Below are 60,948 nucleotides of genomic sequence, written 5' to 3'. Positions count from 1 at the left end.
ACCCTGCGCTCCCCAGATCAAGAGCTTCTTTTCTCCTCCCTGTGCCAGTTGCCCTCAGTTCACATGATTAAAAGTTCCTCCCAGCCCCCCTCCCCGTTTTTTTTTTTCTTTTTGTTTGTTTTTTAGTAGATATTGCCGCATTCTTAAATTCATGCATTGCTGCATTGCTATTGCACATATATAAAGGATTGCTCGCTCCCTCCCGGCTGCTCCCCTCCCCTCACTGGTTGTGCACATCCTCTCTGCGGACAATCTTGTAGATGATCCAGTAGAAAATGTTGAAGATGAGGAAGGCCATGGGGAAGCCGATGCGGGAGATCTTGTCGATTTTCTTGGCTCTCTGGATGAAGAGCTTCCTCATCTCCTCGGGGGAGCGGGACGGCGGCGGCACCGGGTTGGCCGTGTTGTTGTTGTTGGCGCCCTTGACAGAGAGGCCGTCCTTGGCTTGTAGGCAAGCTGGCCCCATCCCGTAGGTGGTGAAGTTGAACCTGCCTTCACCAGCTTCATCCTCCTGGAACAGATTGAGCATGGGACTCTACTTAAAATGAGATATAGACAGTGCACCCTCGCTATAAGGCTCTCCGCTGACAGCGTCCTGCTCTGCACGGGAAAGATGTTCCCACCATGCCCTGGCCTCAGCACCCTTGGGCAAACCCCCTGCTCTTGGGAGATCAGCCTTATAGAGGGGTGCCAGCCGTGTGATGCACAGATGCAAATCAGGGGATCCAGGCACCCCGTGGAGAACAGGACTGACTTCCACCCCGTTGAGGTCTTTGACATATTGAAGGATTTATGGCACTGCTTTCATTTTTCCAATTGCATCCCCTGTTTTGCTTCTGCCTCTCCCTCCCCCCCACCTCCTATCAGCACCTTCTTTGCTTTGCCTGTGTAGTTTCAGCTTGCCCAGAAGGAGTGGGCTCCATGTAACTCACGTAGCCAAAGCTGCAGCCTGAGACTTCCTACAGAGTTACATGGATGCGCAGGAGCCAGGAGCTGTCCAGGAAAAGAGCTCTGCAGGCAGCGTGCAACCAGCCCTCACTCGCCTGCCCACGGGACCCCACAGCCATCCCCACAAGCCAACTTTTAGGTGAGGAACAGAACTGCCCTTCTGTGGGTCAATGGTAAGACATGGCTGCTTGTGGTAATGCCAATGATTGAGAAAAAATGTAATTTGTTTTTTGGTCTAAAGACAAATGGTGTTGTTAATTTTTTTTTTTTTAATGAAAACTTGCTGGAATTATTATTGAACATAGGGATGTAATGACAGGGAAAAATAAATTTGGCTGAAGTAATTCAAGCAGTGAGTTGCAAAGGCAGAGTGAGAATCCCAAGTCTCTTGACTACAGGTCACCAAGGCTAATTGTAGACCAGTGGCACTAATTAATCATTAATGGAAGCTGATCCATGCTGTGTCCCCCAACACTGACCTAGCAGCCCCCTTCCTTGTAGCTGCCTGACCACAGTGCCCTGCTGCCCCTTCCCCTGTCCTTTGCAGAGTGTGTTTTGTCCATCCCATGGGCAGCTGTGTGGGATGGAGGAGTGGGACACAGAGGACACTGCCATATCTGAACAAAACAAAGCTACCCAAATAAAATCAAGACCTGGTCTTCTCGGATGCTCAGAGCTTATGGACCTTCTCATCATATCTGTATTACAGGGGTTCAGGTAAAACTGCCTCTGCTCTTTTCCAGTTACACAAACATGCACTGGCACATGTCTGGCTTAACCTTAATCACTCAATCCCTAATTTACTGGATTTTTTCCTCTTCTCATTGCTGAGAGGCTACTGGCTGTTTCTTGTGAGGGATTTGTTTTGGTGAGTGGTATACCAAGGTTAGAGAAGACAACAATGCCTTTTTCAAGGTGCTATATCAAATGATAGGCAAAGACACCACCAGCCACACGGGAATGTGTGTTTCCAAATAACAGTCCATGTGGGTCTGATGATGGTGTCATATTAACCAGACTGGTCCATACCACTGCAACATCTCACTTGTTTTTAGCCTGGCATGTCATGTCTAAACCAATCAGAACCACCCAGACAAGTCAGGACATCAGGACAGAGCAATTAGTGCCTTGGCAGCTGCATTAGTCCATTTGCATATTAGCAGTCAGCTTAGTTTTCTGATGAGTCTGCAAACCTTGTTCATTTAGCTTTTGCAAGTGTTTTTGTTTACGCTTTGCTCCAATTAAATAGCTGTGAGATTGGGCAGGGACTGTGCTAACAGCCTTGTGTTCAGTGGAACAGCTCTGGCAAACATCTCTTAAACTCATCTGTGTATTAGTGGAATTTTTTTCTCCTTATTGTTTTATCAACAGACTGATCTGCATACAACAGCACAGATCCCGAGACAGGATGCCTGAATCCAGATGAAGAGATAAATGCACTATGGAGGCACCCATGTGGGTGGGTTTAGCTCTGCCTCTATTCAGCAGGCTGCATCTTCTCAACTGATGCTTTGTTGATTTTGGGATGGCAGAGCCCTACTCTGGTCAAACAAAATTGATGGGTGCTGAGGGGTCTCATCTGTTACTTTTCCCTTGAATTTGTCCAACATTTTTCACCCCTGGTCCTGATTGGATTGAGCACAAATGATCAATTATCTCCTGTTTTGCAGATAGGACAACTGAAGCAGAGAGGGACAAAACTACAAAAATACAGGGATTCCTGTTCCTCAACCCCCACTTCCTGGAATGGTGGCAGTTCTCCAGGCATACACTGTGAACTGCTGCAGGGCGGGTTAGACCCCGGGAAAGACTTCTGATCTCTGAGACAGTGAAACAATGGAATGGGGGTAGGTTTCTGGGTGGGATGGATCATGGAAAGTAGACAAATACCTATGAGGAATATTTAAGGCAGACCTTGGTGGTCACCTACGGGCTTGCTTGAGAATTTCATCAGCAAAATTTTCTTTGTTTTTTCTCTCCTATAAAATGTACTGGTTTTTAGTGCTCTCCTGAGGGCAGCCTCTCAGGCCTGGTGCTGAAAATTTGCTAACCCCTTTCCTGATTCTACCAGTTAAATAGGGACAAAGTAATCACAGCCACCTTTATGTTTCTTTCTAGTGTGTTCTGTGAGGTGAAATCTTTGCTGTGGCTCCTCAGCCTAAAAGCTGTCAGAGCTCAGGCTGGGGAGCTGTTGGAGCTGCGTGCATGCTTGGATCGGGATCGGCCATGGCAGGTAAGCATGGAGCAGGCTAAGGCTCAGAGTAAAGCTCTTTCCTTCCAGGAGGAATTTGCAGTCAGTCTGAGAAGCAGATGCTTTTGAACATGGAGATGGCAGAGACAAAAGAGGTGTCACTTACCTCGGGGCTACTGCAGGCTGTCATGTTCGGGGTGCTGCTCTCTGATAGACACCCCTCACATCTCCCTGCCTGCCTCCCCCCAGCCCTGGCTGCTGCTTTTGGGGAGGAGAACCCACACCAGAACACTGCTGTGTGAAAATTGTCCTGTTGAGAACAACCATTTTGGTTGAGACCACTTGGCTAGCTAGCAAACCCCAGCTTGCTGGACTCCTGGGGTCAGCAGGCTGTCAGAACAGACTCAATTCATTGAGGCAGCCCTTGTTTTTGGTGTGTGAGCCTCCTTAATATCTGACCAGATACCGAAGACTTCCCTGGGGACTAGTGGCTTGGTTCAGTTGACCATGGTGTTCTGCTGGGACAGATTTCAGCTGTGTCCTTCATGCTTTATGTATTACCTTATGATGCCTCCTCTTCCTTCTGAACCTAAGCAGCTCTTTGTGCTGCCGAGACACGAAGTTGACAGCAGCGTACTCCAGAAGGGCAGAGAACACAAACAGCAAGCACACAGCCATCCAGATGTCAATGGCCTTCACGTAGGACACCTAGGAGTCAGAGAAAGACAGAGATGGGGTGGCTTCCTCACCCAAATGCATTTTTCCTTGGTTTTTTACACGGCTGATACCTGTTCTTGGGTACAGAGTCTCGCTCATTTAACATGAATGTGTTATCAGGTCACTGAATCTCCTCACGGGCTCTTAAGTAGCAATAATTCCACAGCTTTTTAATTATTCGGGCCTTGACTGTGATTGTTTATATGCAGGGAAAACAGTAATCCACCATACCAGAAGCCCTTCATAAAGGGGAAACTCACTAGTGTTATAAAAGTAAGATGGTCAAGTGACTAAAAAGCTAAAATGTAGAGTGCACACCCATGTGTGGTTGTTGCAGGGGTTTGTAAAGTACAGAGCTGCTGGTTACTGGGAGCTGTGGTGAGTGCTGAATCTTAGGGGAATCTTTGCTGCTAGACATAGAGAATTTAAAGTTTTTGCAGGATGGGACTGGAATTTGCTCTCTTTGCCCTTAAACTGGAATAGTGCAAAGGCAGGATCTGTGCAGGGATTTACTTGGGTGCATGATTTCCCCTGGTGAAGACAAGGGTGTTCCCTACCTTGGGCAGCGATGCTCGGGAGCCAGAGCTCTGTGTGGTCATGGTGAGCACCGTGGTGATCCCCAGGCCCACACGAGCAGGTGCTGCATCCATATTGATCCAGAAGGAGATCCAGGACAGAATGACAATGAGAAGGCTGGGGATGTACATCTGGATCAAGTAATAGCCCATCTGCCTCTCCAGGTGGAAACGAGCTTCTATGCAGGTGAACTTGCCTGAGGAGGACAGGAGATACATGGAAGGTTACTGGTAAGGTACAGTGAGCCTCCTGTTTTCAGCCAGTGTCTGGGGATTTTGCTTGCATTGCCTAAACCAGTCTTGTTAGGGGAGGAAAGGAACAGCTGTTGCCCAGGGCATGTAGTGGTAGGACAAGGGGGAATGGCTTCAAACTGAAAGTGAGAAGGTTTAGATCAGATATTAGGAAGCAATTCTTCCCTGTGAGGGTGGGGAGGCCCTGGAACATGTTGCCAGGCTGTGGCTGCCCCATCCCTGGAAGTGTTCAAGGCCAGGTTGGACAGGGCTTGCAGCAACCTGGGACAGTGGAAGGTGTCCCTGCCCATGGCAGGGGGTTGGAGCAATATGGTCTTTAAGGTCCCTTCCAACCCAAACCATTCTAGGCTTCCATGAACATCAACATAGCAAAGAAAGCTCTTTGGCAATATACCCTTTGTCACTTAAATTTCAAAGACAAAAGGAGACTCTGGAGTGAAGATCCCAACCAAACACCCTTGAACTGATGCAGATTTTACCAGGGACAAGAGGGTTTCACACATTTATGTCCGTTTGGCTCTATATGTATCTGTATGTCTGTTGTCTCTGGAAGTGTAGGACAAGGCCAGAGTGCCATCAGACAGAGCAAGAGACTCTGGGAAATGCACAATCCTGAACTCCTCTCTACCGAACCCCTCAGTTAAGGGTTAACAGCACTGACCTGTGTTGTAATGCTTCGTGCAGTATCTCAAGTCTTTTTCTTCTTTGAGGATAAACTGAGGCAATGTCAGCCCATCAGCAACTTGCACTGCTCCTTTTTCTTGCCACTCAAATATGAGATCATTCATTGTGTAGCCAACTGTTGAGAGGAGGGGACAAACACCACATGAAACACATTAAATACTGATCTGGACAGGGACAGTGTTGCAGAAGAGAGCTTGGAGGCAGGGGCGCATCCTGGCCTTCTTTGACAGTGCTGTCATCAATGGGATTTGGGTTGAGGCAAAACTACTTTTTCATGTGATAAGAGCCAGGGCAATGACCTCCCCTGGAGCTGCAATGGTGTGTAATGGATTTTCTGCAATAAATCACATTTATTCTTGAATTTGGCTTGCTGAACTGTGTTCTACTTTTTCCATCTTGACCTCTTTCTCTGGAAGAAGCTCATCATCTTTCCCTCCTTTGGGATAAGCAACATGTGCAAGGGGCAGATGTTCATCCAGAGAGGAAAAATCCCACTTCCAGCTGAAAGCACTTTCACCTTTCTCCTGCGAAGTGAAAGGCCAATGTTAACACAAGCAAGCCAGGGTTCCTCACATGGGATCTTTTGAGGTTTGGCTTCTCCAGCAAATGTCACGTGTGCTGAATGAATGGAAAATCCTAAACAAGAGGTTCTCAAGCAAGCCTCCAGTGAAGGCTGGGCTGGGAATGGGTTCCAGCTGGGAAAGGAGATGGCAGGGGAGAGCAGGAGGGAAAAGAGATGGTCTCCTCTCCAAAACAGGAATGTGCATAGGACTCACAGCTTTCTAACTGCATGATGCAAGTCTGTACATCCATGGGAAAGTTCTTCAGGTCCATGGGGCAGGCCAGAGTCAGCGTGATCCTGAGGAGAGAAGAGAGCACAGGGAATGCCAAACAGTGGGCCCTGCTGAGGGCTGAGCCCCTCAGACATCCAGGGCTGCCAGCGGGCTGGAGCCGTGCCCGAGACACACTGAGCTGGGGCAACAACTGGTCATCATCACTTCCCTGCCTGTGCTCTCACACGTGGTGCTGGAAAGCATCAGAACTGCTGAACATTTGGGTCTGTGATACAATTCCTGCTGCAGATGGCATTTCATTGCAATGCTGTTTTAGACTGCGTGGAACAAAGAGTTCCCTCACCAAACAGTTCTGCTGCTTCGCTTTTCCTTTCTTGCCTCAGGTTCACAACAGGCTGGATTAGCAGAAAGCCCAAGCCCACTCTCTGGACCCCCCAAATGCAATTCTAGATATTGGGACTGCTTGTAAATCTCTGAACAGAACATTTCTGTGTCATAAAGAAACCACCAAAAAGAAGTTTGATCAAAATCATATGTTTGTGTGGGGGGAAAGAAAGACTTCAGTGGAATTTTCTGCAGAGAAAATGCCTTGTGCTAAGCCAATATGAATCCTGTATCTTCCTGAATTCCTGCAGAGCCCTTGAGACATCTATTTCTGTCCCCATTTTCCACTAGGTGCAGGCTCCATTTTCTGTGTTATATTGCTGTGCTGCCCTGCACCACGATCTATGCTTAAGGTGTTTGGTTGGTTCAACAAGCTGATACTAAATGATTTGCTCCAGATAGTTAGACTTGAGTTATTTAGTTTGATAGTGTTGAAAATGCTGTTCCCTGAAGTGTTTAGGGTTTTCTGCTTTTTACCTTGATGTAGAAATAGCAGAATTACCCAGGGGACAGAAATTGAATTTTTCTATCATCAGACCTACAAGAAGCTTATCAGGAGGGAAAGATACTTTAATTTAAAATCCTATGTTGTTAGAAATTCTCAGCTTGAGTTTAGAGGCATGTTGGGACAGAAGATGTGACAAAGTCCACCTTCTTGTAAATGACTTGCCTAGAGTTTGATTATTGCAAATAGTAGTAGTAAAGAACCAGTTATGAAATAGCAGAGCACCTTATAGAGTTTTTTTTTAAAGGGAAAGACTGGGAACTGGGAACTCTTTGCATTTACACTGTGCTTCGGGAATGTCCTCTATCTTTTTCATTTTCACAGGAAAATGTACTTCTAAAGAAACCCATATTTTCATTTAGAGATGAGTGAGACAGGAAAGCTGTTTTTTTTAAACTGAAATGTTTTTGAGTTTTTGCCTTGAAAATGGTGATTTTTCCATGTTCCCTGCTGAGTCATTGCTCTGTCTGGCAGAGCAACCCCAGGGCTGGGATAACCCAGTATTGCCCCCGTGCCCCTGCAGACCCTCCTGGAAGAGAGCTCTGTGCCATGCTCGCTACCAAAGCTGCTGCTGTTAGTTTTACTCCCTGCCTGGTTTTAAAAACTAAGAACTGTGAGGTTTCCCCATTCAGCCAACACACTGGCAATTCTCTTATTGTTTTGGCCATCAGGGAGCTCATCTTTGGGCTGGAACCACCTTGGTGTTTGATGGATGTCTACTTTTCAGCATTAAGCTGTTTATTTCCCATTTTACAGCTCCAGACTGCTTTTCCTTCCCATGGCTGCCACTGGAAGCTGCAGTGTGAGATGGGGTGTGCGTTCCATAGGCAAATTTACATTACACATGAGGTGAAAAAGTCTTCAATATAGAGTTAAACTTTCCCAGTCTAAGCTCATGAAGTTTGATCTTGATTTCATTGGTTTAAAATAAAGTGTGAATGGGGTTGGAAGTGAAGGAGGGGGCTCAGATTGATTTCCTGTGGGAAACTCAATGCAATTAGTTCAACTTCACTGGTGGATTCTTGGATCTAGCAGTAAAGGGATAACCGGGAAAAAATAGGCTGGGACAAAGCCATGGAGCTCTGCTTAGCATTTTCCCTGCTTTTTAATTTTTTTTTTGGTCAGGAAATGCTGTGGCTTTGAAAACAGGGTGTTCATGGGCTTCTACTGGTTTTCACATAGCACAGCTGGTTTCAGGCTTGTACTAACATAAGAGATCTGAAGTAATTTTACATCAGGGATGTTAAGGAATCTACTAGCAAGGAGTAGAAGTCCTTGAACTGAGAAAGGTAAAGATGAGTTAAATTCCCTCCCAGACCAACACTCTGTCTCAATATGCTTTAGCAGAGGTCTCTTCCCACCACATTGCTTCAACACTGCTAATTGTTTGATCTCCCACCTTAAAAACCCCCACATTTCTTTTCTCCAACAGCATGCTGGAAGTCTAGGCTTGAACAGGGGGAGTTTAGTTGTGCCCTTCCTCACCTTGGTGGAGTCACCTCACCTGATGCTGTAGAGGACATTGCCGTTCCGGGAGATCCTCAGCAGCTTGTTGTCGGTGGTAATCTCATGGAAATGGGCCCCTTTCTCGTTAGCAAAGAACAAGTCAGGTTTCCAGATGGAGTCCAGCATGGAGGGGTCCAGGTCCAGGGAGTCGTCGGGGTACTCGTTGTAGGCCAGCCGGGGGTCGTTCCACTGCTGCCGCAGGAAGATGTTCACCCTGTAGTCCTGCACAGACACACAGAGCTCAGAGCAGCCTCAAAGTGCTGACAGCTGGGGAGCACATACTAAAATCATCCTAAAATGAGACACACCATGTCTAGGCCTACGTTCCCAAGCTATGCCAAGCGTTTTTGGTATTATTCCTCAAGGAACTGCTATTAATTTTTAGGTTTGTAGCTCACAGCTATGTCATAGCATGAGCAGCTGCCTGTCCCTGCGTCCCTCTGTTACAGCAATTGTCAGCTGTGTGGGAAGTGTCAGGACCTCTCTGTCTGGACCCTGGGGCTGCAGAGGCGATGAGCAGTTGTGGAGGCCTCAGTCAGCAGGAGGATGTTCCAGAGGATTAAGCGGGGAAAGAAACTGAAACCAGCTTCCTTTCAGTGCTGAACTGTCCCATATTGTGACTATCTGGGGTTTCCCCAGCACTGGGAAAGGAAAAGGCATAGTGAGACACATTGTCCATGAAAGAGAAGTTCCCTGTGTGTCTGCTAATGTGAGGATAACTCAGATGAGCCAATGGGAGCAGCTGCCTTTGGTTAGTGTTTATGAGCAGGAGAGGGATACTGCATGAAGTCTGCTCTCCTAATCCTGAGCATTCTGCTCTAATGTCAAAATGCCATAAATGCAACAGATTTTATAGGATGACCATCTTCCTTATTTAAAGGTAGTCCCTCAGCACTATGCAAAATCATACTTGCTTCATAACCACAAATCTTACAGCTCCCCTAAGTTCTCCAGGTCAAGGCTGGCTGCTGAGGCTGAGTGCAGACACTCTCCTGGAAAATTAGAGGCAGTTCCTCTTCTCCCTGTCTGACTAACAACTTCCCAGGGTGATCGGCATGTTCCTTTTCTTCTGACTTTCACATAAGAAAGTGAGCCAACAAATTGAAATGGGGAGAGGATGTGCCAGCTATCAGGAGAGGGATGAAAGCTCCACAACCATAAATTAATTGACATTTTCTAAGTACAGAGGCAGACTGTGTCTGAAGAGCAGCATATAATAAACCAATTCCACTGCCCAGGCCCAAATGAATAGATGCTCCCATGATTAAGGGTTTCTTTGTTGCCTTTCTAACACAAATGTACTTGGAAGACTTTTATTAGGAGACAGTCAATGGACGGTGCCTGACATACCTGCCAGTATCCAATACCTGCTGCAGGCACTTGGTGAGAGGCTCTCCCTCAGTCTGACACCAGCTCTGTCCTTTCCACCTGGAGAGCACAAAGCTCTGGAGTTAAAGGGTGCCTGTGTAGGAGAGACCTGCTGCCTCAAGTGCTCACTTGACTGTGAACCTACAGCCTCTTGTCCAGGAGGACGTGACTCTTGTGGTGTCCAGTGGCTCTGGAGGGTTGGGAGATGATTGTGTTGGGTGCTCTGTGTTTTGGATGAGGCACTTCCTAGCCAAGCATGTGGTCTAGAGTCTATTTCAGGCCACTTGGTGCCATCTGCATCCTCAGAGCACAGAAGCTGCTAATGACATTAATGATTGTGACATCAGCAAATGAACCACGGGCTTGACGCTAAAAGGAGCAGACCTCTGAACACGAAAAAGAGTTGCAACACTCTTTCCTTCTGCTGATATTCCAAATGTCACCTTCACAAGTCCTAGTGCATCCCTCTGACTTAATTGTTCATCTCTGTCGACCCTGGATAATGTGTCTGCAGGAAATGTGAATAGCTGGGGACAGCTGGGGGCCAGGGTCTCAGCGCAGGACCAGCCCATCACACAAGCCTGGAAAAGGAAGGGAACCATGAATTCCCACTTTCCACAGCAGGCAGCAGCTCCCAGAACAACGTGTATCTTTTCAATTCTCCCTTTTCTGTGTGTCAAGATCTGCAGCCCTTGCAGTCAGGGGAAATCAATGTCACTGACCTAATAGGTAGAAAGCAAAAGGTTGTTTTGCTTATTCAGCTACAAATAAGCTAGATGCTAACAGGTCAGCTCCAGTTTGGGACTTCTGTCATGTACAACACAAATTAAACTCGTGTTTGGAAGAAACTTCAGTGGTAGCTGCCCAGAACTGTGCTCAGGCTGATGGAGTAGTAGAAGGGGGGAGGGAATGGAGCCAAATTCCCTACAACAGCCTGTGTTACTGCAGATAGGCTTTGTTGATGGAGTAAATTCACTGCTTCGGCTCCAAAACTTGCCTAAAGGACAGGAAAGGGTGAGACAGGAGGTACTGAATGGTCTATGTTGCCCCCACAGCAAGCATGGGAGACCACAGGCAGAATGACAGCCATGGTCTTTGTCACCATAAGGAGGCATCTTAATTAAACGTTTGTGGGCCAAATGAAAATTAACTTCTCACAGTGATTGGCTGTGAGAAGGCCCCTCCTAACCACCTCTAGAGCCACAGTGTCCTGTTCTCATGTCCCACCCACTGAGAACAGTCCAGAGGCACCTTGTGAATGTGTGGTGTGAGAAGCTGTACTGCCTCCACGCCGGGCACATGCAGCAGTGTGGGGAGTAACTCTGGTTTGTGTTACTCTGTGTTCCTCCTTTGGACAGAAGGGTTTGGTGTGGATATTTCTGTTTTGGAATACAGAAAACGAAGCATTTATGTTGTGATATAGAAAAGGCAAGGATGAAGAAATATGATCTATGCACTGAATGCAATTCTCTGGCTTTGCCATTTCAGGGCATTAATATTTTACCTCTGTGTGTGTGTTTATGAAGGTCTTCCTACTCAGTGAGTTTACTCCACAATCCTGGCCTGCTCACTGAGAATATTGTTTTTCCCCAGATTCCTTCGCCCTTATGTCATTGCACTGCAGTGTTGAAGGTTCTGAGCAGCCTTTTAGGTTTCTTATCTGAACATAAATGTAAAACCAGGCACTGTGACTGCAAACCAGACATGACACTGCCTGAGGAGCCAGCAGAAGGCATGGAGAGCAGTCAGGGTATGTCCGTGCTGTGACACAGGCTAAGAGAAGGGTTACAGTGTTCTGCACCAGCTAAAGATCCTCTGTGCTGAAAGCTGTGTCCTCAGCATTGCAGTCAGGCTGAGAGGTGATGAGCCAAGCAGCACTCATCCCTCGGCTACCTGGAGATATGCAGCATTTCTCACGGTTGCTGTTACAGGAGATCTTAATCAGCATCACCAAGAAGTCCACAGTTATTCCTAAATGATGGACAGAACAGGCAAATTTCTGGTGTGAACTTTAAGAAAAAAGAGGTTTGACTGGGGCTGCAAACTTGGCAAAAAAAAAAAAAATCTCTTTCTCTGTATCCTTCTAATCACTCAGGTTCCTCATTTGTGTGCCTATCACACCCAGGCATTGATTATCTTGTGCAGCCTGCTCCTCTGGCTGGCTTGGGAGAGGGGAGCAGTAGCTCTGTGCAGTGAAGGCATTCAGGAGCTTTGCAATTTGGCACAAAGGCATTTTACTCCCAAGAGGGAAATGACACAAAGCAGGAAGAGAGTAACTGGAGTGATCAAAGTAGTTCAATTTGATAATGCTGAAATGAAATTCTGCTTAGTGACCTCGCAAGGAGACAAGGAAACAGAAGATCGTTTGAGACCTTGCCTTCCCAAGATCCCACAGCCTTGACATCTTCTGCTGAAAGCAGAGGAGGCTGGAGGCAGTGCTGGGCAGAAGAGATGGAGCCTCTGAGGGCACTCAATAGGTTTTCCCCATGACTCAGGAGTTCTGTCAGAGCAGCCTCTGCATTGAACAGATTTCCTCTTTGATAAATTTACATTTTGCTAACTGAAAAAACAGGGTAGAGGCTGAGCTCCTTCAGAAGGGGACTCTGTGACTCCACCTGGGCAGCAGAGCATGAGGGGCTTTATTAGCACTGAGTTAATTCTCTAGAATGGGTATGAACAAACATTCTGAACGCAACCTGCCTTGCCAAGGAGCACTGCAACAGACTGCAAAAACACCAAGCACACCAGGAGCAGCCCCTGGAAGGGTTAATAAAGCACCTCTTTACCTTATCAGAGCTGTAGCTAAGCAGCCAATTTGAAGCCGGTGTGAAACCACACCTGGGGAGGAGGAGTCTGTATCAGAGAAGGGATGAACCTGATGAGGGGTGGGAGCAGTACCCTGCTGCTTGATAAGTGTGGGGTTTTTCTATTCTGGAGCCCAACGTGGAAAGATTTTCTGTGTTTTCCTACAAAAAGTGGGGAATATATATCTTTTTGAGCCAGTGGAGTTGCTGGGGTGTGAGATGCATCCAGAATTGCAAATGTAAGTATTTAGTAGTGAGGTCTTGTTTCTCAGCTTGAGGAGATTTTGTGTCCTTGTATCTGAGTTATACAGTCCAATCTCATGGCTTTTTGCTGTTTTTTCTTTTCCCCCTCCCTTCTTCATTAGTGTGAACACAAATTCTAACCACAGACAGCTGGAACACTGCAGGCCTAACATTGAGGTGGCAGCAGACTGCGAGTTGTTGTGAAAACCTTTTCATTTTGTGTTGTGTGGCTTGTTACATGTTTATCATCTCTGTGGGACTGATGGTTGGGTTTAAGAATGACTGACTGCAGGAAATTTTGCTCAAAACCTTACTTTTGCTATGGGCTTTGTGCATTGAAAGTTACATCTTTTGCTGATCTTGGGGTGAGTGGGACCAGTGCTAAATGTGTGACCCAAGTTCTTCATCAGAATCTCTGCTGCACTGGGGCTGGTGGGTGTGGAGTGAATTGCTTGGTCTGCTTTGCAGGGTGCTTTGTTTCCTTGTTGGAAATCTCATGTACAGATGTGTCTGAACAAGTACTTAACATTTGGACAGTTGCAGCCTCCAGCTTCTCCTGTCCTCAAGAGATGCTGGGAGCCCAATTGTGGCTGTGCTGCAGCTGGCTGGAAGGTCACGTTTGCTTTGCTCTTTTCAGATGAGATCACTATGGCATGAAAGCAGCAAAAAGAAATTTGCATTTTTACACAGTGTCTAAGGGAGTCTGTGCTGGCTCTTCTGTGATTTTTCTTCCTTTTTCAGTCTCTTTTTTGCTGCATGTGGGTCCTTTTTAAAACATCAGTCTGGAAAACTCATTTTGAGTCCAGCTCAGCTAGCATTGCTAGGTGATGATACAAAAATATATTCTTCCTTCTCCATGTGCCTTCACTGTGTACAAAATGCTCCCAGCTGCCTAAGCCAGTGAAAGGCCATAAAACTGCAGATTCTATTGGAAGAGAGAGCAAGGGCATCACTTAATTTTCCATTTGCTGTTATAGCAAGGAATTTGTTAATGAAATGCCCAGATAATCCTATCAGTTGCCTCATGCCCCAAAGAAAAGCCAAAGCTGGTGCAGTTTATTCACTTAAAACCCAGGACCTGTTCCCAAAGTGCTTCACTTTCATTTATTTGGAATGAGGAATTTGTGTATTTGCTATAGGTTTCATAGTTCCTTATGGCTGGGAAGTTGTTTATGCTTTTGAACAGCAAAAATGGATTTAAGAGCTTGTGTTTGGGGGTTGTTTGGTTTTTATAGTAATAATTGGAGAGAGTGGCTGCATCTTGCACTTGTCCTTGGGAAAGCCTTGGTGTTGGATGCTTTGGGACAGGAGGAGCCTGCCTGCACTCGTGTGGCTGTTGGGGTGGGTCCTGTCCTTCCCTTTGGAGCACTGGCTGGGTTCACAGCGATGTGTTCCCAGTCTCAGGTTCCCTTGTCCTTAGAGCTCCAGTCAAGTGAGACTGGATAGAAGCTCTGAGCTGCAATCCTCCATAAATGTCCAATCAATTATGTGCACCACTAGAGGCTTTTATGTTGGGTCTCCAGCTCTGCAGGGTGCTTAAAGGAGTTACTTCCCTTGCTCTAAATCAGCTCTGCCTTAGGAATTCAATTTGGTGGATGATTTTTTTTTTTTTTTTTTTTTTGATTCCCCCTAACCTTGCAGCAATTTTCAGATCCCCATTTCTTGCCTTGTTCATTTTGAAACTTTGTGGGGCAGATGTCAGCTTTCTGCCAACTCTGGGGAGTTTGTGCCTTCTCTTGGCTACAACTCATTTCCCCCTCCTTCTGAGGTTTGTAGGTCCAGCTGTCTGCACCAAATGCCTGGGTTTTTTTTCTATTTTCCTGTATTTTCTCTTCTTCCTTTACCTCCCATGATGCCTCAAGCTTTAAGTGAGCACTTACCTACCTCTAATTTCTCTAATCCTCTGCATGGTGAGCTCACGGTTTACACTGATTTGGGATATTCAGGCAGTGTAAACTTAGAAGGGAGCAGTGGTGTTTTCTGTAGGAACTATCAACCCACTGTGGAGATATTTTAAAGCCTTCTCTAACTGCATGTGGGACACCCACTAAACCCTGTGACTTCTCCTGTACGTAGTAGTGTAATAGTAATGAAATATAAGGTGATGTAGTATTCAGACCTGAACCTGACTAGGCTTAGGGTGCCTAATGATGGAGGTTTAAAACATAATTTTTATTCTCTTTTTGGCCAGTGAAGCAGCTGGGGGAGTTTTGCCACTGTCAGTCCCAGGGGTCAGTGATAGACTCCGCCTTTCTTTGTGGTAAAACACTGATTTGCTCCTCTCCCTTTTACAAGCTGCCGCTCCTTCCTCTGATGTTTGACCACTTGTTCCCCTTGTTTGAATTCAAAACAGTCAGGTCCCTCTCAAAAGCCCAGGACTGTCTGTTCTTCCCAGAGACAGCTGGGGAGCTGACACTGCCTGTTTGTCCTGCTGCATCCTCAAACAGTGGGGAGGCTCTGGCTGCTCTGCAGAATAAATCCCATGTTACAAATCCCCAGGACCTCTCCAGCCTGCTGAGACCTCCTTTTCAGCTGTCTCAGTACCTGTGTTTCTCGTGTTGCTGTTGGTGTTTACAAGCAGAATGCTGCTTCCACACAAGAGCATTAGCTCAGGCTGTGTGCAATGCTGCGTCAGCCTGACATCTGGACTGGCTTGTCAGAGCTGCCTTGGAGATTTCTAGACAAAGCAATGTGCCCACAGGGTGTTCTTTGGTTCCCATGGGAATATTTTTTTTCCTATGGAAGATTGCCTATGAAATGAGTGGCAGCTGGAGAGGATAGCAAGCCCCTGCAGTGTGGCTTGGAGGTGAACTGCATCTCTCTCGTGCTAGTCTGTGCTAATTTTACTGAGCATCCTGCTTACAGGGATCATGTGGCATCTTTGGCTGCTCCAGTGCGTCTCACAGTGTGGGACAGATGCACTGAAAGAACATGTCAATGGAATGTGGTCTGTGCATTGCACAGGTCCTTTGTGGGCCTGTCCCTCTCCCTTGCACTCTGGATTGGTGTGTAGGAGCAGTATTTATTGCCTGTGATGCCAAAGGAGGTACCAATAAACAATAAATTAGGAACAGATGTGTATTTTGGTGGCATTTCTTCCTCTTTTGCTTTATATACAAATGAATCCATGCTACACTTCTCACCTGTGAGCTCTGACAAATTCTGCAGTCCAGGTAGGAAATCTGTTTCCTTGTCCTTGAACAGAATAACAGCCTTTTTTCCCCCCTCCACTACCAGAACTGAACTGTCCCAACCCAAACATTTCCAGCAGAATGATGTAGTGTCAGAAGAGGCTTATAGCCCCAGACTGTGTGGCTGTGGCTCTCCTCTGACAATGGTGTGCATGCCAAGTAATTTGTTCAAGTCAAGGGGTGTGATCTATATGTAAAGCCTAAAACTTCCTGCCTGAATGCACAAAATGCCTGAAGCTGGAGCCTTGCATTCTTCATTCAGCATTTTTCTCGAAAAAGAATTACCAGAGGGTAATTAAACACCATATTTCTGGATTATCTTTAATTAGCACAGCGGTAAGGCACAGTACCTCCAGAGTTTTCCTTTGCTGTTCACTGGTTATGTCACAACCAATCTTTAATAGTTTTCAGATGGAGCAATTATCTCCTGTTCTAGTGATCCTCTGCTCCTAGTGCCTTGCCAATTAGATACAGCCTTTAGCCATGCTCACTAATTTTGTATGAAGTGAGCCTTAACTCAGAAATATTGGTTTTGATTTTCTAGTAAAAATCATTGTATACCAGAAATATGTCTCCAAGAAAACAATCACCTTAATCTTTAATCTAATAATTCTCTTAATCTTTGCAACTCTGAAACCTTGGTGTAAGCTGAATTTGAGTTCAGATGATTTCCCTTCTCTTTGAATCCAGATTAAATCTGGATTTATGCCCACTTAAACACAAAGTATCTGTAACTGTTGCTGAGCTTGGAGCCTTAGGCATATCTTCCGAAAAAGATTATTTGTTTTCCTTTCTGACCCTTGCCCTTTGCCTGTGCAGTGTTTTTCTAAGATGGAGACAGAGACTGTGTGATCTTCGGCTACATGTAATGAGTCTTGTGTGTTGACCATTAATTTACTCAAACTTTAAGTAAGCTTGGGAGTGTTTTTCCCTGGTCACTCTGAGGAGGAGGGTGATGCTGCATTTTCTGGGAGTGCAGTGAGGCTGAGCCAGTAGCTGAGCAGCTGTGCTGTGATTTTTACTTACCATAGTTGTTTCTGCAATCGAACCAAAGCTGTTGATGAAAATGTTGCAGCTGACGTTCACTGGTGGGCCTGCATGACAAATACAGATTGGAAGAGCAGTTCACTGTGTGCTCATGAAACAAAGGATTTCCACTCTGTGGAGTTAAAACCTGCTGTGGGAATGGAATGACTGAGGGGTGAGTAGGGGAGTAAGGTCTGTGTGGCTCTGCCTGGTCTAGTCTTGGTTCCGATGCCAGTTTAACACCAGAAAGTGCTCTTGCTCTGCCTCTGCTCCCTTCTTTGGCAGAGGGTTTATAGATCTCTGCTGGGAACTGTTCAGATGAAAAGGAATAGATCAGAGCCAGCCAGGACAGTTTCTAGATATCTTGACCTGGCTATATGGATGTCAAATCTCACCTTGAACGTGATAGCAAACTACCCCAGAAAGGAGCTGAGAGAAAATTGAATTTTAATTAGAGCTACACATGTGAAATACTCATATGAAGTTCCTGGACTAGGATGATGTGCCCTCTACAAAGCCAGTGCAGCAGAGTGTGCTGTAGGGATCAGGGTGGCTAAAGCAGCAAATACCCCACAGGATGATGGTGGTGTTGGGGAGCTGACACCTCCTGTTTGACCCTCTGCATCCTCAAACAGCAGGGAGGGACTGGCTGCTCTGCAGAGTAAATCCCAGGCTGCAAATCCCAAAGACCTTTCCAGTGTCCTGAGATCTCCTTTTTAGCTGTTTCAGTACCTGTGTTTCTTGTGTTGCTGTTGGTGTTTACAAGCAGAATTGCTTGTAAACCCCAAACCCTGGGTGATGATCCTGACTTCAGGGCTCTGCCAGCAGGAATTCTCTGGATGTCCTGTATTTGCAGAAGGTAATCCTGGACTCTGGACCATGCCTCTCCCGAGCTTGATTTGCTTTCAGACCAAAGCTTTGCTTACCCTGCTCATATTGGAGAAGTTAAGAGGTCATCAAAAGAAAAGTGAGTGTTAAGGGATGAAAAGACTGTGGTTTGAGGGCATGGGGGTCAGTCTGTTCATGTGGTACCAATGCCCAAAGGTGAGACTGGAAGTGTTTCACAACATTGCCTGGAAAATCTGAGGTGGAAATGCTGCATTTACACACAGGGAGATGCCAAGACCTGCAGTTCAGTGAAAGCCAGGGAATATCTTGGAACCAGGGCATATCTGGTGCCTGGCAAACCAGTGACTTGCCCACATATAATGAGAGGACTTTTGCAGAGAGTTGAAGCAAAAGGGGCCTCTGTTCTGGGGGCTGCCAAAGGACCTGCTGTGGGCACTGCCCAGGATGTGGTGGGGAAAGGCAGCCCAGGCAGGGAGCAGAGACACTCCCCCAGGGACCAAGGTCCCCTTTTACACCGGAGGAGTTAATCTCATATCATCCCTGGGACAGATGCTTCTGGGAAGATAAGATCTGTGAAAGTAGAGAGCGTGGATTTTCAGATTATTCCCCTATTCTTTATAGAGTCAGGGATGGTGTCTGCATTTCAAACACTGCCTGGTGGCTCAGCCTGCTGGGGGAGTGATGCTCCTGCTAAGGTCACATCTGCAGCCTGGCAGTTGCTGCAGGATGAAATACCGGGGGGGGGGGGGGGGGGGAGGAATGGCTTTAACGAGAGCCTTGTGCCTCTAATCAGTGCAAACTTCCTCCTGTGTGGAAATTAATGGATTTTCCTGATTACTGAGGAACATTTGGAGCTTGGTTTTCTCCTCTTCATTTCCCTTTCCTCCTCTCCTACTTTGGCCTCCTCCGAAAGTTTGTGCCCGTCCCCTGCAGCGATGCTCTCTGCTGGGGTCTTCTTGGTGTGAGTCCCAGGCAATCCAAGCAGGCTGCTGTCTAACCAGCCCCCAGACAACCACTGCCAGCTCAGCAGCATCTCACACTGTTCAATCTGTGCAGCTTTCTCCAGACTGTTAAACACTGGCATGGATTGAGCTATCAGACATAAAATTATCTTTTTTTTTCCCCTGCTTTCACCAGCCTCTCTTATCCAGCAGTTTATCCAGAAGCTGAAAGCACACAGTTATCAGGCTTTAGTACTTGTTTCATCCCTTCTGTTGAGCTCAGGGGCATTGGTTTTCTGTTCTGGATCTGTTCATGAACCACATAAAAGATCCTTGTACATGTGATTCCCTTCCCAAAGGGCACAGTATAAGGAAAACGCTGAGCTGCTCTCCTGGATGACTGCATGTGCTCATCACTCTGACAGGTATGGGACATTTTGGTCCCCCTGTTCCTGATCCATGCTGACATGAAGCTGAGCGTGGGGTGGGTTTGGCCCTGTGCATGTGAAGGCTCCTTGGAGCAGCCCAGCTGTTGTTGAGGCACTGAGCTCTTCCCAGTGTGTCTAAGGAGAGTCATGAGCTCCCTGCAGGATTTGGAGGTGTTTGGTATTTTTTAGCTTGTGAGAGGCTCTAGAAAATTCCCTGCCTGCCACTGAAATATTCCTCCTCTGTGCTGGGATGCAGCTGTGAAGGGATGTAGTTTTCCAGAAGCAGGGGTAAGGACACAGCCTGGGTGAGAGGTCCCCTGCTCAATGCCTGCCAGGTTCCTCTCTGTCCCTGCCTGAGTTCCTGACTTCATCCTCCAACTTAAATCAAAATCCAAATACTGCTGCTTTGTTCTCAGAATGTGAATCCACAGCTAAGCCCAGACGTTACTGCGTTTATGGAAAAGCTGCAATCTTCTCTTTGTTAATCTTCCCCTCCCCAAAAATCAATCTGATATGGAACTTTGGTATTATTTTTATTTAGATCTAAGCAATTAAAATGTCCTTATGAGTTACTGCAGTTAATTTAAATGATGTGCTTTGAGAGCTACAACCCCAAGCTCTGTAAAACACCTCCTATGCATCCCATATAAATTGGAGCCTGATTTATGTGTGGGAGGCTAAGCCAGCAAAACTGCCCTGAGGGGAAGGTGTAGTTCATTGAAATAAAACTGAAATTAAATTATCTCAAATAAAAATGCAATACAGCTGCCTTCAGCAGGAAGTGAATGTATACATTTCATTAAATATTAAAGTTTAATTTGTGTGTCTGCATAATTTAGTGGTAGGCGGGTTTACATGGTGGTGTTTTAACTCTTTGAGATTTGGACAAGAACAGCAGTGTCTTGTGTTGCCCGATTGGTTACTGGGACACAGGGTTCCCACCTTTCTTCGGGTTTAAAAGCCCAGTACAGAGTTTATTGTTTAAACTGGGTGCCAGGTGCTGTCACCAGTGATTAATGGGTTCTGGGAGTCCTATGTCAGCCCTGCCAGTGGCTCCAGGGGAGGTGGAACTGGTTGCAGGAAACAAAATAAGTGAAAAAAGTGAGCTTTGGAGATGGCTGGGCAGTGGCTGAGAGGGGCAGGTCCTGCTTTATCTCTGGCCATGATTCAGGGCCAAAGAGCTCTGGGAAAGGGAGCTCAGTTAAAAAGAAAGGAAAACAAAAAATCATAGAATGGTTTGAGTTGGAAGGGTCCTTAAAGACCCTCTAGTTCCAACCTCTCTGCCATGTGCAGAGATTTCTTCCACATTAGGCCAGGTTGAAAAAGCCATCCAAAAACCCCATTGCAAAACCCCACACCCCACTGTTGTAGAAGAGGTGTTCTAAGGAGGAAAAGAGGTTTTGTTGCCTCTGCCAGAGCCTTATTCAGTGCTGTTCGGCTGCCATGGAATATGGGGTAGACTGGAAAACTGGGGGTGAAACAATGGAGCAGTGTTGGGCTTAAGAGCCCCTTAACCGTGGGGGACAGGGATGGGTTCAGGCTGCCCCTGGCATCTTGTGGAATTTCTGTGGAGCTGATGGGAGAGACTCCTCTTGGCTGCAGTGGCTGTAAGGGAGGAACAGTGCCTTCCACTAGCAGGTGCCGTGGGCAGTGACTTCAGGGGAAAGGGAAGTTGGAGGTTTTATCCTGACCTCCAAGTATGTTCAGCTCCCTTCCAGTCACTGCTTGGATTGGCAGGATCCTCGATCCCTGTATTGGAGAGATAAGGGGTCCCTATGTTTCTTGTATGTGGAGTTCTTACAGGGCTGTTTCCACTCTGAGCAGACATTTGATGATGTCTTTCCAGACATCTACAGGGATCCATGTGCCAAGTATTGTTATAATACATACTTCATAAGAACATAAGTATTCATATTTCATGTAGCGTTAGGAAGATATTAATGAGGATTGCATGCAGTTTTCAATCCCAAAATGAAACAAAGCTGGGCTTTTTTGCATACCTTTAAAATTTGGTCTAATCCTGGCATCGTATCCCGAAGTTCGCCCCATCAACTTATCCAAGAAATCCGAAGGAGACATGGGTTTGGGGGCAGAGCGAGCTGCTGCTTCAGCTTCTTTGGAGGCTGCCAGGCTGTGCAAGTAGAAATAAAGAGGAGGTTTCAGTGTGTATCCCATGTTGGGGAGGGCTTGGGGTCCAGAAACATAGCAGTCAGCATCTTATTCCTGCTGAGGCAGGATGGGTACCCATGTGAATTCCTAATGAGGCTGGTCTCAGCTAATTTGTTTGCCCAGCCCAAACATCTCCAAATACAGAATCCCAGCTGCCACCAAAGTAGAAGAGAGATGATGAGTAGTGAAAATCCTTTTGTGAGTTTAGGTATAGCTCCTTAGTGTGCCACTAAATTACAAATGTGAACTCTGGCGCTGAGCTCCACAGGTAAAATACACTCTGAGATTAGCCTTGGGCAGCAATTACTGCTTAATTACAGGGCAAATAGGAAGGAGCATATTCGGTACTCTGACAGTATGATTTTCCAAAAGGCAGGTAGGATCAGAGGAATCTGGAGTTTGAGGTTTAAATGAGCACCACGTGATGGTACAGCTTGTGCAGAGTCTTTGGGGCTGTAGGGGAGAGGGGTGTTTTTGCTCATCAGTCCAGCCTTTGCTATTGGTACCTGCAATGCAGGGTCTGAGATTAACACAAAACTGGAGTGTGGTCCTGAAATTATATACTCATATTGGATCGAAGATGAAAGGAAGGGAATCTTTCTGGGACCTGTATGGCCTTTGGGGCAGAAAGAGTGAAATCATGAATTTATCTGTAGAAGACAAAAGCCTGTGGCTGGCAGTGTGCCTTCTGACTCGATGGTAGTCTGCAAGATCTGCAGAGTGGTGATTTGGGCTTAGGAAGTCTGTTGCCATCTACACAGGAACAAGCTACCCTTGATATTAGGTGCTCATTTGCAGCTTTGCAGGAAGGTTTGACTTTGTGACAGGAACAGACACTGTTCAGTACCTTCCCTCTGGTTGTACGGTTTCTACTTGAATGCCAATGTGTTCCCAGGCTGCAAGTGTTGAGTAGAATTGCCTAGGCTATCCAAAAAATCCCCCAAACCACCTATGCAATGTGCTTAGGGCGAGAGCTGTGTCTGCCTGTGGGCTCAGGTGCCTGGTGCTGGGTAGAGCCTGCAGGCAGCATTGCAATGCAAATGCACATTGAGCCAAAGGAAGCTGCTCAGGAGGAAGTGAGGCCATTGCTTCACACTTTGCAAATCTCCTGAATTTTCTGAAATACAAAGGCTGTGTGGGATTGGTGAGCAGCCCCTGAAAGAGCAGCTGGGAGGTCTAAGGGTTTACAACAGGCACAAGATATTTGGCTATACATCCTCAGAAATGACACCAGAGTCCTCCAACAGCATGAGGGCCTCACCTTGGGAAGTTTTGCAGTAGTCAGACCTGCAGGAGTAGTGCTAAGAACTGACACAAGATCTTTTGGGAAGAATTTAGGACTGTAAATATGCATGGTATTAATGTGATCCTGCCCCCAAAGATGAGTTCTGCCAATGCAAGTTTGAGCTGAAACCCCAAAGAGACATGATATCTTGACAAGAGCCATTTTCAACCATTTTGTTTCTCAGAACTTCAAAAAACAGATGGGATTCATCAGTGCTTGGGTGCATAATTTCAAAATCAGGAATCTGGTAACCTGCATTGCATTGACTTTCTTTTCTGGTGTCAGCAGCAATGGCTTGCCAAGCCTTGGTTTTCAATCCTGCAAACTCACAACTGCAGTCTGGCTCCTTTTGCAAATTGCAACAGGGTTCTCTGATTGCTGGATTTTTAACTGTTAAAAGTAGTTTAATTTGCAGTGAAGAGGGGAGATGAATTCCAGATCACTTCCAGTGAGAGCCTAAACCCAGGATTTTATTCACTCCTTTGTGTATTCCCAATCCACTCCCGCTGGCTGTATCTGAATGGGCTGATGCACATCCTGCTCGGTGGTGATGTGACAAGGTGTGGATCTTGCTACAACCATGTCCCCTTTCTTGTCTTGTCCCCATCTCTGCCCCAAGAAAATATGCAAAGCAGAACCAATGTGTTTCAGGGGTAAATGGGGTTGTGGAATGGGCGATGTTTTTTAATTTAATTTGTTTTTAGAAGGAAAGCAACAGGGTGCAATTGATTTGCAAATGCAGAAGAAGAAACCTGGGAGTGGGAGGACAATCAATACTGGGCTTGACTACTGCATTCCAATGGAGTGTCTGCATGGCAATAAGTCCAGAGAAAAGATTTCAATTAAGCAGCAAATGACTTGGTAACCAAAGACTTCTGCCACTTCAGCAAGATGCCAGACAGTGCAATATACTGATTTCTTCTCATTAACTGTAGACTAGAAGAATATATGGAAATGGAAAATTTGTGTGGGAGGGTAGAGGCAATACAAACCTAATAAGCATCTAATAATCTTTAAGTGGAAAAAGATAATTAGAAACTGCAATTCCCCTGGCATTTGTTTTAAAAAATGAGGTGGAAAAGCACAGGAATTGGTGCTCATCTTTCCTGTAAATTCAGTGTGAAAGCCTTTATTGAGTATATTCACTCCACTTCCAAGGAGTGTGTCTGTATTTCTTGGGTGCTATTTTCTGATCCTTTCTGCATCAAAGTTGCAGGTAAATGAATTTCATGGGCTCAGTTCCTGCATGGTAATAAATATTGATAACTGAATGGTATAAGTGAAGCCCAGAAACCTCTGGGAGAGGACAAGCCTCTCACAGCCCCACTGCTTTCTGGAGCTTCATGCCTGTCTCTGGGAGCAACTTTGGGGATGTGCTGAAACTGTCACACAAGGCTTCAGTGTCTTGATACATGTTTTAAAATCTGTCTGGCTGCTGTGTGGTGTTCACCTGGGAATGGTGAGTTCTGAGTGCCCTCCAGTTTGTTTGGTAACTAGAGGCTTTCCTAAAACTGGACTCCCCCTGGATTTAACAAGAAAAGGCAAGAAAGCAGTGCATAGGGATCAGCAAAGCCTTTCCAGCAGCAGGCAGCTGAGTCTACTCTCTAGATCAGAAATAATGGTAGAAAATCCCACTGGAAGCTACAGAGAGGCTGATCCACCCCACTGCTTTAGGTGGATGGATTCTATCTAACAGAGCCCCAAAATCTTCACTTGGGTTGTGACAGCTGAGCTTTGCAATGGCAGCTTAGCTCAGACAGCACCCAAAGAAGCTGCCAGCTTCCTCTGTCTTCCAGGTTTGTCTGGACTAGTGCTATATGTGTTGCCTTGGGAGCTTTCTGGGATTTTCTCCATCCCTTAGTCCTTCCAGAACACCCTCGAAAGTCCCACAGGACTGTTTGTCTCCTGGCTCAGCAGAGACAAGGAGAGGGAAATTGCCAAGTGATTTGAAAATTATTGGCAATAGAAGAGAATTGGAAATTTAGTGTGGGTTGTTGTGTTGCTCAGAGAGAAGATTTATTCTGTGAATAAACAAAGGGAGGCAAAGCCTGTAACAAACCCACCGAGGATGGAGTTTGCATTGGTGTAAGAGTTGTCTGAGCCGAGCGTCTTGGCGCATTTTAATAGCAGTCAGACAGCGGCTTATCTTATTTATGCTGCTGTAATCCCTAGTGGATCTGGCTGAGAAAGTGCCATCAGGCAATCATCACAGCAGCTACAACGGGAAGGATCTCTTCAAAGGGTCGATGAACTAGCATAATCTTTTGTGATATTAGTGCTGGTGTGTAAACAGACACCCGCAAGCCCCCGGGAGGTCCAGCCCACGAGCAGGATGTGAAGGTGGTGGAGATGAGCATCCCAGCAGCTCAGGATTGCATTCCTTAAAAGAGAGCAGCCAAGCCTTGCAGGACACCTATTGCTGGTTTTTCCCAGCCTATGCAGGCATTATTTACTCTGCCTGCATCATTTTGTTTTGGCTAAACAGATGATATATTCTTATAAACAATTATTTGGCTTAGGAAGTGGCTGTTCTGCAGTCTGGATGTGTCTGTTCACTTGACTCCTGGCTCCCCAGCTGGCTGTTTCCTCCTCTTCCTCCTCCCATTTGCATGATCCTTGAGCAATATTTTTATACTTTTTTTTTTTGGCTGTGGCTATGGTTGTCCATCTAATTAAGTCCAGCATCACAAAATGCCCCATTCTGGCTGAACGCTGATACTGAGAAATATCTTTTTTTTGTTTGTTTTTTTCCTTTTCAGAGAGGAGTGATGAAGGAATTTAATTAGCACAGGGCCTCTATTCCCTTGTCAAATAATTTAATTGCTAATCATTAATTCTGAGCGTAAAAAAATTGTCTGGCAGCAGAAACAAACTGTTGCAAAACAAGCGTTTGCAGAGGAAATATCTCTCTGCAAAGTGTGGAAGGCACAGGTCCCTGTGAAGGTAAAGTGGTGCCACGTCAGTGGCTCAAGAGAAGTGGGATCTCTGCAGGCTGGGGAAATAGAAGATACCTGATCCCCTGCCCTGGTTCTGTGCTGCTCAGCAAAGGTTTCTGAAGTGGTTTGTTTGGGGTTTTAAATTTTATTTTTGAAACACAGCAAGCCAGAAACCTTGGCAGGGATGTGTTGTGAATAGTGTTCAGGTGAGCTGCCTCACACATTTTTCCTTCAAATGTGATGTGTTCTATAAGTAGATATCCCAGGGGAGGGAAATATCCATCAGGACTGAGGCAGGCTGAGGCGAGCAGAATAACTGCTTCCCCCATTACCTTCAAAGCCAGGCTGGGGCAGTGCTGGAGCTTGGGGATGCGGGAGAATTCATCAGCTTCATTTTATTGACTCCAGCAGGTGCTGAGAGGTGCAGTTGCAAAGAGAACAGTAGATAGCTGGGCACAAAAAGGAATCATGCTGTCCATGATTAGCAAGTGCTGCCCATGGTAACTCCCTCCTTCCTCTTTCTGAACTCTTTCCCTGGGAACAGAGGCCCCTGAGCAGATCCTGGAGCTCAGCAGAGCCCAGCCTGGATTCAGCCTCTGCTCATGCTGGGGCTGCCTGCCTCTCTCTTCTCCTCAGCAGCAGGAAGGACAGATTGTCCTGGTGAAAAGAAAAAGGGGCAGCCCTAAACTCTGCACCCAGACATTTATTTCTGACTGCACACCAATATGTTATCTGGAGGGAAATGCTGCCAGACCCTTGCTGGGAAGGCTTGGCAGAGACTGCAAGCAGACTTTTTATTTTAATGATTAGATTTACTATCAAAATTAATAGCACAATCAATATTGATATGCAATTCAATTAAATAGGATGAAACTTGCTGCCTGCGTGTTTTTCTCCATCACCTCGTTTGAGTTCCTGGCCTGCAGCATCAGAGGTGGACAGAAGGAAGGGTGGAGGTGTGTGGGAGAAGAGAGCCCCACTACTGAAATGTTGGCCCATCCTGGTGCTGAGTAGAAGGAGCTGTGGGCAGTACAGATGTGCTGGTTGCCCAGTCATGATCTCAAACCTTTGGTCATGCTCAGCTGCCCGTGTGTTACAGCCCCTGGCATGTGGGTGTGGGGTGTGCTCAGGGGTGAATTTAAAAGTTAATTCTCAGAGGTGGGAAGGGAATTTGGACTTGGTTGTTTTCTTAGTTCAGCTGAGTGTTTATGCAGGAGAGGCAGGGAGCAGTCCTGGGTGTTAAAACAGGATAGGAAAGTAGATTTGTACAGTGAGACTGGAGAAATACGGAAATCAAGAACCTGTGGGGAGATCTCACTCCGAGAAGGAAATGGGCAATGAGCTATTATTTGTCCCCATTAGTGGCAGGAGGATGGGGACAGGAAAGAAGGAATGGGTTTGTTAAATGTCTCTGTCCTGGGTGGCTGTGCTCTGTTGCTGTGAGCTCTTTAAACCAGTTCTAGCTCTTGCACCAGAAGTAACTGCATTGCAGTAGTCACAGGATGTAATCAGTTAAAGTTTAACCCAAAGGATCCCAAAACACTCTCAAAGGTCCTGCACAATCCATGTTGTCACTGGCCCCTGTGGCTGTACACGAGGAGAGGAGCTGGGAGGCATTTCTTCACTGACCTCAGGGAATTAACCCTCTGTGATCATTCCCATCCAGGGAAAGCTGTAACAACTTAACAGGAGTGAGAAAAATCTCTTCAGACTGCAGCATTCTGGTGTCTCTGTGCTCCACTGCCACGTTCCTGCAGCCCATGGCTCCTATGCCATATGGCAAAACACTTTGTCCAGAGCTATAAACCATCCCAATTACACTGATTAACTCTATGGAAAGGCACCAGCACTTGGAACATTTGCTGACGCTGCCTGGACAGAGCAATAAGAAAATAATAAATGATTAGACAATTGGCTGGGGGGAGGAGAAATCTGCATGTTGTATATAGCTGGGATGGGAAGAGCACAGGGAGACCAATAAATTGCATGGGAATAGTGCTCAGTTTTGTGCTGGGTCTCTGCTCTTCACAAGGATTTTTGTTGTTGGTCACTCTTGCTTATTGCCTACTAAAAAGAAAAGTGTTTGTTAAATTCATTTTTGAGCCACAGGCACTATCTCTAGTGACTTTTTAAACTGTTCCCTCTTCCAGAAGCATCTACAGCTCTTGGAGCACACACAGTGGCTTTCTGGAGATGTATGATCCTAAGCCTCTGAGACAGGTTTGAAAACAGTTCAAACAACAGAGAAGCACAAGTCAAAGCTTGGGTTTTAATCACTTGTGAGATAAATCCAGCAAACACTAACACTGACTCTTACCTGTGCCTATACTGAGAGACTTACAAAAAAAAATAAAGTTATAATTACTTTTTCTTTTTTTGGTTGAAAAACAAAGGGGAAAAGCATCCTTGCAAAGACAAAGGCATGTGTCTGTAGCTTCACACACGCACACTCTGAATATTCCTTTTAAAGTCAGAGGGGCTAGTCAGATATTCAAAGTCATGCATAAACAGCCCTCCTGAAGGCAGTAAATAAAGGGGGAAAATGTCTTTACAAGATGCAACTTCACAATCTAGGTAAGAATATTCTCTTTACTGATGTGCTCCTGATTTAGTGTTTGGAGGGAGAGCTGCAATGGGAACCTCAATTGACGTCAGAGGGTTTTAGATCACAGACCAGACAAGTGTCAGAGAATTACGAGAAATCGTGGCTGCTCTTCTATCTATAGCTCTGCAGTCGCGTTTTCACCAGTTCAAATAGCTCACCTATGGCAGCTTTTTCGAAATTAGTTTTAGTTTAAGGATTTATGCTGCTCGTTAAGATTGGGTAAGGATACTGTTACTTTTTTTTTTTTTTTTTTTTTTTGCTAAATCAGAAGTGGTATGAATAGAATTCTTTTAAGAGATGTGACATGTAGTGCAGAGTGGTGGTGAGTTTTATCTTCTGAAATGGAACTTTTTGCTGCAGATCCTTTGAAGAGGTCTCCTGAGCTAACCTGTGTAACCTACCTACAAAACCATGGGTCCTGCAGTGGACCGGGGGCTCTGATGAATTCTGTGCTGTGTAAAATGAGTTGTGTGACGAGAGCACTCATGTTGATGTTTTCTGATGGAATTGGTTGTTGTCATTGCAACACAAATACCCTGCTAAACTTGAATGTTCCCTCTGTGCCATCTGTGATTCCTGGTGTAATTTATCAGTTTATTCATGAGCAATGATGAAATGTAACTTCTGGAATGAATGGCTAAGCCCTGGGTTCCCTGCCCGGGAGGGATCATCATCTCCTCACTCCAGGTGCCTTCTGACTTTGTTTTGTCAGGGATCTGAAGAAACCAAACTCCACTTTTTCAGCCCTGGTGCAGGAGGGCAAGTTGTGTTTGAGGCTGCTGCTTTGTCAGCCCCACTGCTAGGAGATGATTTCAAAGCCCATAGCTCTGTGTCAGACTGTGATGGATGGGGCTGGAAGCTGGACAATGCTTGCAATTCTCAGGCCCGTGGGGTGGCAGGAGAGGTGGGATGCACGCATTTCGGTTTGTAAATGAGATCTTGGGAGACCTGGTGCAGGAAAGAATTCTGTGTTGTGTGTGGGTGTGCCAGCAACTATTGGCCTGGTCAGCAGTGATTCCAGAGGGTGAAAGCACTGGGAGCAAACAGAGAGGATTGTAAACATCCCCCACAGAAAGCCACTTTTGTGTCCAGGGCCTGTCTTGACAATTCTTACGAGATAAGAAAGGGGTCCCTCAGCCAGGAACTCAGAGCTTCTCCACTCCTCACTGAGGTAATACCTGTGGTGACCACAGCCTGCTGTAATGGGGGGCTGAACCCATCTTGCCCAGGCACTCTTGCCAGCAGCAAGGACATTTGGAGATAAGGCTTTTTTAAAGGGTGCTGATAACAGCTGGCCCTTGCAAGCTTTCAGGTTTTACAACTCCCCCATAAAAGAGGGGAGAAGGGGTCTGTGCTCGAGGCTTTATACAATGCATCTTTTTACTGGCATCAGCTGAAATAAAAGAATAAAAACAAAACTGGAGGAAATCATGTAAAGGTGAGCAAGCCATGATTTTTTTCTGGATTTTCTGCACAATTCCTGGCTCAGCTGCGTTTTGCTGCTGAGCCGGGTGCGTGCGGCAGTGGCGCGATCCACCCCTGATCCCACTTGTGCTGCTGCTTAATTGATTTGTGTGTTTGCTCCGGCCCTGCCGGGGCTGGGCGACGGGATTTGCATTCTGGGCGAGCGGTCGCAGGCGCCGCTGGCAGGGCGAGGGGAGCTGCTGTCGGCAGCTCTGCTCTGAAGGCAGCCAGGGGATGATTGATGGCACTGCAAGCCCCGCTGCTCCAGCCATGCGACACTCCTGGTCCTGGCAACCCCCTGGTGCTCTGTTCCCTCTCCACCCACCCCACAAGGAGGCACTGATAAAGACAAGAGGGTTCCCAGGCTGTTTGCTAAGGCACTTGGGTATTCTGCCTTTTTTTATTCCCCCCCCCCCTTTTTTTTAGCAGCCTGTGAGCCTCAATGGAAGAGTAAAAAAGCAGAAATCAAAAGGAAAGCACGGGTGCTAAAGGGTGTTCTTTTGTTTTCCTGTCCCTCTCAAAATCCGTATTTTGTGGGGTTTGGTAAATTAAGATTTCTCCTGCTCTTCTTGCTGGCACTTATACCCAGCAGAGATGTATTTACAGGATGCCAAGTGTGCCCATGTACCAGCCAGATGTGGTGCAGTCCCCAAATCAGCAGCTCACCGTGGTGCATTGTATGGATGGACTAATTGTCTGCATGATGGGGAGAGCTCAGCCCCTATAAACGAGGGGTTTACACCTGCCTCCATTTATTTCTGTTCTCCCTCTGGGCTTTGGCCTTGCTGAGGGGAGGACAAATACTGCATTTCTGGATTTTTTCAGGTTTTGCGCATTAGTCTCTTGAAGCATTGGAGAGATTTAAGAGCAGCTTGGAGGTGTGTATGGGATCGATAGTACCGGTGGGATCAGAGCAAGCAGGACCAGATCAGCTGGACTGCATCAGCACTTTCCCAAGAGGGGAAGGGAACTGTAACACTTTGCACCGATCCTGGCTAAGAAATCCCAGTGCAAACCACCTCCTCTGGAGGGAAATGGTTTCTGTTCTGTCTGGCTTTGTAAAGAGAAATGTAAATTGTTTGGATACTTTGGGGGAAGGGTGAGAGAAAAGAGATCAGTGAATTTTTTTGTCTCTTTAAAGGGAACTGACCTGCTGAATTAGCAATACTTTATTATGCCAGGTGCAATGCAAAAGTTGCCTGTTCAAGGCTGTGCAAGTAGGTCTGGAAGTCAGCAGCCAGACACTCTGGTGTTGAGCTGTCTGGTCATGGCTGGTAATGATCCTTCCAGTGCCTTGCAGGAGGAATCTGTGCTTCTCTCACTCCTTCCTTTTTGCTTCATTTATCCCAAGTTGGTGTTGGGTTTTGGTGTGTTACTGGTTTGGTTTTTTGTTATTTTGTTGGATTTGTTTTTCTGAACTAAAGTTGTCAAAAGTTCTTGGAATTATTTTTTTCTTCCATCAAAAAATTGAATCAAACTGTGGTGGGGAGGGTGTGCTGGAATGACATTTTTAGCTTTTAAAAGCTTACGATTAATCTTTTCTCTTGGAAGGTGTGAGGTGCACAAGTGTAACCATAGTTCATAAGAATAACAATAATGTGTGCTCTTGCTGATAGATAAAGGTCAGTAGGAACATGCCAGGTAATGAGAGCAAAAGGGTAATTTACTGGAAATAGTGAAACCCTGATTTAATGTGCCACAACACTGAGAGCTGATACAGGCAAATAAACCAGATGAAGTAATAATTTGTTAACAGTCTATCTGTTGTCTTAACACTGATCACTTTGGGATCTCAGAAAAGCTCCAGGTTATAGAAAATAAGCAAGTGAGAATAGGTGATGTGATTTGACATAATTAAATGTTGTGAGTTTGATTTGGACGTAGTGATTTTTAAAATGTGATTTATTTTTTTAAGACCCTTGTCTTTCATCAGTGCCTAAATATCAATTATATTCATTAGGTGGTCTGACATCTTGTTCTTAACACTGGAATTTGGAGACTCCTTTTAACCTGCATCCTGGGATGAAATGGGAACAGGCCTTTCTGCTGGTTTCCTATTACAGATGAAGGATTGCTGCTTGGTGCTAGGATAACAAAGTAATTTAATTTTGGATGTTGATTAACTTCTTAATTCAGATGTTGGGATCCTTTTCTATCCAGGTCAGCTCATGAGGGTTTGGTGAGATGAATTTCTTAAGCTAACAAGGGACGTGTTTGCCCAGGGCCAGGGGGAGCTGCCCTGTGCTGTTGCTTACAAGAGTTTTCCTTTCTGACTGGAATCACTTGGTCAGCAGCAGAGTGAACTTCCCGAGCCTTTTCCTGTGCTGTTAAATCTGGGACACTGAGCCAGAGGGCCCTTTGCTGCTGACTTGCTTTGTACCTAAGGGTCTCCAACACCTCTCATTGGAGAAGGAGAATAAGAATTCCCATGCCTAAATCCTCATTTTTGAAGGAAGTCTCTGTAGTGCCTTTGCATGTAAGGGCAGGGTCTGACCATTCCCTCCACATCTCGATCTCTTTGCAGAAGCAGCTTCTCTCAGGGGTTAAAACAGTAAATCTCTGTTCTGCCAGTGGGATTTGCTGCAGCGTGGGGTAATGTTCAGAGCGAGCCAAGGTGGAAAGCCAGTCTACATTACCTAAAATCTGCGTGGCACCAGTGCCTCAGAGACCAAGGATGTTTTATTAGTCCATGTGAGAAACTGCAACATTCCTTGTAATGGTTTTGTTAAGCAAGCTGGTTATTTAGGGTTTTCCTGCTCTCTGTACCCCACCTAAGGAAGGAAGGGTGGTTTTTTCACAGACATTTGTGGAGCCTTTCTTTTGCTCTGAACCATCCACAGAGCAGATCTGGAGTTGTTTAAGGCAGCTGTGTGGAGAAGAAGGTTAAGACTAGGCTGTTAGAAAGTGTTTTTCGAAATTTATGTTGATTTGTCTTAATTGCCTAAAATGCAAGAGTCAGGATGAATGGATCAAAGTCCCTGCAGAAGGCAGGGTCCCAGACATTTTGTGCTTTTACTGCGATGACACCAAATTAATCTTTCTTTACAGAACGATTTACAAGGGTTTCTAGAATTGTCTACATCGTCACATTTTCAAACCTTGGCTACGTAACCCTTTTAACAGGGTCGCTAATGGGGCTATTAAAGGTTGCCGACCAAAGCAGCTAAAGAGTATCCTTAGAGCCACCTGGTCCAAGGCTTTGCTAAATCACTTTTATTTCATGGAGATGACGGACTCTGCAGAGGTACAACTTTTAGTAGATTTTAGTTAGCACGGGGAAAATAATCTGTGACTATTGAGAGTATCTGCTACACTGTTTATCTCGTGGCTCTGGAAGTCTCTAGTTAGGGCTTCGCTCATGGGCAACTGTGTAATGTTACCCATCCCTGCAGAGCTATAGCAGGAGCTTTAGAGATACAGTGCAGGTTATTCTTCTCTTTTTTCCCTTGCCTTTTCTCTTGTGGTATTTTCAAGGAGAAGAAACCAGCAGCTCTCTAATAACCCCTTTTACTTGCCAAGACTGCTTCAGGAGAAGGTTTGTTTGTGGGCTTTTTTTGTCCCCATGAAGTTGAGGCATCATGTTCAGAGTGGCACCTTGTTGTTTCAAAAACTGGCAATGAAGAGCTCTGTTACTGACAGGAGGGAATATAAACACGCCAGTTGGAGCAATCCAATAGGGACTGAGGCTGGCAGCAACTTTTAGCCTGTGACTCACTTGGAGCAGTTGCCTTGAATCACTCCTGCTAGCTGACAGATTGTTGTTCAGAAGGGGCCTACTCTGATCTTGAGTCATGAAGGTCGTGCTGCTGATTCTTGATAATAGGACAAAAACCAGGCCCAAAGATTTTCAAAGCCTCACAGGACAGTGCCCAGTTGGGCAAGGTGTCAGTTCTAGGGCATCTTTTATCTCCTAATTTGTACAAGGTGCATTCCTACCTCCAGCTTACGCAGTGGTGTTTCTGGACCACTACAGCTATTAAAATTTAGCGGTACAACAGAAAGTCCAGGCAAGATCATAACAGGATAAGGGAGCACTTTGTTCTGCATGAAGGAATTCACAACTGAACATTCAGTGTGTATAGTTAGACTTTGGGAGAATGATTGATTGTAAATGTCTCCACAGGTATAAGCAGGACATCTGGAAATCTGTGTCCAATATTGGCTCAAATTGTCCAATTTATTTTAAAGAACTGGCACTTTGCTTTACCTAGATACCTGTAAGGAAAGCTTGGTCAAACAAGCCTCTTCATTTCCCACCCCAACCCAGTTCCCATCCCTGCCTCTGTCCAGGTTCCCAGTAAAAGCCTTAGTCACAGCTAAGTGACTGCAGCCGGAGGAGGCAGGTAGCAGAATGGGAAGTGCCCTTCCATAAAGAAAGGCTTGTCGGAATAAGCTGCATATCACAAATTCCTTCTAAAACACCCCAACTGTAACAGAAACAAATATCATCTTGGCAATACCATAATGTTTGCATTCACACACCAGCTGTTACTCTTTCCCATGGGGTCTTGTTCTTTAAAAGGTTGGTGGAGGACATTTTTGTTAAGCAACAAATCTAGCCTTATTTTCTATATTGGCTTATTTTCCTGTATTGGCTGTATATAATTTTCCTTGGAACATTAGATTTTAGTTATTTATTTTTTTAATATTTATGTGGTATATGTGCTAACACATAATGGATTCTCTTCCCACAATATTTTTGACAGGCTGACAATAAAGCGTGGTGCACTCTAAAGCAATGCATACTTCTCTTATGGATTATTGGATTATCAGCTTTGGGTTTGTTAAACATTGTGTATGACTGAGTGCAGGAGTAATTGGCACACTAAATTTATGAATGACTGTTAATTAATAAACTTCTCTTACTGAAACTGAAATAGCAAAGCTCTTTCTGGACTAGAAAAACTGGTGGATTTTTGGCCCGTAATAAATTGAACACATAGCACAAAGCGGGAGAGGGAAAGAGAAAAACATTGCGTAGAGTCAGTTCTGAGCAGGAATTACCGATTGTTTTTCTGTTTGGGGGTTTTTGTTTTTGTATTTCAGAAATGATTGCAGTATATAAACCAATTTGATGTCATCCTTTCCCTGTAATTGAATTAAAGAATTTTCAAATAATCTTAAATGTTGATTTTGGGAAAATTAAAGTTCCAGAAATACCTTTTGGGTGCAATATGATGTAAACCCACATACGTCTGTGTATAATTTATAACATTACAAACCTTTGCATTAGAATCTGAGGTGACTGGTTTACTGGGGGTTTGAATGCCCAGGACTGTGACTGATGTGCTGGGAACCTGTCAGTGCTCACACGTGTCATGTGAAGCACAGGTGTGAGCAGGATCTGCAGGACGAGTGTGCATCAATTTCAGTGTTCAGGCACTTCAGAGGAGACTTGGACAGATGCTTCAGCACCAGGGCCATAGCAAATGCAAGCCTGGAAATACTTTATTTCTGTTATTTGATTTTCCTTTTGCTTTCTGGTGCTTGTGTTGTTTAGTCCTGTTTGTTTTTAGTTTTTTTTTTTTTTTAACCCAATGCTTCCCTGCTCTTTAACTAAGAGTTTATTGCACATCCATTTGCTCCCTTTCAGCCCCCTCCACTGTGTCATGCAGGGCTGCAACACACTTGTGACTGAGAAAGGATGGCTCTGAAGTGCTGGTTGTTGGGCACTGCTTCTCAGAGATTGGTGATTTTAGTTGTTTCTAGAACTCATTTTTTGATGTACCTAACAAACATTTACTGCTTTGAATTCATGAGACAATCTTGCTATTTCTGAATTTCTGTGGAATTACAGAAAAAAGTGGGGATATTCCAATTTTTATGCCTAGAAAGACTTTTGTGTTCAAAAGGAAAGAGAATGCTCACTCAAAGTCTGGCCAGTATCAGCAGGTCTGCTACTGTGCTTTGAAAAAATAAGTGTTGTGCCAGTGATTTTATGCAAATAACTGCTGTGTTTTCACATTAAACTACAAGATGAGACTTTGGCAAAACACAGAAGCAAGAGCCGTGCAACTGAAATGAAGGCTGAGACTGATGAGCAAGTTCAGGTTGTGAAACAGGGTTTTTTTCCTCCAATTGCCTGTATCTCGTATCTCTCACTTGCTACAACAAGCTGCATTTTTCATTGAAATATAGAAGCTTCTACCTTCCAATATTTTTTTGTCCATTCAATAAAAGCACTGCAAGGGTAGATGGGCAAGAAACAATTCTTTAAGGCTAAAGCTGTTCCTTCTGCCTTGGCCTCAATGAGAAACTGAACACATCTAAACCAGAGTCAAAATACAGCTGGGTGATAATGAGCACAATCGGAAGAAGCTCCCCCCACCCCCTGTGGCTTTCTTTTAGATTCTGCAAAGAAAGGATCTTCAAAACAACATGAAAGGAAAAAAAAAAGTTGGGACAGAAGGAGGTAATTCTTTGCTTTCAGTGATTTTAAACACAGCCAGCTGAGGACAGAGAGTGAGCCCTCAGAGGCAGACAGCGAAAGCATCCCACGGAACTCACCTGCAGTCTGAGGATGGGGAGGGGGCGAGATGGGAATATTTACCCGGGCAAATTCAAGTGCAGCATTGCCAGCCGCCACTAGCTGTCACTTTGCAAGCAGCCGGGGTCGGTGTTGGTGTTTTCAGCACTGCGGTTAGCGAGATTGCGGTGCTAATTAAACGGAGTAACTCCCAGAGCCTCGGAGCGTCCCGAGCCCGGGGCTGTGCGAGCGGCAGCCCGGGGCACCGAGGGGAGGCGAAAGGGCAGCTCGGGGCAGGGGCCCGCCGCCGTGCCCAGGGGCTGTGCCCCGAGCTGCGCTGGGCACGGCGCTCAGCCCGGCCGCGCTCCTCCCGTAAAGCCGAGCCTTACCTGAAGAACACGATCGTCTCCCACACGTACACTCCGAGCGCGTTGACGTTGCACATTTTTCCAGCTCTCGCTGTTTTGTTGTGGTGGTTTCTTTTTTTTTTTTTTTTTTTTTTTTTTTTTTTTTTTTTTTTTGTACTCCGTGAGGGGTGGGCCGGTGGGGTTGGCCAATAAAGTAACCGGGCGCTTGGGGAGAAGCGGTGGGGGAAGCGAAACACCCCTGGCGCGGCCGGGGCACGGGCGGGCGGCTCCGCTCAGCACCGCGGCCAGCGGCGGGCGGGCGGCCGCGCTCAGCACCCGGACAGCGCCCGGTGCGCGCCCGCTCAGCACCGCGGACAGCGGCGGCTCCGCTCGGCCGCTGCCTCGGCTCGTCCCTCCTCCGCCGCTGCCCCCGCCACCGCCACTGCAGCGCTGCTTGGGGCCGGAGCTCCGGGCTGCCCGCACGGGAAGCCTCCCTTCAGCGGGATGTCGCTCCGGACATCAGGCTGGCGACAGGGGCGGACGCAGCGGGTGTAGGTTTGCCATCGGGGTGCTGGGGGTGAGATGGGAGAGGGGGACGACGACCCTCAACAACCCAGGGTTTAATCTCCGCTGCTGCCCGGGGTGTCTTCCTAATTACATCCACAGGAATTTGTCAGTGTGGAGCCGTGCTGCAGTCCCGGTTGTGTCTCTTTCCTGCCCGCCGTTTGGCTGCTGTTGATTCCTGCTTCCTGGGCTATTTTCCTCCCGAATAAGTTATTGCTGCTGTAGGGAAGGTGTCCCATTGCTCAGGGCTAGAGCGGAGGGGAGCGAAGGGGAAGTTTCTTGGGAAGCACTTCCATTGTGCTCGGAAAGAAAGTGGCTCAGTGTCCTCCTAAGGCATCTCATCTCCCCTCTGCCCTCTCTCCCCTGCTAGGACTCGCCAGATCTTGGGAGTTTCTTGCTGCATTAATTTACTAAACTAAAAAAAAAAAAAAAAAGAGAGAGAGAGAGAAAAAAGGAGGGGGAGGTGGAGAGAGGGAAGGCAGAGGGGAGGGGGTAACTCAGCCTCTCCACCATCCCAAGGCCCTCCTCTTAGCTGTGCTCATTGGTCTCAGGGCTGAAAAAACTACTCTAAGACGTGGTTGGATAAACGCATGTTGTTCAGCAGAGGCCGTTAACCTTTAAAGTGCTGATACGTTTTGGTTTATTTCAATTTTTTAAACTCAAATTGCTGTCTTTTTAAGAAGTCTCTGAAATCGTCTCCCTTGACAGGGCAAGTGAAACATGCCTTAAATCTCCATCTCGTGGAAGATCTGCTTGGCTGGCAGCTGCTATGTGTTGCTGTTGGCTTTTAAGGAACATCTCTGTGTTGTGGTTTTTTGTTGTTTAGCTTTGTTTTATTATTTTTTCCTTTTTCTATTTGTTTTATTTGATTGGTTTTTTTTGTCTTTTGCATTCCGTTTTTCAAAGAGCTTTGGCAAACACCAGAGCCACCAAGGCCAGGGCAGGTAAGGAGCATTCAGTGGTTTTTATCACAGCTCCAGCTGTGCTTGCAGGGTGCTGAGCTGGTGGTTGGGGTGGGGAGGATTGGGCTCCTTGGTCACTTTGTCAGCATGTCACTCAACTCGGCTTCTCATCAACTTCTGAGAATTGAAAAACTTAGCCCTCCTAAATAATCCACAATTTTTTTTTCTTCTCTATTGTCCCGGTGTAATGGGATTATTCTTCTTTAAGTTCTGTTTTGTTTACTTGTCCTGTGCTTTGCAAAACTCCCCACGGCAAAGATTTGCTTTTAACCCCTGTTTAGCTGTCTTTAATCTGTTTAAGGACTCCTCCTATCCCACGTTGAAGGGTGGAGGAGGACTGCTTTCTCCACCACTACTGTAGCCCGTCTAGGCTAGGAAATAACTAAGTTTTTCTTCTCCCTTTGGGTTGCATCTCAAAGCACCTTACTGCCATACTAAAATTCACCTGATGTTCTCGATCTCCTGCTTTCTTTTTCTGCTTTGCTTTAAAACAGTGTGTTTACTTAGTGAAGCAGACAAAGAAATATCCATTGGGTTACCATTCAAAAGAAAAGAAAGACCTGCTTGGCTTCTAGCCACTGGTACAGTGGGAATTTAATCGGATTTACTCCAGCTCCTGGGTCTCGGTGTCTGGGTAGATTAATAACAGGCTCTGATTTCAACTCACAGAGATTCCTGGGGACGTGATTCCATGCAGCATTCCCTGCCTGCTGCTTGCTGGCTCCTCGGTGTACCTTCTTTCCTGATGTTTATCCCCACAAGGATGAGCCTCAGTCACGGTGCTTTTCCAGCCTCCTGTGTGCTGACAGACCAGAGGAGGAGCTCCAGACTGAGAGTGTTAACAGGATCCACACAGCAGGAAAGAAATGGTCTTTCCCTGACTTTTTACTGGGAAGCAGTACAAAGTGCAGGAAGCAGAACCATCTCTTGGCATCTGTGGATTAAATGTAGGGGCTGTCAGCCTTCTTGTTCCCTTAGAAATGGAAATGGGCTCTGTAGGAGATATGAATGTCTCATGTGATATTTCCCCTGCTTGCCAGTTTGATCTTTATACCAAAGAAACCTGGACTTGTCTCCTCTTGTCCTCACTTGCTGTCCTTGCACTCTCTTGGGTTAGGGGAGCAGGGGGCTGTGCTTAAGATCAAAAAAGCAGATAAACCTGTGTGTATATAGGACAAAGAGTCTTCTTGTTTGTTACTGCTGAAAGGTCTCAAAACTGCTTTTTCCAGGGAAAGAACTTCTCTGCATTGCTGTCATCTTTCCTAGTGGTGATGGTGACCAGGGGGCCCAAGGACTCTTCTGCTGATATTCAAATATTTCTTCCTACTGGAGAGGAACAGGAGCATTATTTGCTTTAACATCTGGGGAAATGGAGGCAAAGGCAGGTTTCAAGAGAGATTTGGAGCAGGTCTAGGCATCAAGATGATTTAGACCAGGGATTAAAACCAAAATAAATGTGAGGTTAAAGGATATGAGTTTTGCATGTCTTATCAGGAGGACCCCAAATGTACCCACATATTCTGCTTTATACTTTTGTCTATGCTGTCCTATCTCCCTCTTAATTGCTTGCTAATTAGCCTTGGTACAGTGCCCTGTAGGTGCTACATGAGCATGTCTTGGTCAGGCCTTGGTCAGGATGATTTCAGGTCCTTGGAATTCGCATCCTCTGATTTAACCCAGGTGATTCCAGAAACAGCCTCACTGACACCCATCGGTAATTTCTGTGTTCTGTAGCTCCCGATGTTCTCTCATCTGTAGATATCCGTGATGAAGTTTCCCACGTTCGTTCTGTACCATGCCAGATATTTAGATTTTCTTTTGTTCTCCAAGAAGTTGAGGGCAGATAAACTGGAAATAGGTCTGGAGATTGAACAATGTCTGGATGTCAATTTTATCACTGTTACTTTAAGTCACCCTTGTCATCAGGTACTTCTCTCCCTTGGTCTGTCCTGGCTTGCTCTTAGATCGGGTTTTAGCTTTCTGCTTGGTTTTGCTGCAGTGGTTTGTGATTTATTTTTTTAGGGGAAAGGTTCCCTTGCCAGGTCTGCTGTTTTTCAAGCAGAGTCCAAATGGTTTTGAAAGGCATTTGTCTTTCTCTGGTGGCACTTGTACAAATTACAGAGTTGAAGATAACTTATCATGATGTCAAATGAGCCTCTTAAAATTAGAATTACCTGCTGTGTGTTCATCTTGTTCTTGTTTTTAGTTTCAAAGTAGATGAATCTTGTAAAACTCGCTTGTAGGTGAAATTGTCTGGGAAGATTCTTTGTCATCTTCTCTCTGGGCTGTGAGTGATGGATTCTCTTCAATATACCACAAAGATAATGGTTTTAATTTGTTTTTCAGCACTGAACTAGAACTTGAGATCATCTGCAGGGAAGGGTGTGCATGAGGACTGATAAAAGTCAGGGAGGAATATCTGTTTCTCCAATTTCCTTTATGTGGTTCCTCCCTGATCCTTTCCCTTTGAACAATGCACATGAAATTCTTCTCTGTGAAGAAAACTATTCTTCCTGGTAGGCTGTGGCTTCATTTTGTTTTTGATAGTTGATAGAATTGCTTAAAGACAAGGAGAACATGGAAGGCCTTGGAAATCACTCTGTACTGAGGTGAATATGCTCTCTATGCTGAGAATTAACCTAAAGATTCATTCACAACTGCAAGCTGATTTCATTCCTGATCTGTTTTTCATCTCTGGATTTCATAGAAGGTAGAGTAGTTTTTAGTTTCTTTTGCTTGCCTTTTTAAAATTCAAAATCTGGTAATAAATTCATCATGGTGATAAACTCCTCCAGGCTGACCACAGGCTGCCTTCCTTTCCCAGATAAATGACAGGATTTTTGGTGAAGAGGTGGCCTGCACAGCAGTGAAGTACACTCAGCATTATCTTGGGAATACTAAATCCATTATTGTCAGTTTGTTCTTTGGAGAACAGCTAATGAGGAAACAGAGCCCCAAGAACTTGAATTGTGCTTTCCAAGGCAGAGATTCAAATTGCTACAGCAGCACTACTTGCCTTTTTGACACTGAACGTATGAAAACCAGATTTTAAATTAGAGTTAAGTTCACAGAATTTTACAAAGGGTTCCATCAAGTAATTTCCTATTCAGCTGATTTCCATGTCGAGTAAGATATTTCTATGCAAGATGGTTCAAGTAAATACAATTTTCTTAGAAACTTGAGAACCTGGGATTCTTTTTTTTTCTGAAGAAAATAATTGCTGGTAAAATAACACCATAGAGTGTTTCTGGAATAATTTGCCCTCCTATGATCCAGGTGAAGGCAGTAATCCCTGAGGAAGAGGAAATAAAGAAGAATGGATGGTTGTTTCCCCCCAGGAGTGCTGAGTTATTAATAAATTTCCATGTCTCATATGTCACATAATGACACTTGAGCTGTGAGCAGTCTTGCTGGGCATCACAGGCTTGTCACGGTTATGATTTATGTAGTGTCTTGTAGTAAGAAAGCAGCATGGATCTCGTAGCCCTACAAAAATCACACTGCTAGAATCACTGTGTAGTGCTAAAATAAAATTATACTCCCACTAGAAGCTTGATTTGAATGTCTTAGGTTAATTGTTTCTGACCCGTACAGAACAATTACCAGGCAATTCCAGACAATTCAGAAGCACTATTTCTTTCAGTGATCTTGACCAATAAAACTTTTTTGGTTACATTGCTGTGTGAATGAAAAAGAAGCCAAAGTTACTTTTACAGCCAGTCTTGCCAGAACTTATTGGGTGTTGAGCATCTGCAGTTTTTGGAAATATTCTCTTGGCTTTTAGAGTTGTGAAACCCATTGCTCTTGCCTTAGCTGCCCTCAAGTGCTGTGGGAAATTGAACTTTTCTACCCTTTATCTTGCTCTTAAATGAAAGAAACCCTCTGTTTATTTTGATGTGAGCAGGTACCAGGTTTTGCAGAGGTATAGAAGAACACAGGGCAGACCTGGGGCTATTCACATTACCCTCTTCATTCCTGTTGTCTTGGAATAAAACCAAGCAAAACAACAATCAATCAATAAAAAAACCCCCACACCTCTCAAAAAAACCCCAACCAAAACCCAACCCAAAACCAAACCAAAAAGACATAGGGAAGAGAAAGATGGGAAATAAATAGAAACAAATACATTAAATATTTTCATTGTTTCACTTGTCTTGTGAATTCTATAGAGTGAATGTGGGAAATGCCAAGAAGTGGAACCCTTTGGAGGAAAAGTTTGACTGCAAAGGACAGACTTGGAAAGGAAATTGAGAGACAACAGCCAGTGATGCTGGAGAGGCCCCTCAGTGTCCAAGTGCTCAGGTACTGGAGCATCCTCTTACATGCCCCAATTCACTCACAGGACCAAGCAACAAAATTTATCTTCTGGAGTGAAAGAAACAATCTGCATATTTTTGATTATTATTAGTAGTATTTTTCAAGCTTTTGGCAACAGAAATATTTGCATGTGAGACATCTAAAGGATAAAAAGAAGCCTTGTAGGATCCCTCCTCTTTTAAACACTGCAAAGGGTTTGATCCTCCATCCATTTTAATGAAGCCTTTTGGCTTTGAGGGAGAGGTATGGGACTGCTCTTGTTAAGGATCTCAGATGAGAGGGTGGGTTTTGCATTTTGTTAGGAAAAGACAGGGCTTTTCACCCATCTGAGGTGCCTCCAGGCTTGATAGCACTACTGAGATGTCATGTATCAGTAGGCACTTCCCTCTGGCAGAATGTGTTTCTTCCTTCAGTATCATGGTGCTCTTGATTGTCCAAGTCAGTTATTTTACTCATGTGGAGTGGCAGCTCTGGCTGCTTCATTGCCATCCAAAGCAATCCTGCCATCCCTAGTGGGGTAAGCAGGGATTTGGAGAGGTCATTAGGCAAAGGATTTTTACCCAGCTGTATTTTATTGTTTAAAACTGTGGCCCTGTGGACTTGCAGAAATTTCCCTGAGCATCACTCAGTTGAGCTACTTGCTTGGTCTTCATAAAAACATCTCGTTTTTGCTCCTGTACTTCAGGCAGAGAGAGCTGACGTAGGGCTGGGTCAGTAAGGACACTTCTGCATTAGGTTTACTGGTAACTGTTTCTGAAAGTGCTCGAGGGAGGTGAAAGGTGCCATTTGAAAATCTCAGCTGGGCTGTGTGAGTTGAGATGCTGACCTCACCTAAAATCCTTTCGTCAGGTGCGGCACCTCATGCCTCAGGTGAAAGAGAACAGAGAATTTAGCACATTTGCTAAGTTGCTTGCTATTGCCTTGGGCTATGTATTTCTTTGCAGCTCGATGAGCTAAACCCTGTGACAGGTACGGGGCCTCTTTCATGCCCTCCCTCAGCCCAGTGTTTGCCCAGGGCTTGGACAAAATTCCCCCTGTGCCACCCCCAGGGGGGTTGCAAAGTTTGTTCAGTGAGCTCTGAGTCCAACATTTTGTCTGATACAACTGATTACCAGCTGGAGAAGGCGATTAGCTTGGGCCACTCATTGGGTTCAGCAAAGGGAATTTGGCAGCTCTCAGTGCTGACTTATCCTCTGCCAAATGTGAATGGGGGGAATGCTCCCTCTGTGAGGCCTTCACAAGCTCTGCTTGATCATAGCACTTGGTAAAGCTCCTCCTCGAAATGACTGCCACCATTAGTGAATGGAATGCCTTGATTTCCCAAAGATGTTAATGATCAACGTCCTTCCTCTTGCACAGTGAGAATTCTTACGGGTGTATGTTGGAGAATCTTAGATCACAATTCTTTTTGCTCTAGCTGCAAGATTGCTTTTTCTGCCAGAACCAAAATTCTCTTCCCTCTTCAAAATATTTAAATTGTGATAGGTTCTAATGACTGTCCAGGCCGACAGCTTCTGTGTCTGCAGTTCAGCTGACACAAAACCAAGGTGCTACTGCTTGCAAGTTTTGCAGCATTGCTCTGTTGCTGCCTTTACGTGCTGTGTGCTGGGAAAGCCCAACCTTGCAAAGCCTTTGCAAATCCCTGCAAGCATCAGTGGCCTGTATTTATTGAAAGGAATGGAAGCAAAAAACTCAGGATGTAAGCAGAATGGAATTTTTTTTTTTTTTTTGTAAAAATACACTAGCTCTGATATTTTTTTTCTCCCCAAGCATCAATAAAATTCTTTATAGCAAGAAGCTGAGTGTTACCATGCATTTTTCCTTTGGACAAATCAAAGAAAAGAATCTCCAGCCTGTTCATCATGCTGCACCACGTTGGCATTTTTGTCTTCTACAGCTTTCCCTCCCCATGAAAACAGTTCTCTACCAAGGCAATTGAACTGAACAGAAGTGATTTATGTAGTCTGTGCAAAGAGAAAAGGCTTTGTTAGGTTTCAGGGAAGACATGGAAACACTGGGGGTGAGAAACAGCTTGGCTGAGACATGGGAATCACAATCCTCTCATTAAATCTCCATGCCTATGACCAGACGTGGCCTCACTTTGCATTTGCTGCCTGATTACCGAGTCTATGAAGCTGCCGTCTGGAAACAAAAAGCAGTAAATCAAATCAGTGGGCAGCTTTCAAAGGGGACTGGAGGGGCCTGTGCTGCCGTGTTCTCCTTTGGCTGATTGTCTGAATGTGGCAGACACCAAAACCTGCCCCTGCACATTTCTGCTTGCACGTGGAAGTGCAAATAGAACTCATCTTTTTAACTCTTCATGTCATGTTGTCATGGTCTAGGAGAGACTTTTCCTCATGGAAATAAATCTTCCCTTCTCCTCCCAGATGACTGATCCATGGGAAAAACAGTCCCTTCAGCTGGTAGAGAATTTTATTTTGACTTTGTGGGCTGGGCTAGGGAGAGTAAAGGAGGGAGTAGCCTTGGTTTGAAGCAGTTTAATTCAATATTAGGGAGAAACAGAAATTTGGAGACAATTACCTGACTCCTGTGTGGACAAAACCACTGGAGATACTTCTGGTATTGCACTCTTTGTACTCATAGTATTTTAAGTGGAAGAACTCTGCCAAAGAGCCAGAGCTTGGTTACTGAAATAAATTTTAGAGAGCTTTATTGCATAGGCATGAGCTATTCTGATGTACTTCGCTTGGTATTTGAGAGGTGGCTGAGTTGTCTGTGAAGGAATCACCAAAATATTATAACATACATATAAAACCCACCTACATTTGCATATATATATATGCATATATATATATATATATACACATATATATACAGACACATGGTTTTTTGTACCTCCAAGCTATTCTCTGAGACTCACAGGCAAAGTACCTTCACATCTGAGCTGTGCCACACATCCTGTCTCAAGGATATTCATACTCATTCCCAGGAATATCAGAGAATTTCCAAAGTCTCTTTCTCCCACATAAAAGGGACAACAATCTCTTTAGGAAAACTTCATGGTTCCTGGGCTTTTAAACAGGAAAATACTCCTGTTCTAAAGTCTGTGAATTGAAGCTGTGTCCAACTTGTTGAATTCCTCTGGGCAACTCTTTGGATAAAGAACTGACCTTGAGATTTGAAGCACTTCAGGGCTTCCAGAGGTGACCTGCCAGAGTAATTACTTTATCCCAAATTCAAATAGTCTCCAGATCCTGGAGCTGGGCTACTTCTCATTTAGCTGATGTTCCTCAAAAATCTAGGGAAGCCTGGAAAAGTCTCTTGCAAGTCTCAGCATTCAAAAAAGCTCCAAAATCTTGGATATGAGAACTTGAAGACAGTGTAGATTTCATCTGGCTTAGTCTTTGCTCTCCCAAGGATGTGCTCAAGAAGTTGTCCAGTCACAGGGGAGCAGAAAGTTCTGAGAACTTCTGTGAGCTTATGGGAAATGAGGCTTTCCAACGACCCACAGCTTGGCTGAGGTTGGACAGGTCTCACTGGAAGTGTAAGAGAAACATCTCGCAGCCCTGTGGATCTAACTCTTCACTCAGAATTGCTGGGAACAGGTTAGTGCCTATATAAATTATAGAGAAGATGCTTTTTTTAACACTGGCAAAATACTATCTTTTCCTCAGAAAGTCTGCACTATTTTGGTGGAAGGCTGAGGAGGAATCCAGTATGAAATTGCCATAACAGAAGGTGGACAAAGTACTAAATGAAACAGGGTGTTACAGTGGACTTTGGGAATCTGACATGTAGGCTCTGCTCCTGGCACTGGGTGGTGTGATGTATTTATTGTCTAATAAATTCCAGTTAACATTACACCAGCTATCCACAGAGGGTGTGCCTATACTCCTGGATAAAACCTGGGACCTCTGGGACCTTGTCTTAAACAGTTTGTTGGCCCAGTAAACTGGCTCACGTGGCAGTGCTGGATGTTAGAAATCAATACAGCTGCTCTTGCCTTGTCCTAGCACAGGAAGGGAAAGCTCCAGGGACTGATTAAGTTCTCTTTGCTGAAAAAGCTGCTGCATCCTGAAACATTTTAAACAAATGCCATGTGTCTACAGGTAGTTCTGCATTTAATTCAGATTTTGTAAGTGGTTTGTTGTACACTAAATAAGTGAAACTTGATTATAAATAGCTTATTCACTGTAAACACACATCTTATTTAATGGATTGTACATCTCATTTTGCTACTGTTTCTTAATTAGTACGGTGAGCTGTCATAGTGAATTGTCTTTGGCCAGGCTTTTGTGGTGCTGTTGTGACTAAATTCAGTTATCCATTTACCATCACAGCCCCAGAAACAGTCATTTACTTATGAAATATTTTAATAAGCTGGATAGCATTCTTGGTCCTTTTCACTTGGCTTGGCAGGCTCAAAGATGTTTTACTTCATGTCCAAAGCCCTCAGTGGCAGCAGCTGGCCAGACTGCCCCGTGGGGCTGGTGCTCTGAGGAAGGAGAATCTCAGCTGTCTCTGGGAAAGGCACAAGTGAGGTGCATGTGGAGAGTGTTTGACAGATTGCCAGATTTGTAGGAGCCCAAAGACTCTGAACACCTCTTGCTCTTTTGGGCTTGTGTTAATGAGGAGTCAGAGCGAGGGCTTGGAGAAGTTTGGCTGTGGTGGTGGCCGGGTTTGTGTGTGGTGCTGCGAGTGTGGTACTTCTGCCAGCCCTGGTGATGGTGAGTGCAAGTGACACATGTCTGATGAGTCAGGTCTGTCCCTATGTGCCCCTTAAGGATTCAGGACTAAAATATCACTGAGAACCCATTTGGGAAGGGAACTAGAGCTGCCTCAGGGCCGACATGTGTGTTTCTTTCCATGTTTTGTTCCAAGAACCAAACTGGAAGGGTCATGCAATTGGGAATGTGCCAACACCTCACACTTACATGTCTGTGTAAGTCTATGTCTGCTATTTTATGTGCCTGTGTTTCTCTCTGAGCAACAACAACCCCCTTCCCCAAAGAAATCAAGGGAGAGTCTGTTGGTTTATGCTGCCCTGTAAATGACTTAGGTGAAACTTTATGCACACAACTTGTGTGGTTACCAATTACCATTCCCAGAGGAGGAGCAGAAGGAGGGAGAAAAGGGGAACTTGCCTCGTCGGTATGATGGGAGTTAATAATCAGTTTAATTCACAGTCTCCAGCTCTTCAAAGGAGTTGCTAATAAGTGTTTGTCTTCTCTTTCCCTCCCACTCCTTTCCCCTTAGGAGCTAGTGAGAGACATAGCACTGATCACAGAAGGAAAATTGTAAAGGAGAGAAGAAATCCCCAGTGGAAACTCTTTAATCTGCCTCTGGAAAGGCCAATTTGTGTTAATAGGACAAAACTGTAACGTTTAATATTAATTATAGGGATTGGGGGAGGAGCATGTGAAGGATGGAGGCAGAGAACAGACTGGAGGGGAGGAGAGATCCCATTGCAACAGTTTGTTGCTGCAGTAGGAAACAGAGCAGCCAGATGAGCTCTGTTTTTTCCATCAGTGAGGGAAGGTTTGTCTGTACCAACTACCAGCTGAATTCTGCTACCAGCAAAGAAGCTTCACGTGTTGCAGACAGACCCAGGTCCTGTGTCTATCCCAGATGCACTTGTTGGACATTGCTGAGTTCAGGCAGGGCGTGCAAAAGATGAGGAAAAGTGTGTGGATTGGATTTCATGGCACAGAAATCCTGTTCACTTGGGCTCTAGAGTACCTCAACACCTACAATCTTGCCAAGGACAGGGACTTTCCCCCTCTCTGAGGAGTCCCCCTCCAAAATTTATAACTGGGAATTATGGGCAGAGAGCAAAGGGGGAGGAATGTTCTGAGGGTAGCAGTGACTTGTCTTGCATGCCTGAATTAATGCAGCCCTATCAGTTTCAGCTCTTGCTTCTGCTGCTCATCTGAGCACTGCATTTGGCTCCCATTTCTTCCCTCCAAAGCATGATAAAAAGGCGATAGGAGATTTAATTTCCAGAAAGGGACACCCAGGCAAGCAGCAGGATGCCAGCTGTTGGGTAGATTAATGTGGGAAGTTTTCTTATCAGATGTTTAGAGTCTCTGTTACAGATAAGCAATGTCTCTTAAAAAATAAAAATAAATATAAATGCTCCTTTGCCGATGAAGCATCTTGGTGATGTTCCTTTACAAGCAGGATGAACATGAGCTGGATTTCATCTGACCTTTAAATTACCTCTATTTTATCAGTTCCATTTCATCAGCAGCTCTTTAGAGAATGAGCCCCTACTTGGAATTAATAGATTCCTTCTTTGCAGAAAGCTGACACAGGCCTGTGAATAGCCCAGCCAGAGTGTGCTGTTCCAGAAGAGATCACATCTGGAGAGAGGAGCACACTGACACATGGGAAGGGTGCTTGGTAGGGTTGTCTTTGCCTTGATAAGCTCATGTTCCTTATAGGAGAAAGTTCATCACAGGCAAAAAGTGACAGTGGCATAAAATCCTAATTCCATTTTCTCTCTGTTCTGCCAGACCTGTGGGGGCAGAAGACAGATTATCTCCTTAACATCCAAGAATCAAAGAAAATAACTTCTGTAATTCTGGAGATAGAAATCAAGTTACTGGGTGTGTGAAGGGGTTGGATTGGGGGATGGTTAGGGGATGATACTGGGGATTTTTTTGGTTTCTGTGGTGCCTAGTGCTGACTGACTTTTGTTACACCTTCCCAAGGATGACCTTCTCAGCAAAGGCCACCAGGCGAGGGCAGCTCTTGCAGTGGAGTGGTTTCCTGGAGAGGAGCACAGGGTATGCTGGGCCTCCATCCCTCTCACATCTTGGTCTGCCTCTTGCTGGCACCATCTATGGGACAGAAACAGACCTCAGAAAACACAGAGGATTTCCCATTCCCCTCATACAGCTGCTCATATCCAAGCCATCGTGGTAAAGGCAGTTTTAATTTCACAGACAGATTGTGTCCAGGGGTGAAATGATGCAGAGAAGCTCACAAAGCTCAAACCTGCTTTTCTGGCCACAGAGGAGCTGGGGGTACGTTCTGTGCTTGTGGTGGTGCTAAACTTCAGCAGTTTGCTAAGGGACAGCTCCCGGGACCTGTAGGATACAAAAAGGATGTGAGAGGCAGGTATGAGTTTCCAGCAAAAGGTTGTTTCATATTTAGCTGAATTCTTCTTCTGAGTGACCTTTTGGGGTGTGATTAATCTCTGGGCTATGCATGCAGAGATGGGTTTTGTTGTCTAGACTGTGCATTGTCATATCAGTTTCTGGCAGTCTCATCTGCATACAAGTTAAACATTCTTTTTCATAGTTGTACTATTAAAAAACTCCAGAGTGAATCATGGTTATAATGTCCTGTATTGTCTTCCATAGTCATTTTCAGGTTGATCCATACAGGATGTCACCTCTCTGATTGTTCTTCCCTCCCTGCATCACCTTTAGGGCTGCTTCAAACAAAGACACTCCTGCATTTGGTGAGGAAGACGGAATTTTATGATGGAGAAATAGGCTGTTGATAGTAGTTAATCTCCTTGTTTAAAGAAAAAAGACCCATTTCATCTCCTAATTTAATGATAAATTGCAGTGATTCATCAGGGAAGGAGGGTTTATTAATAGAGAGGATAATAAATGGGCTGCAGAGAGATATGGAAAAATAGTTTTGTCAAATAAGGGACTTAGGGGGAAAAATACAGAGCATGAAGATAGAAATGGAATCTTCAGAATCATTGGTACCTCTCTGTACCTCACACATCACCTCAAGGACCTTCCCTCCTTGTCTCAGACTTGCTGCTTTAGGTTAAACTCAGACTCTAAATGATCCAGAAATGGGAATACCTACAGATCTGTAGGTATCCAGATCCAGAACAGGCATGAAAATATTCTAGAAATATTCTGAGGGGAACTGGAGCTGTCTATGAATTTGGGTTGAACTCAGGGAATTGTTTCTGACACAACTTCCAACTGTAAGATGAAAAATACAAAATACTTATTTTTTTTTTTTAATAGAAAATGGGTTTTGGAATTCCAGGATTTGGTATTCACTTTGCAGAGACACTGTAGGCAAAGCCACCCATGTAGTGATTTCCCTTCAGTACCATGAGATGGGATTCTTCTCAGGTTTGGGTTAATAGTAACTAAAGTGTGACATCTGGCCCTGCAAATACTGATTAAGTTTGCTGGGTACAAAAACTGGGGATGAGATTTTTCAAAAAGTCACAAAGTCCTTGTTAGGAAAGTTTGCTTAGGAGTGAAGTTCTTATCTCTCCAAATAGAGGGGAAAGTAAATCCCCATTTCCCTTTTCCTGGCAGGGCTTTTATTGAACAAGGGACAGGCAGAAGCTGTTGATCTTTTGAGAACAGCTATCCCTTCCTGTCCTTTGCTTCTCTCAGGGGAGACTGAGGTAGAACATATTTCCTGCAGGGCACTTGAAAGATTTCATTTGGACAGATAAATGAGAAGCTTTGAAGTTTTGTTTTGGTGAACAACAACAAAAAAAAAAAAAAAAAAAAAAAAAAAAAAAAAAAGTGGCATTTGGATCAGATTTTTGTGGATTATTTTCCCATTTGGGCCAGCAGCCAAACTGGTTCTCCAGCGTTCAGCTGCTTTCCAGGCCTCAGAGCTAGTTCTGACCTGGCAGGCTGGAATAGCCCAGCGTTTCTGCCTGCCACGCCTGTGAACTGGGTGATCCTCCTGATGCTCGTTAACAAACAGTTATTAATCATGCTTGCTTTCCACCTCCTTTGAAAGAAGAAAAGGGTTGGGAGGTGCAATACTCGGCTTCTCTTTGCCTCGGAGGAGAGGAGAATATGGGTCAGGGAGAGGCATCACCTGCTGTGGCAGGGGATTGCTACCGATGTGTGTGGTGCTATTTAAGGAAAGAGATTAGAAGAGAGGAGGGAGAGGGAAAATCCCTCTATTAACAAACTCATTAGTGCTGGGAGAAGTCAGACCAAATTGCTCTTCAGAAAAGCACTGTCTAGCTGGATTTATTATTCTCTGTAATTAGGGCCAAAACAGGATCGAGTGTGGTACAAGGAGGGCTGAGAGAGGAAACGTGGCCTGTTGAAAGCCAAGTATTTGTAATTACCCAAGTCGAGATGTGACATTTACACCAAGGAGAGAATAAGATCACAATACTATTTCCTCACCTAAAGAGCCTGTGCTGTGCTTGCAGGCTGTCTGTAGACCAGAAACACTGTGAGGGAGATGCTTTAAAGGGATTTGGGTGTGACAGATGAGAGGTGGCATGCCTGGACACATTTGTATGCTGACACTTAGGTTGTACCTGGTAAGCTGCATATTTATCTTCCTTGGATTGTATGGACCCAGCAGCTCTGGGCACCATTCATAGGCTGGCAGAGGTCAGAGCTGGGCATCCTCAGTGCAAAAGAGCCTTGTGTGGAGGTGGTCCCAAGCCTCTGCTGTTGTTGGATATCACAGGGCTGTCCAGGGAGGATCTTCTCTGTCGGATTTGAGTTCTTAGTGCCCTGCAGTAACTGCCCTGGTGTGGAACAGCAGAGACAGGGGCAGAACTTCCCACCACACGGAACAGGAGTTCCAGCTTCATCTGCCCAGGCTGAGGAGTCCTGGCTGAGCTGCCAGCAAAGTTGTCCTTTGCAGGAAGTGTGGTGCAGAAGGGAGAAAAAAAGGGTTCCCCAGGGAACACTGCCGCTTATTTGCCTGCCCAGGAGAGGCTCTGAAGGCACTAGTTGCAAAAGCTTTTGTCTGTGCCTCTTCAAACACAGCAGCCTGAGGGGTTTCTTTGAAAGAGGTTTTTTGGTGTGCTTCTTTCAAGTGGCAGGAGATGTGTGCTTGAGCTGCAGGTGGCCAGCTCCGAGGCTGAGCAGTGTGTTTGCAGGGGCTGGCACTTCCAAACTCCCTGAGCAGAGAGGAAACATCAGGGAGATTTGCTGCTTCTCTGTGCCAGGATGTAGCCTGAACTTTGGAAACAGCACAAATACAAAATGTTTTCATTAAAAAAGAATAAGCATCTCTGTGGAGATCCACAGTTGGCTTTAAAAGTGACCTTTTAATTTATTTAATATAAGTTATTGATCAGAGTATAATCATTTTAGTTTAAGTCTTCTTGAGTATAGCAGTGTATATCTAAAATGTATTTAAAGCAAATATAATAAAAACTTGATCTGGTGTCATTCCCCTACGCCTCCCTCGGTGTGCAGTTGTACTCTTCATCTTTCAAATCCAACTTACACTGTCTTTCTGTGGAACTTTCTAACCACCCCATGCAAGTTTACTTCCAACAAATTTGGATCTCCACACAGCCTCAGTCCCACAGCAGTCATGGGCAGGGCAGTTTGAAAGCTCTGCCAGCTCTCTCAGCTGATCTGAGATTGTTTTGAAATCCCCTGCAGAGCTCTGGTGCTTTCTGTTCCTTGGCTGATCCTACAGTAATTGTTCTGAGCCAGAAAAAGGTCCAGCTATGAAATGCTGGTCTCCAACAGTATCAGAAATGGATGCTTGTGAGACAGTTGGAAGAACAAGGCAAGGGTTTCCAGCAGTTTGCAGCTCAGCAGCGGCTTAAACCACACTTAATACCTTTGTCTTGATGGAACTTTTCTCCCCTGAACTTGCCCAGCTGCTTTCTGCATCCTGTATTTGGCATCCTAAACCTCCTGTGGCAAACAGTTCCATAGCTTAACGAAGTGCTGTGTGAAGCTTCTCTTCTGGCCTGCTTTGAAGCTGCCACTTGCTAGTCCATTTGATTTCCCTTTGAGTGCTGTGAGAGATGGTGAACAATTTCCCTTTTTACATTGCCGAAATGATAAATGTCATACTCCTGCTCAGCTCTCTCTTTTCTGCTCTGCTCAGTGCTTGGCTGCTCAGGTATTTCATAGAATGGTTTGGGTTGGAAGGGACCTTAAGGATCACCCAGTTCCAACCCCCCCTTGCCACAGGCAGGAATGCCACCCACAAGATTAGGTTGCCCTGATGGAGTGGTTGGAGGGGATAGGAATAACTTCTGTCCAGGTGTCACACTGATCTGCATAGCGGGAAGGGAATATCTCTTTTCAGCTGGATGAAGAGTTGTCTCCTGACCCATTAAAGCTCAGCTTCCTGAGAAGTGCCAGACTCATTCAATCACTCATGACCAGAAAAGATCAAAGTTCTCATGCTGCTGTTCCTGGCATTGTGACCTCATTTGACACCATCAATAGAGTTTTGTGGTCCCTTATGGTTAACGTAAATATCCATAAGAGAACTCTGTTAGCTCTGGGTATTCCATTTGTACAGCTCCTGTTGCTGTCACAGCTGGATTCCTTCCACAGCAGCACCCTCACAGTCCCTTCCATCACTCACATCACTCAGAGGAGCCTCATGGGCCTGGGGCTGCACTAAGAGAGTGGCTGGTGACCCTAGAGATGTGGTGGAGTTTGGCAGAAGTTGTCCTTTTCACAAAATATCTTTCCAGGCCTTCTACTCCACTTCTTCAGGAGGATCAAGCCTCTCAAGGCCCAGCCTCGTAATTGGAAAATGCCTTTGACAGCTCCATAAAGGTAAAGAAACTCTGTGGCAGTAGGTATCAACTTAGCAGAGATATTAGTATGTACCTGGGCTCCCTCAGCGTTACTGAAGCACTGGATTTTCTCAGCAGAAAAATGCTGGAATTTGTGCAAAATTCTGCTGAAGAGAGAGCCACAGCTTCAAAGTGATTGACCAAACCACTGCTTTAACCAGGCAATGGCTGCAACAGGGAAACAAACAGCTCATAAACCTTGTTGGTCTTCCTAGTGAGGTTGCCTTCCTGGTCTCTCATCCACTATCCCATGGAAGTGAATTTGGAAGAAGTTGCTCTGCCAGTTGAACTTTCACTGTGAATTGAAAGTTCTGTAGATACGGCCTCTCGGCAGGACTGGTAAGAAGTGAGCCTTTTACACAAATTTTCCTTGTATACCTCATTGCAGACTCCTCCTCAGCTTCTGGCTCTAAGGGGTTTTGGAGAGGAATAGGGGTTGGATATGGAAGAGAGGTTTAGTGGAACTCCCCATGGAATTGTTGAACTCTCCTGTTTGAAGGCATGCCTGCTCCACTATGCCTGAAAGCACATTCATGGCTTCTCAGTACAAATAGAGGATTTGTGATGCTGTCTGCTCTGTGTTTTGTCCTTCATCATCCAAACGTTTGATTTCACAAGCAACAGAGTCTCAGTGAGTGAGGCAAGAGAGCTCTTGTCCAGGTCTGTTAGCCTGTTGCATATCTCCTCTTGGTATGGTTTGGCAGTGTATAATATCCCTCAAAACTCTAAACCACGGTGCTGACCTGGCAGCTGCTCACTGGCATGTTCCCTTTTTGTCCCCTGCAGAAGAGTCCCCCCCCAAAAGATTTGGTGCTGCCTCTGGCACCCTGCCACCACTGGTTTCTATTATTGACTTTCTTTCTCTGTCCCAGTTGCACGTGTTCAAGTCTGACTTTGCCACAGGTGCTCCTCCTTGCTCTTCCATTTGGAGAACGGAGAGGTTATGTTTGAGCCTGCACCATTTGATGGAAGATGCTGTTCATGTGTAGCCTCGGAAAAATCAACAACATGCAATTCTATACTTTTTGCCCTCTTTTCAAGTATTTGAGTGTGTGAATTCTGCATTTGATGCTCAGCCCTGCACAGAAATGAGACAGCTCCTTCACCCTTCCTTGTCCTCCTGGGTGCTGTTGTTTCTCTGGGTGTGTTCCTGCTGCAGCACAGTCAGCCTTAAATCAACTGGCTTGGATCTTTGGTGCTGTCAGACATTCTGCAGCAGTTTGGCTGCTGCATTGCCAGGGCTGCTCTGTGCCAGCCTGTGTGTTTTGGTGCCTTCCTAAGTGGCCACGAGCCTTGTGGCATGTAGGACTGTGTGACAAAACTGTACAGGCGTTATCTGAGTTCTCATGGCTCTACAAGGTAATGGTAAGAACAGAGCACAAATAGGTGTTCCAGGGTCCTCACAGAGCTCCCTTGCACTTGCTTGAAACTCTCTTCATTATCTTTGGTTGGTTTTAATCCTCTGGTGTGTAGGACAGGAAAGGCTGCACCTGCAGCGTGGCACTTGTCAATGATGACATTTGTCATGCCCAGGGATGGTTCTCTGGAGCAGTCTCTGTGCTACCCAGGTGGTTCTGGGGCGGAGGACAGGTCATTCTTTGCACACCCCTGGTACTTCCAGGTTGGAGAGATGGGTACCTTTCCATAGGGCATTGTTGAACTCTAGTGTTAGTCCAGCACCTGGAGCTGGCAGTTCAGTCTTCCCTTCTCAGGATGTCTTGTAGCTCAGCAAACGTAAAAGCAAACCAAAGCTTTCTGTCTCTTGCTCTCAGCCACTTAACGTTAAGAGGACTTGATGGGAGCCACTTTGCGTGGTGGTGGACGCATCTCTGTGTTTGGAGACTGCTCTGTGCCGCAGGGAGCTGCTGGGCAGGCGGCTTGGCAGGGTGGATTGCTGCATAGTGGAACTCACCTGGCCCTCTGCAGAGGCACAGCTGCAGGGCTGGGTGCAGCACTAGCTCAGACATCCCTCTGTGTGGTCCCAGGAGAATCCCACAGCTGCCTCCACCCTTTCTCTCTCCCTCCTCTCCATCCCTGATTTAACACAAAATTCCTTTTACTTCTAATCAGTTTACTCTCCGAAGTCATGTCTCTCTGCAGCACTGAGCTGTATCCAGATATGCTCTGAGTGTATAGTGAGGGGGAAGGGAGACAAGTTTCTTATTGATAATAGCTATCTTTAAATCTACAAATAGCCCAGCCTCTGGGGATGTACCTGAGCTGATGAAAGAATGGTTTATGTTGGTCCAGCTCCTGTGCAAAGCTTGAAAACTGACAGGAGAATAATGCAGAAAACGTCTTTCTCTAGGAAAGCAGAGCATGACTCGGTGCTTTCTTATATTTTCTTCAGGGAAAACGGGGTTAAGAGCTGATTTATACAGAAAGAAAGGGAGAGGAAGAAAAAAACTCAGTGCAAAACAAGCAAGGCTAAAGTCCTCATGATATGAGATGGTTTCACAAACTTGTGGAGTAATTGGGTGCTGAACTCCAGTAGAGATGGATGTTATCAGGCAACATTAATTTTTTCCTCTTGCACTGGCTGGGCCAAGCATCCAGAGAGGATATGTCACATAGCAAATGTGTTTCTCACCCTCTGAAAAACACAGGCTTTGTAGGTCAGAACAGGAATCCAGAAATGAGAGAGGGTGATCCAGCACCAGGAGTCTTGCAGTGGCACAGGCAAGGCTGCCATGGGGTCACCATGCAAAGGAATCCTAAGGGACAGAGGGAGAAGACAGGAAATCTACCCTGATGATGTGATTCTGCAGAGGGGGAGGAGGTGGATGAGTCCTAAACATCTTGATTTTCTGTAGAACTAGATATATCTTGTCTGCTTTGGCTGCTAGAGACAGGACCCTGATCTAGAAACTTCTGCCAAATGCTGTGTCAGTTGTAATTTTCTAATCAAGTTCTTACTGCAGCCCATCAGAGACTGATAAACAGATTCTCTTCAGTCTCCATTCATGTATGAGCCATCACCGTGTGCTTTGGGGCATTCACAGCTACCTAAGTGCTTTTTTGGGGAGGTGGGGGGGTTGCACTTGTGTACCTAATAAAAATAGGGCTGACATTAGTGTGGAGGATTAAATCATGACAACCTCAAGAATTAATCTGGTTCTTAAAGTTTGTAGAGGTGTTTGTTTTTGTTGTTGTTGTTTTTCTGTTTTGTTTGTGTGTTTTTTTCAAACTTCTGCGAATGACCAAGATTGTTAAAATATGCCCTTAAATTTGACACAGTTTGCAAAGTGTTCTTTTTGACTAGGTCTAGTGCTATCCATTATTCTTGGTGTTTGAAGGGTCATTTAGAGTCCATGGTATCATTAGTGAATCTGGACTGGAAGAAATCCAGACTAAATTATGTCTGGACTATTGTGAAGATGGTGAAAGAAATTACACATTTCAGATGCCCTCATTCCAGCAGTGCTTCTGAATATATCTTTTTGTTTGTGCATTTTTAAGCTCTTTGCTGTCTGTAACCGGATCTTTGTGGGGGAAAAAAGGCGTTTCTGTGCATGTTTGTGGATGCTGTTCAATATCACAATATATTTGGGTGAGCCTCTCCTCTTATTCTGATTTTTGTGAACATTCCTTCCCTTTTTTCCTTTTTTTTTTTTTTTTTTTTTTTTTTTTGGTTTGTTTGTTTGAATATTTAATTCCAAGGCATATTACTTGCAACACATATGCTAAAAGCTCCCTCCCCATTCTGTTGCAGTGGAAACAGGCTCATTAATGGACTCATTAATAATGTCCAGCCGGATGCTACCCAGAGGCATCTGTGGGCTCAGAGTTAACGTGTCTGTGGCTACCTCTGCCAAGTGGACATCTATTATTTTCTCACCTCAGCCACAGAAATGGCTCCCCTGGCAGAGGCACTTTGCTATACCACAATAGCCAGAGACTGCTGAATATTCATCATATCTGACTGCCCAGAGTGCTTCGCCAGCACATGGTGTTGGAGCCAAGATGCTTTATTACCTTCTTGCTTTTTGCTTTCCTCGGAGAAAGCGGTGTGGCTTCTATGGGCAGCTCAGTTAACTTCCTCATCTGAGCTCCTTCATTCGTGCTCTGCTCTGAGAAGGGGGAACAGAGGGGAAAAACTGATTCAGCCCGAGTGCTTTAGTTCCGTGAAAGTGGAATTTGCAGCCCTATTATTCTGCTGGAAGATTGATTAAAGAAGACAAGCCTTTGAACTTTGTTTCAAACAAGAGGCGGTTGTAATAACTGTAATCTTCTGCTTTATATTTCCCCGTGTGAGGAAGGGAGGAACTCCATTTACCTCTCTGTCATGGTGAAAATGAGGGATGTAGGTGGCCTGCATTCAAATAGCAGCGGCCACAGATCCTCTTTGTACCTCTCAAAATCGCATATGGCCATTTTGTGTTGCTTACTGAGACTTAAAACTGGCTCAGATTCCTTTGTGGGCTTCCAGCCCGAGTAAGGGTGAGCAGCAGAAATGACCTGATCACCGTGTGGCAGGATCGTGGGCTGTGAACTCCATCTTCCAGCTGGAGTGAGTATCAGTTCCCTGGGATTTCCCAGGCTGTCGTGTTTGCTGCTGAGGTGCAAACACCCAAATGGTCATACAGACACAGTCTGCAGGTCCAGCCAAGCAGGGGATTGTCTCTGGCCAGCAGCAAACAATGAAAGTAAAGTGTATGGAAGTGAGTATATACACAGTGAGCTTTCCTCTGTTCTGTAGTAGCAAATGCCAAATCCTTGTGGTCAAACAGCTGTGTATTCTTCAGGTTTATGCGAATTTACCACATTCCACTTTTAACAAAAGTCCTCTTTTATTCACTGTCATTGTAAGAAAAGGAGAAAAAATGAAATGCATCTTTGATCATTATGTAGTTACTCGAGGATTTATCTTCATGGTTGTAGGAGATGACTTTAAAAAGCAGTTTTTCGTTATGGCCCCCCTCCCTCTGTCTCAAGTGACTTAAGTTTAATCCTTTCCTCTGTCTGACTGGGTTCAAACCTGCTTTAATTGTTTCACAGAGCATTTCCCTGGCAATGAAGTTGTAGGCAGGGATTTGTGCATGTGAATGAAGGCAGAACTCCTGCTTCAGTAGCTGTGCTTCATGTGCAATTTGATATTCAGCAAGGGAAAGAGCATCTCTCACCCCGTGTCTCCAGTCCTTCATATTCTGAGCAGCCGAAATACCGCAACTGGCAGGCAAGAGCCCTGGGGAATTGTGGCTTATCTGGTGGCTTGAGAGGTCTCTAGAAATGTAAGTTCAAATACCATTAGGTAGAAGGGGGAATTGAATCCCAGTGCTTTGCCTGCAGCACAGGGCGTGAAAGAAAACATCGCTGTTATTGTCTGATGTTTGTGGGTTTTAGTGCCTACCTAAAGGATGTGGCTCAAATCACTGATAACCTGCTAAGCCGTGCCCGTTGTTGTGTTAGTTCTCATCTTTCATTAATTCTTTTTAAATTCAAGGGCTCATCCAATGCATTTTGCACTCGCACTTGCTGAGATGCTGAGCAGTATTTGGCTCCATGCAGCTGTTAGGGCTCTGCTGCATTGACCGAGACTTTTTTCACTGGTTGCATAATGAGATTTCTACTTTTCCTTCTTCTGCAGGTGATGTTTTCTCTCCTCTAAAGGAATTTAGTTATCAAAAACCAGGGGGATGGAAGGACAGATATGCCTGATATCTTGGATACTCTGCAGGGATCCCTTTATGAGAGGTTTGATGTGCAAGCAGTACAGGCAGGACAATGTACGTGGAAAATAGTGTCTGTGTCTGTGATGGCAGTGATGTGGAGCTACTCTGTTTGATACAAGTTTAGTTTGAGGGTCTCTAGTCAAACTCTCTTGACATAACTGTTGTAAGTTAATTCAGAATAATTATGCCACAATTTACTCTCTGTAGATCCAGCAGTCAAATCTCTTCCCATTGATGTTACGTAGTTATCAGCTCAGTAGATATGCCTTCACAGCTGGAAATGAAATTATCTAGGTTTAAAATACATTTTCCCTATACTTAAAAAACCTGTTAGGCGGTTTTAATACAAAATCCGTTCCAGCTATAGAAGCAAAATGGCATAAACTCTCAGTGTGTCTGGCTACAGGCATCAGAAAATCCAGTTAAAGAACTGGATTTTCTCGTTACTTATTCAATGTTTGCCTTCACAGTTCGCAAAATAATAGGTTCATGTACTCTCTCTGCCAACAATATTAATATTTCAACACTACATAGCTGAACCAGACTTCTTTGTTTGTTTCAGTATTAATTCTTTTTATGCAGGTAAATACTGCCCTTAGCTTTGTGGGGCTCTGTGGAGAGAGTGCATTTTGACTTGCTTTGGGGTTCAGCTCAGCTGGTCAGCACAGGAGATTTATGGTTTTGCTTTTCAATCATAAGCACATCACAAACACACCCTGGTTTACAAACAAGCTGCAGACTTGTCAAATGGACAGCATGACAGATCTCCTGAACTTGGAAGGAGGAATTATAACTGGGATAGACAATGCCAATGTCTGTATACAAATTTACATGGTATTTATATATCCATGATGATCAAAAAAATACACTGAATTTTGTAGTAAGGCTTCTTCCCTTGTCCAGAGTTCAACGGGACGTTTTGCTGTGCAGTCCTGAGGCATGTGGATGTGCTGAGTAGTTCTTTCAATGACCTTTGGTATCATGAAACTTTCCTAGGAGATCCCAAAGCTGCTCTTAGAACGGCTGAAAGTTCATGCTAAATCCTACAGGCACACATAAAGCAGGGCTGTGGAGGGACTATCCCAAGGTAATTCTCTTTCCTTGGCACCTGTGAAACATCACTCACACCATTCTGGTTGTTTTGTCCTTACTTATTGTACTGCCAGCCTCTGAGCTCCTTGCCTGAATGTTCTCAGTTTCGTGGTGTTCCCTTTCCCTCCCCATTAAATCAGCTTGATCTGATGTTTCTGGAGCCTCGTCCTTG

General features: G+C 45.2%; 1 protein-coding gene across 2 annotated transcripts; it reads right to left on the bottom strand.

Annotated features, from left to right (window-relative positions):
• Positions 1 to 220: 220 nt before the first annotated feature.
• GLRA1 (glycine receptor alpha 1) lies at positions 221 to 36,776 on the bottom strand (the record flags this gene model as incomplete). 2 transcript variants are annotated; one of them, XM_082291228.1, is made up of 9 exons in its annotated part: positions 221 to 535; positions 3,701 to 3,847; positions 4,414 to 4,628; positions 5,345 to 5,482; positions 6,144 to 6,226; positions 8,555 to 8,778; positions 17,189 to 17,256; positions 21,407 to 21,537; positions 36,721 to 36,776. In XM_082291228.1, 9 exons carry the CDS (start codon positions 36,774 to 36,776, stop codon positions 221 to 223), a joined length of 1,377 nt encoding a protein of 458 aa, XP_082147354.1. The 2 variants fall into 2 exon arrangements, with proteins under 2 accessions (XP_082147354.1, XP_082147355.1); XM_082291229.1 differs by having other exon boundaries at positions 221 to 511.
• Between the last annotated feature and the right edge of the window lie 24,172 nt (positions 36,777 to 60,948).

Source organism: Coloeus monedula (assembly GCF_965178545.1).
Source record: "Coloeus monedula genome assembly, chromosome: 15".
In the NCBI taxonomy this organism is placed as follows: Eukaryota; Metazoa; Chordata; class Aves; order Passeriformes; family Corvidae; genus Coloeus; species Coloeus monedula.
The sequence above is the reverse complement of the archived record's forward strand: the minus strand, read 5'-3'. Positions and strand labels throughout refer to the sequence as shown.